Source organism: Indicator indicator, chromosome 30 (genome assembly GCF_027791375.1).
Source record: "Indicator indicator isolate 239-I01 chromosome 30, UM_Iind_1.1, whole genome shotgun sequence".
Taxonomy (NCBI): Eukaryota; Metazoa; Chordata; class Aves; order Piciformes; family Indicatoridae; genus Indicator; species Indicator indicator.
Genome location: NC_072039.1, coordinates 11054136 through 11122974, shown reverse-complemented (window position 1 = coordinate 11122974; position 68839 = coordinate 11054136). Strand labels below are relative to the sequence as shown.

At 52.7% G+C, this 68839-nt stretch overlaps 2 protein-coding genes across 2 annotated transcripts; one reads left to right on the top strand and one right to left on the bottom strand.

Moving 5' to 3' along the window:
• The first annotated feature begins 18452 nt into the window (after positions 1-18452).
• On the top strand, positions 18453-34579 carry RFFL (ring finger and FYVE like domain containing E3 ubiquitin protein ligase). The gene is made up of 7 exons (XM_054394347.1): positions 18453-18632; positions 24962-25384; positions 26682-26712; positions 29025-29065; positions 29826-30033; positions 33060-33083; positions 34306-34579. Exons 1-7 carry the CDS (start codon positions 18453-18455, stop codon positions 34485-34487), a joined length of 1089 nt encoding a protein of 362 aa, XP_054250322.1. The 3' UTR covers positions 34488-34579.
• Positions 34580-37730: 3151 nt separating this feature from the next.
• LIG3 (DNA ligase 3) lies at positions 37731-59286 on the bottom strand. The gene is made up of 20 exons (XM_054394248.1): positions 59251-59286; positions 58326-58891; positions 57696-57833; positions 55750-55947; positions 54094-54245; positions 52778-52944; positions 51631-51708; positions 51367-51535; positions 50303-50458; positions 47874-48005; positions 46666-46745; positions 45477-45564; positions 44029-44106; positions 43645-43768; positions 43126-43268; positions 41843-41917; positions 41156-41302; positions 40043-40223; positions 39196-39284; positions 37731-38069 (listed from the first exon to the last, which is right to left on the bottom strand). The coding sequence occupies exons 2-20, from the start codon at positions 58870-58872 to the stop codon at positions 37836-37838; spliced, it is 2976 nt and encodes a 991-aa protein (XP_054250223.1). The 5' UTR covers positions 58873-58891; positions 59251-59286; the 3' UTR covers positions 37731-37835.
• Positions 59287-68839: the final 9553 nt, after the last annotated feature.

Genomic DNA, 68839 nt, shown 5'->3' with positions numbered 1-68839 from the left:
CTCACCCAGTCCAACCCCCTGCTCCAGCAGGGCACCCACAGCAGCTTGCCCAGGAGCACAATGCCCAGGGGGGGTTGGAAGCTCTCCACACAAGGACACTCCACAACCTCTCTGGCCAGCCTGCTCCAGGCCTCCAGCACCCTCACACCAAACAACTTTCTCCTCCTCTTCACATGCAACCTCCTGGCTTCCACTTTGTGCCCCTTGCTGCCCCTTGTCCTGTCCCTGGGCACCACTGAGCAGAGTCTGGCCCCAGCCTCTTGCCCCCACAGCTCCTTTAGCTCTTGCTGAGCATTGCTCAGCTGCCCTCTGGGGCTGCTCTTCTGCAGGCTCTCAGCCCCAGGGCTCCCAGCTTAGGCCATCCCATAAACATGTCTTCCCAGCAGTGCCTTACTTCTGTGAGCTGTGGCAGTTCTCTGAAGGATTTAAGTCCATGATGAACCCAGTGCTACTTTGGAGAAATGAACCATGACCCCTGCTGCACTTTATATATGGAAAACTGAGGTGCACAGAGCTTGAAACTGTACCCAAACCCCCTCAGCCCCAGTTGCCCTGTGGCATTTATCCCATTACCATCTTGACAAGAATTATGCAGTGGGATCTGTTGAACTTCAGGTCTTCTGGGAATAACTGATGTGTGTGTTTTGTGTGTAATCCAAACTGGGGAAGCTTCTTCTGTTGAAGGTTGAACTCCAAATGGGAGAAAGTTCATGTCAATGTTACCACATCAGTGGTGGGAAAGGTTGTGTCACAGGGAGCTGCAGAAGTCACTCCTGCTTGTGCTGAATGCCAGATAAGTTGGATTTTGGGATCTGAGCACAGAAGTGGAGATTTTTGGAGGTTATGAGTGTTACTTGTTGTTGCAGGGTGTGTGAAGGTACAGGACAGCACAGTCCTGTGTCTGTGCCCAGCTTCCCTGGCACTTGGTGTGGTTTTTCTCAATGCCCCAACTGCAGGATTTACAGAATCACAGAACTGTCAGGGTTGGAAGGGACCTCAAGGATCATCTACCCCTGCCATGGGCATGGGCACTTTCTACTGGATCAGGTTGCTCACAGCCACATCCAGCCTGGCTGCAAAAACATGCAGGGATGGGCTTTCCACCACCTCCCTGGGCAAACTGTTCCGGTGTCTCCCCACCCTTATGGTGAAGAACTTCTTCCTAATGTCTAATCTAGCTTGGATCCATTCTCCTCAGTCCTATCACTCCCTGACACCCTAAGAAGTTCCTCCCCAGCTTTCTTGTAGTCCCCTTCAGGTTTTGGAAGCCCACAATAAGGTCTCCTTGGAGCTCTCTCCTCTCCAAACCAAACAACCTCAACTCTCTCTGCCTGTCCTTGTAGGAGAGGAGCTCCAGCTCTCTGGTCATCCTTGTGGCCCTTCTCTGGACACATTCCAGAGAAGTATCCAAACATTTAGTCTCCTATAAAAATCTTCTCTGTCATTCCACCAAGCAAACAACCCAGACTGGAAAGAAGTGCTCCTCCCAGTTACAGAGAGGCAGAAGGAGAACGTGATGATGGCTGTGTGCTGCAAAGGTTGAGAAAAACCAACAAACCCAAGGCAAATTAGAAAAATAAGATGAAATAGATGTATTGGTTGGTAAACTCCAGAGATTTCTGGAGCACTGACTCACAGTGTCTGAATGCTTGGCCTTGCCAAAGCTGTGACCTGCAATGTGACCCTGGGCTGCTGCTTGGCCTGCACCATGTATGGGAGATTTCCTCTTCACCACAAAGGTAGAGAGCACAGAAGATTCAGGTCCTTAAAGGCTTTTTGAGCCTGGTATCTTCTCAGTGTTTTTAATGCAGGTGGCATGCAACAGTGATTCTTGTGCTCAGCAATCCTGACTTTGGGCTTTGATCCCCATGGATCACAGCAGTGTTAGGTGAGCTGTGCCTTCAAACAGTGCCCTGCTCTGTCTCTGCTGGCAGTCACACAGCTGCTGCAGAGCCTTGCACAGCTTTTTAATGTTCTGCCACAATATGTGGGCATAGATGTGACAGACAATAAAGGAGAGAGACCCTTTGGGTTTGGGTCATGGCTTCAGTTCCAAGAGAGAAATGCTTCTTGTATGGTTTGTGCTGATAATGTAGGCAAGCTTCTGTGGGAGCTCTTGCAGAATCTCCTAGGGCTGTCACCCTTCAAGAGTGATGTTTGGTTTGTTCCTGTTCCAGTCTGAGCCCAGACTTCAGTCTGCACTATTTCAATCTTTAATCTTCTGCAGAAATGGAGGCTGGAGGGAGAGGAGAGAGGCATGGCAGCTGAGCAATGGTAGCACTGAAGGAATGGGTTTAGAGTCTTCCAGCCCTAGAAACAAGAACTGTAGAGATGGTTTGAAATGGACTTTTCACAACACCTCTCCTGGGAATGTTTTACTGGCAGACACAGGATGGTGAGGTCTGAACTTTTCCTTCATTTCCAACCTCACATCCAGGGCTGCCTGTAAGTCACTCTGGATGTCAAACCCTTGGGTGCTAAATGGAGATTGGCACCAGAGTGAGAGTGAATATTTATGGAAATGCTTTGAGAGTGCAGCTTCAAAGCCTCTCTCAAGCTTTCACCTGCAGTCATTTCAGTGAGGGTGGGGTAGTTTCCCTCATCCACAGAGATGATTTAAGACATATTTAATTCCAGTATCTTTTGTTGCCTCACTAATAGAAGTACCATTCAGGTTGCTTGCTTTTCAGTGCTGAATCCAATATCCTGGAGCTCTCTTCAGCTGCTGACAAACCCCCCAGCTATTTGTTCAGCCTGGGAGAGCAGAGCTTTCCACACCATTTCAGACTGGTGTAGGTGCTGGTCTTGGTACATCTGCTGAAGGAGGTGATACCCAGTTGCATTTTATTCCATTTCAGCACCTAGTTTGGATTTGAATTCAGATGAATTTGGAACAGGCATAGCTAAGAAGTGAGTCTGCAGTGTTTGTACTTGTTAGGGTGTGCCTCAATTATAGACATTCAGATCTTTTTTTTCAGTCTAGCCAAATAAAAAGGATCTTTTTGCAGGGAACAGTTAAATAGGTTAGAGGTTGCCTGCCAGTCTGCCCAGACCTTTGTTGTGTGCAGCTTTGTTGTACATGCACTGTTCCACGGGCTTTAGGTTGATTGTCTACCAACAGCTGCTGAAATAAGGAGGAAGGAAGAGCAGCTTTGTGTGTAAGGATTGTTCATAGAATCATGGAATGGTTGGGGTTGGAAAAGACCTCCAGAGATCATCGAGTCCAAGCCCCCTGCCAAAGCAGGATCACCTAGGGCAGGTCACACAGGGACACATCCAAGTGGGTTTGGGATCTCTCCAGGGAAGGAGACTCCACAACCTCTCTGGGCAGTTTGCTCCAGGGCTCCAGCACCCTCACAGTTAAAGAAGTTTCTTCTTCTGTTGAGGTGGAGATTTCGAGGCTATCTTTGGATTTCTGGAAGGAAAACCAACGTCAAACAACAACCAAACAAACTGTTTAAAATGAAACGTGAAGCTAGGCACGAAAAATAATGTGTGGGGTTTCCAACTGGTGGTGTAGCTTCTCATCAAACACTCTGGGCTCTGGATGTCTGAGAGTCAGTGGTAGCAGGGAGCTTTTGGAGGGTTAGTGCCAGCTGCAGTCCCAGCTTCAGCCAAGCTTACTGTGACTGACTGGTACTGTGCCGCCTCCAGCCTGGGCTCAGCTGTTGCATGAATAACACTGAGAGCCAAGACTGTTCCTCTAACTGTCCCTATGTTGAGAGCAGCTGCTCTGGAGCACTTTAGGTGTCTGCATCCATGTGCACCAGGTGGGACATGGCCACAATGTGTGGTGAGATGCCTCTTGTGTTTTGCATCCCTGCCTCTGCAGTCTGGGGTAAGAGGAGCTGTGGCTGGGATGATGCCTGCCTCTCTCTCTCACTGCCCCATGTGCTTGTGCTTCATTCCAAAGCTGAGCTGGGGGTCAGTGTGTGATTTACCCAGCTGGAGAGGGATCTGCTGCTGCAGTGAAGCAAGAGGTGCAGCTGTCATTGTGGGGGACAAGGGTATCAGCAGAAGTAGCTCCATGTCTTTGATCTGAAGCAGGACCTCTAGAATATGATGAAAACACAAACTGGCATCCTTCCTCCTGCCTCTTGTTTGGTTTGTTTGTTTGTTTGTTTTTTTTTTTTCCCTCCAGCTCCCTACATTCTTTCCCCCCTCCTTTTTAGGAGAGGAGTATCATTAAAGCCATTCAACAGTGGTTACCTTCTTCCATGGTGACTGCTGAGGCTATTCAGAGCTGTCCCTGGTCAACTGTGGAACTGCTCCTGCTTCTTTGTAGTATCTGAAATCATTTAGTTCACAGCACCTTGGCAGAAGCAATCATTTAGTTCATAGCAACATGGCAGAAACTTCATTTGAGCAACTTTCCATCCTGGGCAATGTACAATTTGCAGTGTGAGGTATTTTACAGGGTTACAAGTAGGAAGACCTCCTGAGAAGCTTATCTTGTGTCTTTGGTGACCATTGCGGCTTTCAGGTGGCCACAGATCCTGCTGACCTCCCCCTGCTACTGCTGCATAGTTGTCAGGGAAGAGTGGTCTAGGTGGGTTTGGAGATGAAGTCTGGAGGGTCTGGAGTGAGGACCTCCCTTCAGCAGAGCTGCTTAAGGAAGCCACACAGTTATCTGTGTTGTCAGGTTTTCATTTAGCAATTTCTATTCCATTTCAGCAGCTCCCTGCTGCTTGGAAAAACCAGCTGGCTGAAACCAAATCCAGGGAAGACTTGTGATGGTATGAATGGACAGAGGAGGTAAAAAAAAAAAAAACAAACCACCCAGAGCACCACCAGCACTAACCTTTTTCCCAGCAATGAAAAGCACTAATTGAACTGGCATGTGATGGTCTGGGGTCCCTGGGCTGCTCAGTGCTGAGGTTTGACAGCGAGCTCCTGCTGCCACTGTTGTGTGGGACAAAGCCTGGAGACATATGGACGCACAGGCAGGCTGCTTGGAGAGGGGAATGCTAACAAACCAGAGCACTCTGGAACCTTAACTTCTCCCCAGTTTGCTCTTTTTAGCTTGGTCCATGCTGTGGATCCCAGCTGCCTTCACTCTGTCTCCCTGCTGAGTGCCATAGCAGTGTGGAGGAGGGCTCTGGGGTTTTAATTGCACGGCAGGGGGGTGGATGGGAGATAGTCTGGGGGTACAGCACAGTGCTTGGGAAAAGGACTGGGACTAGGGAATGGAGATAGGCTGGGTGAGAGGAATCATTTCCTAAACTAGTCATGTGGTTTCATTGAGCCCTGTTTTGTCTGTTGCTGGAGGAATGTCACTGACTTGCACAGGAAAAAGGCTGTTGTTGCATTTCCATCTTGGCAGCTGCCTAGAGACCTCATTACAGTTAATCACAAGAACTCCTAATCTAAATATTATTTTTTTTCCTGTATATACAAAGTGCAATTTTGGGTCAAAACAAACAGTTGACATTGAAATGCTACACAGCCCCCAGGTACCCAGCTCCTTTTAAAGCGAAGCAGGGTTGCCATGTGTTGAAATTGTGACCAATCACTGGGATTCGGTTGTGCTGCAGGGGGAGGGAAAAAGGGACGAGTGGTGAGTTTGCAGCTCAGGTGCCAGGCTGGAGTCCAGTGGGAGGGTGTCTGCTCCTGCCTCTGCAGTTCACTCCCTGTGCAGTGCTGTGGAAATCAAACCCATTTGCTCAATAGCAACATGAAAATTGCAGCTGCCTGGTTTGGAAGAGGTGCTCAAAGCTCCTTTGTGCTGGTAACACCACTGTGGGGATTTGCTGATAGGCAAAGGCACTTTCACTGAAGATCTCCTCCTGCATCTAACAAGCAGAACATCAGTAAGTGCTGCTGAGGGTAAGCTTGCAAACTGCTTGTAGCAGAGCATGCTGCTAACCACTGATGAAGCTGCCAAATGCTCTTAGAACCACTACTGTATTCTTACCACGTATTTGAGGACTCTAAATCTTGATTTCCCTCCCTTTTAAACAAATTTTCTGCCGGCTTACCTTGCAAATGATTTACTCCTCTGTAAGCCAGGTGCCAGCTGTACAAAGGGATCTGTGTTTGCATGGTTTCCTCTGCACTACGTAGCTAGGAAGTTCCCTTGGTCCTCCTCTCGCCCTCAGCAGGGCGATGGCGTTCAGTGGAGCCCTGCCTGGCCGGCTGTGTGCAGAGCTGCCGTGGCCCCGCTCCAGCTCCTTCCTTCTGCACGCTGCCCAGCGGGCTGTGCTGTTTGCTTTCTGCTCCCTGCTAAAGGGACGCAGGTTCCTTCATTCAAAGGCTGGTGTGCAGCCAGGTCCTCCTGCTGAGGGCTGCCGTGCCCCGAGGAGCAGCGCAGCGCAGCGCCGGCTGTGCGCACCGCTGAATGCCTGCTCGGGCTCCTGCCTTCTGAGCTGTCTGGCATCCACACGTAGAGGCTTCTGAAGCGGTTTCCGAGGTGGAGAAGCACAGATGCAGCCGTATTAAGGAGGATTTGAAGCTGGATTACCAGAAGGCACAGGCAGAACTACCAGCTGTGTGCTGCCCGCCTCCAGTGGGGAAGGTCTGGACAGCGTGAAGGGCATGGGGTGCAGTAGCAGCCTGCCCTGTCCACTGAAAGCAGCCTGTGGATGTGAGTGTGCAGACCCTGCTGGATGCAGCTGCTTGCCCTGATATGCACAACCAGCACAGGCACTCCTGGATGCACAGCAGCTTGACCAAGACCCCACTGAACCCAACCTGGACACTCAGCTCTGCCTGTGCTCGGTGCAGACTGACTTGAATGCTCTGTCCTCTGCTGCTGGAGCTGGCCAGGTTCTCACCTGAAGAATTTTAGCCTGACATCCAAGTTGCTGATCTGACTGGTGAGCAATCATGTGTTTGTCTCTGTAAGGATGCCAGGCATTGCAGAATTAGCTGATTAGGATGTGAAATGTCTCTGGAAGCAAACAACAAAATGGAAAAAACCTCTCCTCTCTCCAGGACAGAATTTCTTTCTCTCTTCCCTGGACACTCACGTTTCTGGCTCTGAGACAGTCTTGATAATTTGCTTATATCTTCAGGATGTGCCTGCTGTCACCTTGGGCACACCTGAATTAGTGCCTTTACCCTATTTTTATTTATCCCTAGGTAAAAATTCTGTGTTCAAATTAGATTCAGATGCTCTGTGATCAGCCAGGGCTGGTCCCTGCTCCTACTGGTTAAGGCCCTGCCTCTGTCCTGCTCAGGCTGACAAGCTGCCTCCCACCAGTGGCTAACTCATGGACTTTTCCACCTGTCCCAGCAGCTGGGTGCTCCCATTTACCATCAGTTGAGGCTGTCTGCCTGTGAGACAGGCTGATAAAAATCACATCTTATGTGGCAATGACATTTGAACAGACTCTTGGTGAGCTCTGTTCCCAGGTCAATGTTGCTTTTTGACCAGGCAAGCTGAGAATTCAGTTTGGAAGTGGTTAGGTTATCAGTGAAATTAATTTCAGCAAGGCTTTTCTTATCAACAATGACAGTGTGACAATGAGCAACTGTGCACAGCTGTTAATGAGGAGCCAGGATGGGTAACTCATTAAATACTTACAATTGCAACCCAGCATTCATGGAAGTGGCCCTGATGAAGCATGCAGCATGGAATAGCAAAGCAAAATGAAGGAATTGGACTGGACTGTAGGCAGACATCACTGTTTTAAAGCCACACTGCCCTGTTCTGCCTTTCTGAGTAGATACCAGTGACCTTCAAGCTACTTGGAACTGGCTTTTGTGAGCAGTGTTGATCCCAGGCTTGGTGTGTTGCCTTCAGAGTGATGTCTTACCAAGGAGACACCACCATGGAGAACAGCCTGGAGATGGTTGCTGTGTGGCACCTACCCTTGAAACACAGAGACCTGACTGGAGTCTGCAGTTTGGAAGTGTCCTTGTGAGAAGACCAAGATACTCCACATGAGGAGGTCCAGACTAGATATAAGGAAGAAATTTTTTGCAGTAATAGTGGTGAGACCCTGGCCTAGGTTGCTGAGAGAGGTGGGAGATGCCCCATCCCTGGATCCATTCCAGGTCGGGTTGTTTGGGGCTCTGTGCAACCTGCTCTAGTTGCAGATGTCCCTGCTGAGTGCAGGAGAGTTGGACTGGATGGCCTTGGAAGGTCCCTTCCCACCACCCAAAGCAGTCAGTGATTTTCTGCTGCATCTCATGGAAAGTGCTGAGAAACAGGAGGAAGCAGTTTGGGGTCGTAAGGGGGTTCTGAAAGGGAGGAAGAAGGTAGTCAAGGAGGGTGGGAATAAATGAGGTGGAGCTTGGTGATTCAGGAAGCCTGGAAATGGAACTCCTTGTGGTGAGCACAAAGTCAGGAGGTGGGAGGCCAGCTGATGTGGAGCTGATGAGCAGATGTTGTAGAAGAGCAAAGCTGCTCTTTGCCCCAGGCTGCATGTGCCATCAAAGCTGTAAGTGTTTGAGTGCTGCCTGCTGGCCCACAGGGGTGAGCACACAACCTCTGCTCCCAAGTCCTACACTGGAAGAACAGTGCCTGGGGACCTCCCAAGACCTTGGCTAGGTCCTGCTGTAACATCTGCCCAGCTTCTTCAGTCCTTTGGGATGAATCCCATCAGGTCCCAGCCACGTTTGGCTGATGCTATTTTAATGTCTGCAAATGGAAAAATCCCTGTTCCTGCAGCTGTGACTCTCAGAGCAGAGGACTGGGCAGGCCCCCCATGGACATGGAGCTCTGGTGCAGACAGGGGCCAGCTGGTGGCTGCAGGAGAGAAGAGGAACAGCACAAGAGTTGTACTCCAGAGCCAAGTGGCAGAGGACACATCGGGGGGGCACAGCAGTGGGCCCAGGCATGGCCACCCAAGGGCAGGGACAAGCTTCCTAGGCATAGGCACTGCCTCAGGGGCAGCAGCCCAAAGGCTTCCTGTGAAGGCTGCTGGGCAGAGGGGAGGTGGGCAGGGTGCCAATGGGCAGGGCTGGGCATGGGGAGCACATCCCCTAATGGCACAATGCCATCACCTGGCAACAGCAACACAGCAGTGCCAGGGCCCCAGGACAGTATAAGAGCATCCTCCTGTGCCTGCTGCCTGGGAGCAGCCCAGACACATCCCAGAGGAGGTCCTGGAGGAGCCAGGGGAAGGAGGTGGTGAGGGCTGAGGAAGCCCAGGAGCTAGACTAGGCTGCTGTAGATGAGAAGAACCACCAATATCTGGAGGGGCCTGAGGGAATCAGGATTTTTCAGCTTTGAGGAGCACTGCAGAGCATCCCTCCTGGAGCCAGGAGCTGTAAGAAATGGGATGCAGAAGTGTTGCCAGGGTCCCCAGTGCTTTGGAGCACCCAGTGGTGTCCTGCCAGGCACTGGAAAGGATTCCTGCCCCCAAGGTCGATCAGGCCAGGGGCATTTGACCACTCTCAGAATGCCCTGAGATGGCTGCAGGGTGAGGGAGAGCAGGGCTGGGACATCTCCTGGGAGGCATGCCCAGCCTGGGGCAGGAGGAAGCAGGTCTTGCTCACATGCTCAGGGAGTAGCTGATCACCAGTGCTGGTGATCCCCAGGGGGGATTGGTACTGGTCCCCAGGGGTTTTTTTGCCTTCCTCTGCAGCATTGAGCATGACCACTTGGCAAGGCTCCTCTGCTCCCTGGTGGCTTGGTCACTGCCTGCTGCTCTTGCACCACGAGGATGGCCTCTTGTGCCCTGCAGCTGTGGGGAGGAAGGCTTTTTTTCCCCTAGGTGGGCTGGTAAATGCCTGTGGGGTTTTTTTGCCTTCCTCTGCAGCACTGAGCATGGCCTCTTGGCAGGCCTCCTTTGGGCCATTCTGGCCAGGGGCCTGCTTTGTGCTTCCATGAAGGTGGCTCTTGTGCCCCACATCTGGGGGGAGGAAAATTTCTGTACTCCTAGGATGGGGAAGCTTCTTGGGTTCCCCTGGAGCTGCTTTTTTAACTCTGTAGCATTGAGCACATCCTCTTGCCAGGCCTCCTCTGGTCCTTTCAGGCTCAGTTCTTGCTGCTTCATGCACCACAGAGATGACCTCTCGGGCCCTACATCTGGGGAGAGGAAACTTTCTACACTCCTAGGATGGGGAAGCTTCTTGGGTTCCCCTGGAGCTGCTTCCTGTCCTCTGTAGCACTGAGCACAGGTCTTGGTCAGGGCTTCTCTGGGCCCTTTAGGCTTGGTTCTTGCTGCTGCTCTTGCACCTCCAAGGCACCACTTGAGCCCAGGCATCAAATCTGAAACAGGTTAAGGAAAACAAAAATAAAATCCTCTTTTCACCTGCAGCCTTTGTGTGGGGTATCCTTGAAAGAGTTTTTGGAGCTGGACCCCTCCTGACATTGCTGGCAAATGGCAGTCTTACTGTTGCCCCATTCAGGGTGAGTGCAGGGAGTGGGAGGGAGGGAGAAACTCTGACACAGGTCCAGGGGCTCCATCAGCAGAGCAGCTCCCTGCAGCTAGGGACATTCTAAGAGACTCCCCAGTCACAGAATCACAGAATGTGAGGGGCTGGAAGGGACCTCTGGAGATCATCCAGTCCAACCCCCCTGCCAGAGCAGGGTCACCCAGAGCAGGTCACACAGGAACTCATCCAGGCAGGGCTTGAATATCTCCAGAGAGGGAGACTCCACAACCCCCCTGGGCAGCCTGTTCCAGGGCTCTGTCACCTTCACAGGGAAATAATTCTTCCTCCTCTTTCCATGGAACTTCCTATGCCTCAGCTTCCCCCCCTGCCCCTTGTGCTGTCAAATCTGGTGTGGCCATCAGACTCTTGCCTGCTGCTGGAACCAGCAGTTCCCTGCACACAGCTTCCTGAGCTAGGAGTCAGGGAGGGGAATCAGGATGAGGTCATCAGAGTCAGTGAGGCAGTGGTCAGTGACTGCTACACCACTTAGATGGACACAGGTCTGTGGGGCTGGATGGGCTACACCCAAGGGTGCTGAGGGACTTGGCAGCTGTGCTCCCCAAGCCACTTTCCATTACTGACCTGAAGTCCTCCTGCCTGGGGAGGTGCCAATGGACTGGAGGGTAGCAAATGTAGCTCCCATCTACAAGGAAGGAAGAAAGGAGGATCTGGGAAAGTACAGACCTGCCAGTGGGACCCTGCCAGTGGGACCCTGCCAGTCTTTCCAGCAGTGTGACTGGGAAGCTGCCTGGTGGAAGGGACTTGGGGGTTCTGGTTGACAAGCAGCTGAATGTGGTCAGGCAGTGTGCCCAGGAGGCCTCCTGGCTAGGATTAGAAATGCTGTGTCCTACAGGAATAGGGAGGGGATTGTCCCCTGGGACTCAGCTCTGGTGAGGCCACACCTCGAGTGTTGTGCCCAGTTTTGGGCACCTCAACACAAGAGAGATGTGGAGGTGCTGGAGCCAGGGCAGAGGAGGGCAGGGGAGCTGTGAAGGGCCTGGAGAACAAATCTGATGAAGAGCAACTGAAGGAGCTGGGGATGGTGAGTTTGGAGAAGGGGAGGCTGAGGGGAGACCTCATTGCTCTCTCCAGCTGCCTGAAAGGAGGTTGTGGAGAGGCTGCTGCTGGTCTCTTCTCACAGGTAATTAGTGATAGGAGAAGAGGGAATGGCCTCAAGCTGCCTCTGGGTAGGCTTAGGCTGGACATTGGGAAGATTTGTTTTTGCAGGGGGAGTAGTCAGGCATTGGATGTGGTGCTTGGGGATATGGTTTAGGGGTGAACCTTGCAGAGCAGGGTTCTGGGTTGGACTTGGTGATCTCAGGGGTCTTTGCCAACCTGAATGTTTCTGTGATTCTGTATTTCTGTGGCTTGCAGTTCCTTCCCTTTTTGGTAGCCTTGTCCATTGGTAGCAGCCTCCATGGTCATCAGCTCTGGGGTTCCAGTGCCTGAAGGCCTCTCAGGAGGAGCAGTACTTGGTGCTGTGGTTCTTGTGTGGGAGCAAGATCAGCTGCCTGTGGGAGCTGGGGTCCTTTTGAGCCCTTAGCTCAAATGTGGTGTTGGTGCAACTGTGTCCCAGTCCCCAGACTCCTGCACAGTCACAAGAAGGAGAAACCAGGCACAGTCCTTGGAGCTTTGTTATATACAAGCAAAAGCTCAAGGAGTGATAAGGAAAAACTCTCCTGTGAGGGTGGCAGAGCTCTGGAGCAGGCTGCCCAGAGGTTGTGGAGTGTCCTTGTGTGGAGAGCTTCCAACCCCCTCTGGCCGTTGTGATCCTGGGCAAGCTGCTGTGGGTGCCCTGCTTTAGGAGGGGGGGTTGGACTGGGTGATCCCCAGAGGTCCCTTCCAAGGCCACCATGCTGGCACTCTGAGATTTTGAGAGGTTTCCTTTCATTTCTTCTAGTCTCTTATTGTTTGCACCCTTAGGAAGGTGAAGGGAAATTTGCACCAATTTCCTGCACAGCCAAAGCCTTCCCTTTGCTGGAGACCCTCCAAGCACATGGAAGAAAGGCTGCCTGTGGACAGACTGGGATACTCCAGCCAGCAGGGTCATGGCATTAATGCTGCAGAGAATCTCAAGGGGACACCTTTTTGATGAAGCTGGGAAGGGTAGGAATCCAGGCCTGCCTGATGAGCACTCTGCAACTGTGCATGGGAGGAAACCTTTCACATCCCTGGTATTTCCCCTGGAACTAAATCATCTTCCAGATGTTCCCAGAGCTGATGGTGATGTACAGGATCTGTTCATGAGCAGGTGGTGGAATGAAGCTTGTTTAAAATCAAGCCCCAAAGGAGCCCAGCAGAGCATGGCAGAGTGCTTGTGCCAGCACTGCCTTTGCCCACAGACCATGGCAAGCACCTCCCTGCCTCATCCAGTATTTGTGGGATTTCTTCTGGCTTTTCCTTAAAGGCACTCAAGAAAAACCATTCCCCCTTCCCCAAAATGAGCCCAGGGTGCTGACTGCCACATGGGTGGATGTGTTTGCAGGTCCAGGTTAGGCTGTTTGATCCTGAGACTGCACCCTTGGTGAAGCTCCTTTGCTCCTGCAGAGGCCTCAGGATCAACATTTAGTTACATCTTGGGGCAGGTTGGTTTTGCCTGCCAGAAGTCATCTGCTGTGTGGCTGCCATAGAGCTCTCAGCTGCCCAAGCTCTGCTGATTAGAAGTTATCTTCTGTGGCTCCCACTGTTCCATGTGGGCATCATGTCCAAGAACAGTGAAGACTGCTCTCAGTGATGTGAGTTGTGCCAGGAGCTCAGCATCTTTTGTTCAAGAAGGTGCTTGGGAACTCCTGAAGCCTGTGGTGCCCTTGACTTTGCCAAGCTGATCTGTGTTCTCCTTGACTTTTCCAAACCAGCATGTCCATGAGTCACAGGATTATTGAGGCTGGAATAGACCCCTGAGATCATCAAGTCCAGCCTATGACCTAACACCACCATGTCACTGAGTGCCACATCCAATCTTTCCTTAAACACCTCCAGGGATGGTGACTCCACCACCTCCCTGGGCAGTCCATCCCAGTGTCTGAGTCCCCTCTCCCTGAGGGGAAATCCAAACATCCAACCTAAACTTCCTCTGGCACAGCTTCAGGCCATGCTCTCTTGTCCTGTCACAAGTTGCCTGGGATCAGAGCCTGACCCCCACCTGACTACACCTTCCCTTCAGGTAGCTGTAGAGTGTGATAAGGTCCCCCCTGAGTCTCCTCTTCTCCAGGCTGAACACCCCCAGCTCCCTCAGCCTCTCCTCATCAGACTTTCCCTCCAGTCCCTTCCCCAGTCTCATTGCTCTCCTCTGGACCTGCTCTAGCCCCTCACAGAATCAACCAGGTTGGAAAAGACCTCAGAGATCATCAAGTCCAACCTACTACCTAACACCTCCTGACAGCTAAACCCTGGCTCCAAGTGCCACATCCAAACTTTTTCTGAACACCTCCAGGGATGGTGACTCCACCACCTCCCTGGGCAGCACATCCCATGGCCAATTACTCTTTCTGGGAAGAACTTTCTCCTCACCTCCAGCCTAAACCTCCCCTGGCACAGCTTGAGACTGTGTCCTCTTGTTCTGCCACTGCTTGCCTGGGAGAAGAGCCCAACCCCCACCTGGCTACAACCTCCCTTCAGGTAGTTGTAGACAGCAATGAGGTCTGCCCTGAGCCTCCTCTTCTCCAGGCTGAACACCCCCAGCTCCCTCAACCTCTCCTCACAGGGCTTGTGCTTGACAAGCACCTCTGAGGAGACACCTCAAGATCTTTCTTGCAGTGAAGGACCCTGAGCTGCACCACACAGTGCTGGAGGTGAGGCCTCAGCAGTGCTGAGCACAGGGGCAGAATTCCATCCCCAGTCCTGCTGGCCACACTACTCCTGATATAACCAAGATGCCATTGGCCTTCCATGCCAGCTGGGCACACTGCTGGCTCATGCCCAGCTGTTGTCACCCAGCACTGCCAGGCCCTGTTTGCCAGGCTGCTGTCAGATTGCTGTAACTGTTTACCAGGCCCTGGAACATCAAAGGTCTTTCTGCTGGTGCCTTTTATGGGCTGGGCACTTCCTTTTTGCTTCAGTGTGACTAGAGGGCTCTGGAGGAGCAGAGCAGCTCTTCATCTCCATGCATTGCCAGGCTTTCCCTAGGTGCTGCTTTCTAGTTCTGCTGCTCAGACTCTGCCACACCTGTACCATCAAAGCCTTGCTTACAGAAATGAGCAGTTTCCTGGATGATGCTGACTGCATTGCCTCTGAGAAGGTAACAGAGTAAATAAGGGAATCGTTAGGCTGTAGCAAACATTGTGGAGATCTCCAGGAAATTGCCATCCTGAATGTTGCCTGTGAAATTCTGCCTGTCCTCTCCCACCCACAGTGCTCATTTCCTCAGCTCTAGAACTGCTCCTGTACTGAACAGCTGCTGGATCTTACCTGCACCTCTTCTTGGTGCAGCTGTAGGCAGACACAGAAGCTGTTTTAGCATCTCAAGCCTCAGTGATGTCTGCTTGGTGGTGCAGCTCTGTTGGTGAAGCTTTGCCTAGCTGCTGGCAGCATTTAAGTTCCTGTGTAGCAGCCACTGCCTGTTCCAGCTGCCAGTGGGACAAGTCTGGCTTTTTGGCCACTGTGGTCTCCTGGGGGGTTGGAAGTGGTAGCAGATGTCAGCTACAACAAGTAGTTGGAGCAGTGATGGGTGAGATGCAGAGCACGATGGCCACTGTGTGGGCAGAGGTGGGAACAGCTGTGAGTTCCTCCTCCTGGAGCAGCCCAATCTGAGCTGGAGCAGGCTGTGACACTGCCTGGGTGCTGTCCCTGATTGTGCCATGCTAAGATGGTGGTCGCTGGCTGGCAGGTACCTCCTGGGGTGCCTGGAGGAGCATCCTGCCTTGTGTAAGTGCTGATGGTGGCATAAAAAAGCAGTGTGGGATGGCTGCTCTCAGCACAACACTCGTGCTCAGCAGGATCCCACCAAAGTGCTGGGCAAGGGGAGAGCTGTCAGTGTGCTGTCACCACCAGCACCAAGAGCTCTCAGTGAAGCATCTTTGGCAATGTCAATACTGCTGTAGCCAGGCCCTAACTTAAATTTGCACCTCTTCAGGAGCTCAAGCTTCAGGAGCTCAAGTTCCCGAAGTAAGGGAAACCAGACACAGGCTGGGGCTGTGTGCCTGAGTTGGAGGCATGGCTGCTGCGTTTCCATGGGCTCCTTCTCTCCCAGAGGTCCTTTTGGATTAGAGATCAGAGGACGGTCTTGGTTGTTAGTTGTTTGTTTGTGGACATTTCCCTTCCACACTTCTGTAGCTGAGCAGGATTAAGGTTCTTCCAAAGCAACACTGGAGCCTTTTGTCAGCCTCTTCACTTCCTGGCAGTTACACACAGCTGAACGCTGAGTTCTGTCGTACTCTGTCCCGGTTTGTGCACTCCCTTGGGTCTTTCTTCCCAGTGCTTGACATGTTGCAGTGTTCTGCAGTGAATTAGGGGGCTGCCTGTTCCTAGGAGAACAAAGTTGCAGGGGCAAACAGTAGCATTTGTGTATTCTGTGCTGATGGGTGGCCTTCAGTTCGCAGGGGTCCTTGAAGGAGGAAGGGAACTGAGCTGTGGGCTCCGTTTTCTGCTGCTGCAGAGGGTGTGAGTGCTTGGTGGACTGTGCAGCCTTTGTGGCTTGCAGATCCTAGGAACAAATTAAAAACCCCTCTAAGCAGCATGGTTTGAGACAGCAATTCAGCATTCTGGTGGTAGAAAGCATGTGTTAACTTGGGAGTGGGGCTGATAGCTTCAGATTTAATGTGCAGAAAGCAAAGGAGTCTTTGTTTCTCCTCTGTGTGATCTCTAAAGCAGGTGGTTGATAGCAGTGCAGAGCTGATACAAACGGAGGGTGCCTGATTTCATTGAATCCCAGACTGGCTTGGGTGGGAAAGGACCTTTCAAGGACATCTACTCCAACCTCCCTGCAGTCAGCAGGGACAGCTCCAACCAGAGCAGGTTGCTCACAGCCCCACACAACCTGACCTGCACTGCTGCCAGCCATGGGGCAGCTCCCACCTCTCTGGGCAGGCTCTGCCCACCCTCAGTCTCAAACATTTCTCCCTTCTCTCCACTCTCAATCTCCCTCTTTGAGTTCAAAGCATCACCCCTTGGCCTGTCAAAACAGACCCTGCTCCAAAGTCTGCTTCCAGCTTCCTTCTTGGCCTCTTTAAGCACTGAAAGGCCACTAGAAGGTCTCCCTAGACTCTTCTCTTCTCCGGTCTGAACAGCCCCAACTCTCTCTCAGCCTGGCCTCCCAGCATTGCTGTGCCCCTCTGTTCATGGCAGGCCTCTCCCCATGTGCTCATTAGGATGAAGGTGCCAGTCTCAGTGCAGGTCACACTCCAGCTTTGTGCACATCATTTACACTAAGGTTGTTTATTGTGTTTTGCACTGGAATAAATACTGAAAGCTGCTGAGGCTGCTGAGCAGAGCTCAGGGGTGAGCTCAGCATTGTGGATTTGAAAGGCATGTGTCCACTGCACAGACAGCAGGGGCTCTGATGAGCCAAATTCAGCAAGTTTTTGAAAGAACTAAAGATGCCACTAAAGCTGCAGCTTCCCAGTTCCAGTCCATCAGCCCAACAGACTTAACACAGCTTAAAAAAAAAATAGAGAATAAACCACCAGGACACTGTGTGAGTGTTTGATACCAACTACCCTTTAGGACTCATAGCAGCCCCTTCCCTTGGCACTGTGAGGCTTTTACAGGGGCAGTGCTTGCTGAGGGGCTTGGCTGCATAGCTGAGAGATGTTTGATTTCCAGAGATTTATAACACTGAGCAGCTGCTGAACATGAACAGTGAGGGACTGGATTTTTAAGACCTAAAAGAAGGAGAGGTCAGGAGCTGCAGTATGAATGGGGAGGTGCAGAGGAGGCAGCTTGCATGCTGTTTAGCAGTAAGTGATAACATGTGGTGTGTGCTCTAGAAACTGAATTCAGATTTCTTTGTAACCTGCCCAAAGCAAGTTTCCAGCAGTGTGTTTCTGGAGCACTGCTGCATGGGTGGTCTGAGAAGGCTCACAGAGTGTTTATTTTGCACTGGACAGCTGGGGTTTTAAGTAAGTGTGAACGCAGAGATCTCATTGTTTGACTTGCAGAAACACTAAAGAGCTGGTTTGGGTCTCTGGTGCAGTTGTTTTCCCAAGGCAGTCACTGGAAGCTGGGATTTGGTGTTTATGTTTGCTGACATTTGCTCTCTGTGTGGTGGCTGAGCCTTGGAATGCTGCAAGTTCAGATGGAAGTTGGCACGTGCCAGTCAGGGGCTGCACCAGGCTTGGATTTTACCTTCTCAGATTTGTAGCTGTGAATGTGTGGAGGGATTTAGAATGAAACTGAAGAGTAGCCATCTCTGATCCTGCTGCTGAGTGGAACTAAACACAGTACCAGACACAGAACCACAGCATCATTTTGGTTGGAAGAGACCTTGAAGATGGGAGTCCAGCTGTTAACCCTGCTCTGCCAGGTCACCACTAAACCATGGCCCTCAGCACCACATCTACCTGGACTTTTAATCTGGGCTTCTCTTTGCTTCTCCTGAGGCACAAAAGGCAGGCAGTGGATTATGGCTTATGTGGAACAGAGGCAGCCTCTTATGGCAAAGGTGATCAGAGAGTCCCACACAGCCCAGAGGAGCCCAAAATTTACCTTAGATTCACAGTCTCACAGTATAGCAGAGGTTGGAAGGGACTTCCAGAGATCAGCAGGTCCAACCTCCTTGCCAGAGCAGCATCACTGAGGGTAGTCTGCACAGGAATGCATCCAGGTGGATTTGGAAAGGCTCCAGAGAAGGAAACTCCACAACCCCCCTGGGCAGCCTGCTCCAGGGCTCTGTCACCCTCACTGGAAAGAAGTTTCTCCTCATGTTGAGGATATCCTAATATCCTAACCCAAAGAAATTCCAGTAATAAGCATCCTGAACTTGATTTGTCCTTTCTCACCAAAGGCTGGACTGGGGGTGTGTGGGTTTTGCACGTGCCTGGAAGTGGGAGGAAAGGCCACAAGTTACAGCCACTGCCACAATGGAAGTGCTGATGGGAAAGAGGAGGAGGAGGCGTTGGGTGCTCTCGCTGCAGCCAGCACGTTGTTTCCCCTGTCATTTCTAAGCAGCATCTTCTCCACTTGCAGTTACTATGTGGGCAAGCTGCTGTAACTGGTTTTGTCTGGATGGCTCACCCGAGGAGATGCAGCCACAGCCAGGAGCCAGAGCCCAGGCCTACTCCAACCCAGGGTACAGCTCCTACCCATCCCCCACCGCTGCCGAGCAGAGCTGCAAGGCCTGCGGGGTGCACTTTGACAGCTCCTCCAGCAAGGTGAGTCACAGAGCTCTGCTCTGACTGCCAGGTAACCACAGAGCCAACCTGCAGGGAAGTGGGTGGGTGTTGGAGGACAGCCCTGGAGAAGAGGAGGCTCAGGGGAGACCTCATTGCTGTCTACAACTACCTGAAGGGAGGTTGTAGCCAGCTGTGGGTTGGTCTCTTCTCTCCAGCAGCAGAACAAGGGGACACAGCCTCAAGCTGTGCCAGGCTGGAGGTGAGGAGAAAGTTCTTCATAGAAAGAGTGGTCTGCCATTGGAATGTGCTGCCCAGGGAGGTGGTGGAGTCACCATCCCTGGAGGTGTTCAAAAAAGGGTTGGACGTGGCACTTGGAGCCAGGGTTTAGTTAGTCCTGAGGTGCTGGGTGATAGGTTGGACTTGATGAGCTCTGAGGTCTTTTCCAACCTGTTTGATTCTATGATTTTATGATTCTATGATTGATTCTATGATTCTGTGATTCTATGATTCTATGACAGGCCAGCTTGGCTTCCCTTCTGTCCTTGGCTGTTCTCCTGCAGCATGCAGGCACAGCTAAGGATGACTGCAAGGGTGGCCAAAGTAGGCTCACACTGAAAGGGGAAAGCCAAACTGCTCATAGTCATTCAGAGGAGCACTAACTTGAGGAAGAGCTTTGTAATATCTTAATTAAAACCACTGATGTCCTTTAAATGTCAGGGGGAAGGAGGTCAGCAATCTGTGCTTGCAGCTCTTGTTGCCCTTTAAGTTTGTGGAGGGTGTGTGTGGAAGTAGTGATAGGATGAGGGGCAATGGTTTTGAACTAGAGAAGAGCAGGTTTAGACTGGATGTGAGGAACAACTTCTGCACCATAAAGGTGGTGAAACACTGCAGCAGGTTGCCCAGGGAGGTGGCTGAGGCTCCATGCCTGGAGATGTTCAGTGTGAGGCTTGACAGTGCTCTGGGCAGCCTGATCTAGTTGAGGATGCCTCTGCTGACTGCAGAGGGGGTTGGACTAGATGCCCTTTGAAGGTCCCTTCCAACCCAACCCATTCTATGATTCTAAGTGCTGAACCCCACTCCAAACCACCCCAACCCACCTAATCCTGTTTGCCAACTTAATTAGTGAGATCCAGATGCCAAAGTAACTGCCACAAGGCTTTTTTAATTTAAGCACACCCTGCCTGGGGCATCATTTGGGCATGGTGGTTCCTGTAGGGCTGCTTGAAAACTGTTCTAGTGAGGAAAGTTGTTCAGTGTCCAAATGCTGTGGCTCAGTGAGTGTCTCACAACTTGTGTTACTGAACTTGGAGTGTGAGAACTTGAAAAGGAGGGGGAATCTTGGCCACAGCCCTTAGGACTAGTTGGGGAAATTCATCAGCTGGTCTGTCTGTCTTCCACTGTTTTATTCATGCCTGCTGGCATGTATCTGAGAAGTGGTGAGTCTGGGCAGAGCTCTCCCTTTCTACTGACAGAACAAAAGGAGGTCTTCTGGTGTTTTGGCAGGAAGAAGCATTGTAGCTCCAGAAATCACTAAGAATTAACCTTTTGGTAATGCAGTTTGGGGGGTGGATGTATGCAGTAATATATTTGGAGTAGTGAGGCCATATCTGGAGTCTTGGGTCCAGTTCTGGGCTCCCCAGTTCAAGGGAGAGAGTGCAGCAGAGGATCTGAAGATGCATCTCTGTGAAGAGGAAAGGCTGAGAGCCCTGGGGCTGAGAGCCTGCAGAAGAGCAGCCCCAGAGGGGAGCTGAGCAATGCTCAGCAAGAGCTAAAGGAGCTGTGGGGGGCAAGAGGCTGGGGCCAGACTCTTGTCAGTCATGCCAGTGACAGGGCAAGGAGTAATAAGGGGCACAAAGTGGAAGCCAGGAGGTTGCATGTGAAGAGGAGGAGAAAGTTGTTTGTTGTGAGGGTGCTGGAGGCCTGGAGCAGGCTGGCCAGAGAGGTTGTGGAGTGTCCTTGTGTGGAGAGCTTCCAACCCCCCCTGGGCATTGTGCTGCTGGGCAAGCTGCTGTGGGTGCCCTGCTTGAGTTGGGGGTTGGACTGGATGAGCTCCAGAGGTCCCTTCCAATCCCTCCATGCTGGGGTGCTGTGAATGCTTAGGCTTTGTCTGGCAGCAGGCAGGTTCCTGGCCAGCTAGGATGGTGCAGTTGGTGTCCTCAGCAGTGTGATGTGTCTTCACCCATGCTTGTGGAAGGAGTTGCTCCGGATCTAGTGCTTACTACTCTGTGTAGCAAACAGTGGGTGTAGATGGTTCTGCTTTTGGCATGAGAAGAACTCACCTGGTTCAGTGTGGGTTATGCAGTAGCAGTGCTGGACCCACAGTCCCTTTTGAGCTGGTGTCCTCTGCAACAGATGTCCTGATAAAAGCTGTCTCTAGAGCAGTGTCTTGGCATCAGTGCAGCTCCAGGGACACAGCAGCACCCTTGCTGGCTGAGGCTAGGCACAGCTCTGCTCTGCAAACTGTGGAGGATCTGCTGAAGCAGTTTGAGAGGTTTCTGCCTGCAGCAGCCATCCCTGCTTCCCTGCTGGAGCTGGCTCTGGGTGGAACTGGGGCAGCAGAGTACAGAGTGTGCACTGCAGGCTGCCAGCTAAAAGGAGTTTGAGGTTTATAGTCTGTACCATGAAGGGGGCTCTTCAACCTTCCTTCTGCCACCCCAACTGCCATGTGGTGATCTCTGGGGCTGCCCTGAGCTAGATGGCTGCAGGTGGCAAAGTTTAAACGGTGCAGGAAGGTCTCCAGATCATCCCTCAGTGCTGGGTCTCCAGAAGAGGACTGAACACAGCTTGTGAAACACTGACACATTTGTGAGCCCTGTGAATTCTTCACTGCTGTTGGTATGGACCAAGGAGGCTGTGAAATGTCCTTTTGCCTTCTCTCTGCCTTCTCTCCCAGGAGGGACAACACCTTTGAGCTCTGGTGTCCAGTGAATGTTTTTTTACTGGAATACAGTGGATCAAAATGGATTCCTTCTGCCCTAGTGACCATAAGGATAACCTAGAATGCTTTCAAAAACCCCCAACCAACCAAGCAACAATCAGAGCAACCCCTCCCAGAAGCAGAATGATGGTATCTGAAGTTCTGAAGCTTTCATTCTAAGTGCATTTTAATTTTCAGGTAATGAGGCACTTGCTGCCAGGGGTAGGATACAGGACAGCTGGGTGGAGCATGGCCACACAAGATCCTTTTAGAGCATTTTTAAAGGATGTAAAATCAAACTGTGGTGGCAGCAAAAACCTCTGAGGTTTTTTGGTGTCTTCCCTCTCTCAGGTGACTTTTTTTTTGTTTTTTTGTTTTTTGTTTTATTGTGGTTTTCTGCAGCAAACTGATTCTAAAGAATCTTTCAAATGCAAGCAGGCATTCCTCCTCCTCCTGCCTGCTGACAGGGCACTGGGGACAGGCATTCTCCATGGCTCTGTGGGGTCATGGTTCCTTGTGGTGGGTTGAAAATTCCCTCCCCTCCCCCCCCCCCGCCCAAGACCAGCCCAATTGGAAGCAAATGGAGCTGTATTTACAAGCAAAACTACAACCTACAATGGAATGCAATTCATATGTACAAAATACACAATCTTTACAATATTTACAGGGATTTACAATTTATGAACAGCACAAGAACCCCCCTGGGCAAAAAATCAGGGGAGCTGCTAATAGCTTCCCACTCCCTGCCCCCCTCCTTACCCTCCCTGGACACAAAGGGACAAGAGAAAAGAGCAGAGAGTTATTTTTTTTTTTTCAGTACGTAGCCAAAACAAAGGACACAGCCAAGGTCAACAAAGCCAAGCAGAAGCAAGTTAGTGTCTCCCAGAGTGAGGAAGCTGAAAAGAAAGAGACAAAGGTGGTATCTGCAACCCCACTTTATTGATAGCCTGTCCAATGGGGTTGTTTAGAACTTATCATTATTTCCCTTTTTAACACCCAGTGGTAATTTATTTACATTCTACCACTTCCTGTTCAAGATCTGTGGAAAATTTTAAAGGTGCAGCCTAAAACTACCACATTCCTGCCTGCCTGCCCCTTTCTCTGGCTGCAGTGCCTTCAGCTGGCTGACACCTCCAGGAAGATGCTTTTCTTTGCACACTTAGAGAAGCTCCTGGCAAGCTAGAGTCTAAGATTAACCTCCCCCCCAACAGTAGCTGCAGTGAGAGCTGGAATGTTGGCATATCCTCATTGCATCCTGCCTGCTGAGCAGAGCCAAGTGCAGCACAGCCCCATCCTGCTGCCTCTGCTGCAACAGCAGCCAGGAGCAGCCCCCAGCCAGGACAGGCCTCCTGCTTTGAAGCCTTTCCCTGCTGTCCTGTGGCTCTGCTGCCAGCTAGCACCAACCACTCAGGAGTGCTCTGACCTTTTGCTAAGGGACTTTAATCTACAGCCTTTGAAATGAATCATTCTGAAGACACCAAGTGACTTCCAGTGAGGGTTCAGCCAGCTGAAGCTGTGCAAGCTGCTTGATACTGAGAAAGGACAAAGAAAGAGCTGCTGTGCCTGCTCCAATACCTGATGCTCAGACACAGGCTGGGGAACAACTTCTCTCTGCAGATGATGAAAGAGCTGGGGCTGTTCAGTCTGGAGAAGAGAAGGCTCCCAGGAGACCTTCTTGTGGCCTTCCATTATCTGAAGGGTGCTACAAGAAAGCTGTGAGGGACTTTTTAGGGTGTCAGATAATGAGAGGACTGGGGAGGAATGGAAAAAACCAGAAATGGGTAGATTCAGATTGGATGTTAGGAAGAAATTCTTCCCCAGGAGGGTGGTGAGAGACTGGAACAGGTTGCCCAGGGAGGTGGTGGAAGCCTCATCCCTGGAGGTGTTTAAGGCCAGGCTGGATGTGGCTGTGAGCAACCTGCTGTGGTGTGAGGTGTCCCTGCCCATGGCAGGGGGGTTGGAACTGGCTGAGCCTTGAGGTCCCTTCCAACCCTGATAATTCTATGATTCTATGAATCCCAGTGGTGAACTGATCAGACAGAGACACACCTGGTGATGTTTTGCTTTCTCAGCTGTGTCACCTTGATAACCAAGGCAGCCTCCTGTTATTTCTGTTAATTGCTTGTAAACCCCATGGTGGAGAATGCAGCCTTTGTGCTGTGCTGCTTTGTGAGGTACCCAAACAAGTGCTGGGGCTGGAAGGTCCTTGGCCCTACAGTGCTTCATTCTAGGATTGAGTCCTTCCTTTGGAGCCAGCTTGGCACCTGCAGAGCATGGGGGAGGCTTCACTGTGCCACAGCCAGGCCATGTTGGGTTTTGGTTTGGTTTTTTTCCCTCAGTTCTAATTGCTCCCCTGTCAGAGAAGGGTGATTGAGAGAGGGACACTGTTATCAAGGAGCTTATTTCCCATGGCTCTGCCTTTGTGGAGTGCTTGCTGCCCTGCTCTGGGCACATCCACAACTCTGGCTCTGCTCTGAATGCTTCCAAGAAACTGGAGTGCTGCTGCAGTTGTAGGATCTGAGGGTCAGTGGCCTAGAAATGGTTCTTGTGCTGACCAGGTGAAGGGAAATTTCTCAGCTGGAGGGTGGGTGGAAATGGCCCTTCCTGCCTTGCTTGGTGACTAATGAAAGTCACTTCTTCTTGGCAGGCCCCCAGACAGCAATTTTGAGATGAGGTTTCGAGTTTGCATGGCCAGAATTCTCTGGGTGGTAGAAATGTTCATGTCTTGGAATGCCTAGGCAGGAAATTGGGATTCTTTCCACCCCCTGTCACTGCAAGTCTGTTGCAGGGTCTAAGTGAGCTGTCTGTGGGTTGTAATTGTAGGGGGGTGTGGGGCAAGGCTGTGAGGGGCTCAGGAGCTTAGGGGAGCATGCTGTGTATTTCCACCTTCTAAACCATGAGAAACTTTGCTTCCTTTGAACTGGGAGGTTAGGAATGGTTTGTAACCACTAAAGCAATTCATAAACCTTGATTTCTTTCTCTCTGGGTTTGCATTTGTTGCTCTCCAGCTCCACAGCTGTGTTTTTCCCTACAGAGCTCTGGAGGGTCAGCCTGCCAGGCTTTCACAGAGATCACAGAATTGTCAGGGTTGGAAGGGACCTCAAGGCTCAGCCAGTCCCAACCCCCTGCCATGGGCAGGGACACCTCACACCACAGCAGGTTGCTCACAGCCACATTCAGCCTGGCCTTAAACACCTCCAGGGATGAGGCTTCCACCACCTCTGGGTCAGAGGCTGGACTGGATGTGCTTTGAGGTCTCTTCCAATCAGGTGTTTTCTGTGATTCTGTAACACCCTTGGCACTTCACAAACGAGGAGGTTTTGATTCTGCTTCAGCAGAGGCTGCTGCTGGCTTTGGCTTCTGGCTCTCAGGGGAGCACCGAGTGGCAGGCAGCGCGCACCGCTGCTGCAGGCCGACCAGGTTAACCCTGTTCCCTTCTCTCTACCACCAGCACATCTGCCTGGACTGCAAGAAGAACTTTTGCACATCCTGCTCAAGCCAGCCTGAAGGTGGCCCTCTGCTCTGCCACCTGTGCCAGCGCTTCCGAGCCACAGCCTTCCAGCGGGAGGAGCTGCTGAGGATGAAGGTGAAGGAGCTGCGGGACTACCTGGCCCTGCGCGAGGTCTCCACAGAGCTGTGCCGGGAGAAGGAGGACCTGGTGCTCCTGATCCTGGGCTTGCAGCCTGGCATCACCCAGGAGGATCAGAGGAGAACAAACCCATTCACTGCTAGTGCCTCTGGACAGCAAGGCTTTGCGGTTCTCCCAGCGGCCAGCACAGCCTCTCCTACCTCACACGGCGCAGCTGCAGTGTCTGCAGAGCCCACCTCGAGCTCAGGAGCTCAGGAGCAGGTACAGCCTCCAGCCAGAGGTGGCGTTTCCAGGCTCACTCATCTCTGGTTCTGCTTTAACTGCTAAGGCTTTGCATGAGGTTTCCCAAGCAGATCATGTGCCAGGAGGGTTTTATCTGAAAGGAGCCTGCTTAGAAAGCAAAGAGGACTTCTGCTCAGAGCAGAAGACAAAACCCTTCAGTTGCATTTCATGTGTGCTCTTCTCAGGCTTGGGTTGTGTTCTGGAGTGAGGACCTCACACTTTCCTACAGAGTAACTAGGGAAGTGAGATGAGTGACTCTGCACTGCTGTGCTGTGTGAAACTGTGCCTTGCTGTCACCAGCTCTGCTGGGTGTTCCCTGCCTGCCCTGGTGGCATTTGATTTGGTTGGCAGTGCTGAACACACTGAAGGTTCACTTGGAGAGCAGCAGCACTGTTCTGAGCTGGGCTTTCTCTGCTGCTCTGCCCCACACTTGCCATGAGATACTCCTGAGAGTGGTTCCTCTGGTAATTGTCTGTGCTGCCTCCTGGATTTATCTTGTGTGTTGATGGTGACAGACTTCTGACAGTGGTGTGTAGCTGTAGCTTCTGATGGATCCCCAAGGGCCAGCACTGGGTGCAGTCCTGTTCAGCACCATCAATGACCTGGATGAAGGGACAGAGTGGAGCCTCAGCGAGTTTGCTGATGGTACCAAACTGGGAGCAGTGGCTGACAGCCCTCAGGCTGTGCTGCCATTCAGCCAGACCTGCACAGGCTGCAGAGTTGGGCAGAGGGAACCTCATGGAGTTCACCAAGGGCAAGTGCAGGGTCCTGGCCCTGGGGAGGAACAACCTCCTGCAGCAGGACAGGGGAGGGGGGACCTGCTGGGAAGCAGCTCCAAGGAGAAGGAGCTGGGAGTGCTGGGGGGGAACAAGTTCCCCATGAGGCAGCAATGTGCCCTGGTGGCCAAGAAGGCCAATGGGGTCTTGGGGTGCATGGGGAAGAGTGTGGCCAGCAGGGCAAGGGAGGTTCTCCTGCCCCTCTGCTTTGCCCTAGGGAGGCCACATCTGGAGTGCTGGGTCCAGTTCTGAGCTCCTCAGTTGAAGAGAGACAGAGAAGTGCTGGAGAGAGTGCAGGGGAGGCTGCAAAGCTGCTGAGGGGCCTGGAGCAGCTCTGTGAGGAGCAAAGGCTGAGAGCCCTGGGGCTGAGAGCCTGCAGAAGAGCAGCCCCAGAGGGGAGCTGAGCAATGCTCAGCAAGAGCTAAAGGAGCTGTGGGGGGGCAAGAGGCTGGGGCCAGACTCTGCTCAGTGGTGCCCAGGGCCAGGCCAAGGGGCAGCAAGGGGCATAAAGTGGAAGCCAGGAGGTTGCATGTGAAGAGGAGGAGAAAGTTGTTTGTTGTGAGGGTGCTGGAGGCCTGGAGCAGGCTGGCCAGAGAGGTTGTGGAGTGTCCTTGTGTGGAGAGCTTCCAACCCCCCCTGGGCATTGTGATCCTGGGCAAGCTGCTGTGGGTGCCCTGCTTGAGTTGGGGGTTGGACTGGATGAGATCCAGAGGTCCCTTCCAGCTCCTCCATGCTGGGGTTCTGGGCAGGGCAGCGAGCACAGCTGAAGGTCATTTGTGACAGAAACCAAGAAGAAAGAGGGCTGGGACAGGAGGGAGGCCTTTGGTGTCTTCTGCTCTCAGATCAATAGACAGATTGACAGACCTGAGTCTCCTGATGAGTCCTCAGTGCCTGCTGAACCCTGCACTTCTGCTGAACCTTGTCAGGGGCATTTCAGCTTCATTGTTTTTTATTGACTTTCCTGTGCTTGTCTCTCTGCTGTCTGCTGTGGGAGCTTTACTCAGTGTTTGACATCTGCTCCTGGTGCCATTAAGAGGTGTGTTCAGTTCCCTGTGGGCCAGAGCTGGGAAAGTGCAGCTTACCTCCTGCTTCCTCAGCAGCTTCCTCAGCAGCTGTAGTGAGTACAAGAGCCCTGGGAGGAGGTGCTTTAGAAATCATTGAGAGGCCTCTTCATTCTCTGCTGTTCTGGATGGTGCTGTTCCAGTTTTTAGCAGCAAATCCAGCCCTGGGGTCTGCCCTTCCTGCCCCATGCTGTTTGCCAGCCTCTGGCCTCTCCTTGTGTGAGATCCTGCTGCAGCTCAGCCTCTTCCATCACTCTTGTTACTCTTCCTGCTTTGTCACCCTCTAGATAAGGAGGCTGCTAAGGTCACAGTCCCCACTGCCAGCAGGGAGACAACAGAGGGCAGTGACAGCTGCTGAGGGCAAACTGGTGAGAGTTATACTGCAGTTTCTTTGTGTAAATGAACTGCTCACAGCACCTGGACCTTCCCATTCTTCAGCTTTGTTGCTGCTCCTCTTCACCTCTGTGTCCAGGCCAGAACCCACCTGAGAAGATGTTTCTGTGTGGTTCCTTTGAACCTGCAGACTCTGAGCTGTCTTACCCAGGGGCACTCATCCTCACCAAGAGCCAGTGTGCCCTCAGCTGGTGCCACAGCATGTCACTGCCACAGCTCAGGGAAGGGTTCCTCAGCTCTCCCCTGTGTGCATTTGGTCTCTGACAGCTCAGGGAAGGGTTCCTCAGCTCTCCCCTGTGTGCCTTTGGTCTGTGACAGCTCAGGGAAGGGTTCCTCAGCTCTCCCCTGTGTGCCTTTGGTCTGTGACAGCTCAGGGAAGGGTTCCTCAGCTCTCCCCTGTGTGCCTTTGGTCTGTGACAGCTCAGCTCAGGGTTCCTCAGCTCTCCCCTGTGTGCCTTTGGTCTGTGACAGCTCAGCTCAGGGTTCCTCAGCTCTCCCCTGTGTGCCTTTGGTCTGTGACAGCTCAGGGAAGGGTTCCTCAGCTCTCCCCTGTGTGCATTTGGTCTGTGACAGCTCAGCTCAGGGTTCCTCAGCTCTCCCCTGTGTGCCTTTGGTCTGTGACAGCTCAGGGAAGGGTTCCTCAGCTCTCCCCTGTGTGCATTTGGTCTGTGACAGCTCAGGCAGGGTTCCTCAGCTCTCCCCTGTGTGCCTTTGGTCTGTGACAGCTCAGGGAAGGGTTCCTCAGCTCTCCCCTGTGTGCATTTGGTCTGTGACAGCTCAGGGAAGGGTTCCTCAGCTCTCCCCTGTGTGCATTTGGTCTGTGACAGCTCAGGGAAGGGTTCCTCAGCTCTCCCCTGTGTGCATTTGGTCTGTGACAGCTCAGCTCAGGGTTCCTCAGCTCTCCCCTGTGTGCCTCTGGTCTGTGACAGCTCAGCTCAGGGTTCCTCAGCTCTCCCCTGTGTGCCTTTGGTCTGTGACAGCTCAGGGAAGGGTTCCTCAGCTCTCCCCTGTGTGCCTTTGGTCTGTGACAGCTCAGGTCAGGGTTCCTCAGCTCTCCCCTGTGTGCCTTTGGTCTGTGACAGCTCAGGGAAGGGTTCCTCAGCTCTCCCCTGTGTGCCTTTGGTCTCCTTGCAGGAGCAGCATGTGGGATCTTCCTGTCCAAGTACTCTCAGGGTTTAACTAAAGCAGGGCTTTAAAGGCTTGGGTGCTGCCCCTCAGTGTCAAATGTTCTACTTGTGTGAAGGTTGCTTGCAGAGATGCTGCAGCTGCTCCTCCCCAGGCAGGGGCTGCAGCCCTGCTGAAGCACCCAGCTCATTCCTGTGGGACACACAGAGAGGTGCTGGTGGTGCAAGCTTTGTTTCCTCTTCCAGGCAGATGGTTATGTGCCTCCCAGCCACGTGGGTACCACAGGAGTTGAGAATGCAGCAGAAGCACCAGCAGAGGAGGAGGCACAGGTTGGTGTGTCCTGGGAGGAGATGATTTTGAGAGCCACATGCTGTTTGCTACCACAGGGTCATTACTGCAGAGATGGGTGGCTGAGCAGTGATTCAGGCTGGCCACCAGCAGACCCAGTCCCCTCCTCTCTGTTTTTCACAAACCATAGAATGGGTTGGGTTGGAAGGGACCTCCTAAGGTCATCCAGTCCAACCCCCTCTGCACTCAGCAGGGACATCCTCAACTAGATCAGGTTGCCCAGAGCCCTGCCCAGCCTCACTTTTGAATATCCCCAGGGATGGGGCCTCAACCACATCCCTGGGAAACCTGTTCCAGTGTTCCACCACCCTCATGGTGCAGAACTTGTTCCACACATCCAATCTAAACCTGCAGAACTTGTTCCACACATCCAATCTAAGTCTGCAGAACTTGTTCCACACATCCAATCTCAATCTGCTCTGCTCTAGTTTGAAGCCATTTCCCCTCGTCCTGTCCCTGCAGGCCTGTGGAAATTCTCTCTTTCCATCCTTGTAGCTCTCTTCAGGTGCTGGAAGGCTGCTATTAGGCCTTTTCTTCCACATAGTGCAAAGCTGGTGTCACCTGGAGACTCTGATGATGGGAACTGTTGTATCTCCATCCCAGAGCTCCTGTTCCTGAGGGCTGGAGGGATTCACAGTGTAACCAGCGTGGCAAACATGAATTGCTGCTTGTGCACAGCTAATTCAAATTGTAGTTGTAGTTGCTGAGGGCCAGAATCATTCCATCTTTGTTCTCTTCCAGTCAACTGACTCAGAGGACAACCTGGTGCAGGGCAGGAAGGCTTCTCTGTCTGACCTGAGCAGCATCACAGACATCCATGCGCTCTCGGTGCGGCAGCTGAAGGAGATCCTCGCTCGCAACTTTGTCAACTACAAAGGCTGCTGTGAGAAGTGGGAGCTGCTGGAGAGGGTGACTCGTCTGTACAAGGAGAAAGACCTTCAGCACCTGGGTGAGGAACTCAGACCTCTGCCTCTCTGCCATTCCTGGGGACAGCTGCAGGAGGAAATGGAACTGTAAGCAGTTCTGTGGCGTGGAGCGAGGAGAAAGGAGGGAGTGTTACAGAGCTTGGAGTGGAAGGAGCTAAACTCTCTTCACCACCACTTGTACTCGCTTGAGAGGAGCCTTGTGGGAGCTCTGGAGAAGAACAAAGACTTAGGGTGGCTCTGGAGAGGAGCAGAGAGGTGTGGGAGCTCTGGAGAGCAGCAGGAGCAGAGCCTTAGGGTAGCTCTGGAGAGGAGCAGAGAGGTGTGGGAGCTCTGGAGAGGAGCAGGAACAGAGCCTTAGGGTAGCTCTGGAGAGGAGCAGAGAGGTGTGGGAGCTCTGGAGAGGAACAGGAACAGAGCCTTAGGGTAGCTCTGGAGAGGAGCAGAGAGGTGTGGGAGCTCTGGAGAGGAGCAGGAACAGAGCCTTAGGGTAGCTCTGGAGAGGAGCAGAGAGGTGTGGGAGCTCTGGAGAGGAGCAGGAACAGAGCCTTAGGGTAGCTCTGGAGAGGAGCAGAGAGGTGTGGGAGCTCTGGAGAGGAACAGGAACAGAGCCTTAGGGTAGCTCTGGAGAGGAGCAGAGAGGTGTGGGAGCTCTGGAGAGGAGCAGAGAGGTGTGGGAGCTCTGGAGAGGAGCAGGAACAGAGCCTTAGGGTAGCTCTGGAGAGGAGCAGAGAGGTGTGGGAGCTCTGGAGAGGAGCAGGAACAGAGCCTTAGGGTGGCTCTGGAGAGGAGCAGAGAGGTGTGGGAGCTCTGGAGAGGAGCAGGAACAGAGCCTTAGGGTAGCTCTGGAGAGGAGCAGAGAGGTGTGGGAGCTCTGGAGAGGAGCAGGAACAGAGCCTTAGGGTGGCTCTGGAGAGGAGCAGAGAGGTGTGGGAGCTCTGGAGAGGAGCAGGAACAGAGCCTTAGGGTGGCTCTGGAGAGGAGCAGAGAGGTGTGGGAGCTCTGGAGAGGAGCAGGAACAGAGCCTTAGGGTGGCTCTGGAGAGGAGCAGGAACAGAGCCTTAGGGTGGCTCTGGAGAGGAGCAGAGAGGTGTGGGAGCTCTGGAGAGGAGCAGGAGCAGAGCCTTAGGGTGGCTCTGGAGAGGAGCAGAGCCTTAAAGTAACTCTGGAGAAGAGCAGGAGCAGAGCCTTGTGGGAGCTCTGGAGAATGACTTCCCTGTAGCAGCAGCAGGTGAGCCTGGGATTGTGTGTGGCTGTGGCAGATGATGCTGGTCACTGCATCACCCACACACAGCTGAGATGGGACTCTGGGTGATGAGTGGAGCCACTGGGGTCAGCTCTGATCTCCTGACTCAGGGCAGCTGGCAAAGACAGCAGGCAAATGCCAGCAAAAAGCAGCCAGGTGCTTCAGGGTGAGCATGTGCACAGTGACAGTGGCTGCCATGGCTGAGCTGGGGTGGTCTCTGGGTTGACTCTGTCCTCTTGATCACCAGAGCAGTCCTCCTGAGCACTGCCTGGCCTGCCTTGCCTGCACAGTGCAGGCTGGGGAGTGGGGGTGGGACAGAAGGGCACAGGGAATGCATCTGCCTTGGCTTCCAGGTGCTAGCTTGCAGTTCTAGGTGATTAAAGACACACAGGTGTTAATTATTGACAAGATTTGGATTTCACAGAACCACAGACTGGGTTGGGTGGGAAGGGACCTCTCAAGACCATCCAGTCCAGCCCCCTGCAGCCAGCAGGGACATCCCCAACCAGAGCAGGTTGCTCACAGCCCCACACAACCTGATCTGCACTGCTGCCAGCCATGGGGCAGCTCCCACCTCTCTGGGCAGCCTGGGCCAGGCTCTCCCCACCCTCAGTGTCAAACACTTCTCCCTTCTCTCCAGTCTGAACCTCCCTCTTTCAGTTTTGCAGCCATCACCCCTTGTCCTCTCACAACAGACCCTGCTCAAAACCCTGTCCCCAGCTTTCTGAGTGTCCCCTTTGAGCACTGAAAGGCTACCAGAAGGCTCCCTGGAGCCTTCTCTTCTCCAGGCTGAGGAACTCCAGCTCTCAGCCTGGCCTCCTAGGAGAGGATTCATAGCTGAGTTTATTTCTCTGCATTGTTTTCTTAAACACTCTGAGCTTTGTCCTCTGTCAGTGATAAAAGGTTTAAGAGGGAGCTGCTGTGGCTCTGGGTTCCACTTTCTCTGCACCTCAGCTTTCCACAGAACCTGTGCTGCAGTCAGCAGGTGTCTTGGCCTCACTCAGCAGTGTTTGGCTGACACCAGTGGAAGTGGCTCAGGGGCCTACAGAGGAAGCCTCAGACTGGATAGGAAGGACATGGACCTGATGGAGAGGGTCCAAAAGAGGGCCACAAGAATGCTCAGGGGGTTGGAGCAGCTCTGCTATGAGGACAGGCTGAGGGAGCTGGGGGTGTTCAGCCTGGAGAAGAGAAGGCTCCAGGGAGACCTAACAGCAGCCTGCCAGGACCTGAAGGGGCTACAAGAAAGCTGCAGAGAGGCTGTTTACAAAGGCCTGCAGGGACAGGACAGGGGGCAGTGGCTTCAAACTAGAGCAGAGCAGATTGAGATGTTAGAAAGAAGTTCTTTACTATGAGAGTGGTGGAACACTGGAACAGGTTGCCCAGGGAGGTGGTTGAGGTCCCATCCCTGGAGATATTTAAGGTGATATCAACAGGGCTCTGAGCAACCTGATCTAGCTGGGGATGTCCCTGCTGACTGCAGGGAGGTTGGACTGGATGAGCTCTGGAGGTCCCTTCCAGCCCAGCCCATTCTATAAATTCCAAGGAGCCCTCACTTTAGATGCTGCCTTCTCCTTGTGAGGGTTGGCTGCTGGGTCAGCTCTGGAAGGAGCAGCTTCTTGCCCCTGTCCTGGGCAAATCCAGGTTTACCCTCTGGGTGGGCATCAGCAAAAAGCACTCTGAGTTGTCCTCTCCTTCCATGGCTTTCATGCCCTGCCCAAGAATGCTGTTGAGGACATATTTTATTTTATTTCAATTTCCCCTTTTTCTCTTGTTCTCACCATACAACTTTCTGTTCTTACCTTGCAGTTTCTGACACTGATGATCAAACTGGTGAGTGATTTTTTTTTTTTTCATCAAGTCCACCCACTAACCCAGCACTGCCAGGTCCCCACTAAACCATGGTCCTCAGCACCACATCTCCATGGCTTGTAAATCCCTCCAGGGATGGGGACTCCACCACTACCCTGGGTAGCCTGGGCCAGGCCTTGACAACCCTTTAGGGGAAGAAAGCTGGTGGGGGACTTTTTAGGGTGTCAGGTAATGATAGGACTAAGGGGAGGGAATGGAACAAAACTAGAAATGGGTAGACTCAGATTGGATGTTAGGAAGAAGTTTTTCCCTATGAGGGTGGTGAGACACTGGCAGAGGTTGCCCAGGGAGGTGGTGGAAGCCTCATCCCTGGAGGTTTTTGCAGCCAGGCTGGAGGTGGCTGTGAGCAACCTGCTGTAGTGTGAGGTGTCCCTGCCCATGGCAGAGGGGTTGGCACTGGCTGACCTTGAGGTCCCTTCCAGCCCTGACAATTCTATGATTCAACCTAAACCTCCCCTGATGCAACCTGAGGCTGCTTCCTCTCATGCTGTTCCTTGTTGCTAGGGAATGGAGACCTTCCTTGCTTCATTCACCTCACTGCTAAGGACCTCAGTGGTGTTTCTCTTCTTGTCACCCAGCAATTCCTGTGTGACAGCTGAAACCCTGGTCCACTCCAGCTGGTGGGGCAGACATCTCCCCATCAGTGCAGACACAGGAAATTGTCTCCAGTGTCCATGAGGGAAGCCCTTTGGGCTGGCCACAAAAGTGTGCCAGCTTGCAGTTCTAGGTGATTAGTTAAAGACACACAGCTGTTAATTATTGACAAGATTTGGATTTCATAGAACCCCAGACTGGGCTGGGTGGGAAGGGACCTCTCAAGGCCATCCAGTCCCACCCCCTGCAGCCAGCAGGGACATCCCCAACCAGAGCAGGTTGCTCACAGCCCCACACAACCTGACCTGCACTGCTGCCAGCCATGGGGCAGCTCCCACCCCTCTGGGCAGCCTGGGCCAGGCTCTCCCCACCCTCAGTGTCAAACACTTCTCCCTTCTCTCCAATCTGAACCTCCCTCTTTCAGTTTTGCAGCCATCACCCCTTGTCCTCTCACAACAGACCCTGCTCAAAACCCTGTCCCCAGCTTTCTGAGTGTCCCCTTTGAGCACTGAAAGGCCACCAGAAGGCAGTCCCTGCACCCTTTGGACTGCACAAAAGTGACATTCCTGTGTCTGATCTGCTCACTCAGGTGGTGCTGGGCTCCCTGGCGTGGAGGAGAACCTCTGCAAGATCTGCATGGATGCAGCCATCGACTGTGTGCTGCTGGAATGCGGGCACATGGTGACGTGCACCAAGTGCGGGAAGCGGATGAGCGAGTGCCCCATCTGCAGGCAGTACGTCGTCAGGGCTGTCCACGTCTTCAAGTCCTGAGGCTGCTCCAGGAGGACTGGTGATGCCTTCAAGCCTCATCTGCTCTTAGGGACATGGTCAACGTTGCTACAGTTAGGTCAGAGATAGGCACATGGAACCCCCCCCCTGCCCCGAAGCTGGAAGTGAGGGAAGATGAAGCCTGGGACAGTTGCTCTCACTCCAGCCACGCCTGGCTGGGCTCTTCTCTCAGCAGTGCTTTACACCACAGTGCCTGGACTCCTTGGAGCACAGCAGACAGCCCACACTCCAGAGGAACTTGATCCACCAGTGCTGGGGGCAGACTGGGTGCTCCACTTCCCACCACAAAGGCCTCGTTCAGAGGCTTTGTTTTCCCTTGAGTAATAAACAGAAGTGGGCTGGGGGCTCAGAACGTGGCCTTGGTTGTGCTGTTTGGACCTTACAGCCAACGACTTTCTTTCCCAAGATTAAATTGTGCTTCTGAATGTTATTTTTGTTAATTTAATGTTAAATTCTTCTGCTTGCAGGACAGGCAGCCAGCCTCCCCTTTCCGTATCAGCAGTGTGACCCTACTGCAGCTGTCATTTGCTTTGCAGCACTGAGAAATGCCAGTGCCCCACAGAGCCTCAGCTGCTCTGCTGCTTGGTTTATGTGCCAGGGAGAGGGAGGTTGCTGCTCTGACTGCTGTTGGTTCTTTGGACTCCAGAGGCTGTGAACTGACCTCACTTATTTAAGGAGCTGCAAGTCTTCAGTGAGGAAAACAAACAGCTGAAGAGAAGCAAAGGAGGATTCCATTGCTGCACAGTCACACTGAAGTGCAGGTGACTTTTAGAGGGGAGATGAAGCAAGCAAACCCCCTCCCCTGAACTGCTAAGAGATCAGGGCAGACCCTTTTTTACTCATCAGCTCCCCACATCCTCCCCTCTGCTCAGCTTTTCAGCCCTGCTCCATTCAGGCTGCTCACCAAAAGCAACTGAATTTGTGCTCTGGCTGTGAGGGGGGGACAGGGATGCTGTGCTCAGCTGTGACAAGGACAAACCCTTGCAGCTGTCCTGCCCAGCATGTTCAGTTGGGCACCTGGCTGCCAGCACAGCCTCTTTCATAACCTTGAAGCCTTAAGCTTTCAGCACCACAGGACTGCACTCAGCTATCTGTGAAACTCTCCTGCTGCTGCAGCTTTCCCCCTGTCCAGCTTCCCTCTTTGTGTTCACCCCTGGGGCTCTGTGTGGCTGCCAGCAGAGGAACAGAGTAAAAAGCAGCTGTCCAGTTAGAGCTGCTGGAGCAGGGGGATGCAGCTACAGCAATGCCTGTGCAGTAGTGGTTAGAGATGTAAACAGTCATCAGCTTCACCAGGGAGCACTGCAGGAGGAGCAACTCCCTGCTCCTGCTGCAACCCAGAGCCCTCAAGATGAAGAAATGTGTCCCTCAGGAGGCAGCAGGTCCTGACTGTCAAGGTGGGCTCTGAGCTCCACAAAAACACAGCAGCTGCTGAGGTTTATTGAACTAAAAGCTCTGAGTGTTACCTCCTTCCCTGTTCAGGTTGTTCTCTGATCCTTGGCTTAAGGTTTAGCAGCTTCCAGCCTGAGGAGAGCACTGCTCCAGGTCAATGCATGGTTAATAAACAATGGGAGGAGGTAAGCAGTGCCTGGGTTGGCTCCTCAGGAGGCTCATGGGGACCTCTGCCAGGGGCACAGCAGTGCAAGTGCAAAGTGCTGAACAGCCTCACTCCATTCACTGTGAAAATCCCTTTGTCAGGTTTTGCAATGAGCTCAGGGCTGGAGGGGAATTCAGGTTTCCCTCCAGGACAGAAGGTACCTGGAGAGGGTTGGCTGTTTGCTGCAGCAGATCAACACCCAACATCCTAGTGCTGAGGAGCTGCAGCCCCCACAGGACTCCAAACCATGACAGGAGCATGACTCTTTCTCTTCTCCTGCCTCATGTTTCACTTGCAAAAATGGATTCTGTCCAGAGGGGTATGACTGAGTTGTAAGGAACATCCAAACCTGGAGGAACCCAACCACTGATCCAAAGGAATACAATGGTCTGAAGGCATAAAGGGGAATATTTATGTGCTTCATGTCCACTGTACCTGGTTTAGATACTGTCAGAGTTGATAACTCTACTTGAAAGGGCACACTGTGAAAGCCTTGTGGTACTAGGAGGGTTGAACTTGCTGGGTTTGGTACAGAAGTCTGGTTTATAATTTTATAATAAAGCTGCAATGTGATTTAGTTAAACCTTGTTTGCTGGCTCTGTTACCAAGAGGCTAACCCCTACCAGCCCAAGAGCTGCTTCTGAGAGGCAGCCAGAAAAGGCTGGGGGCTAGCAAGTGCTTAAAGGGCAGCAGTGGGTGGGGTAGAGGTGCAGAGGAAGTGAACTGAAAACTTCAGCAGCACCCTCTGACCTCTAGCACAGGTACAAAGGGGAGACCTCTGAACCTTGGGACTAAGGGAAGCACTACCCTGGGCAGCTCTTCTCACAGGCAGTTACTCAGCAGATGCACACTGCCATGCACAGAGGAGTTGGCACAGAACCTCCCCTTCCCCCCATTTCTTTCCTATTTCAGCTGTAGTCAAGTAGGTGCAGTAGATGTGAACAGCTGCAGACAAGGAGGCTCTCACCTGTCCTACAAGACCCAGACACTGGCCACAGACCCATGCTGCATGGTGGAGGACAGGAAAGAAAATTCAAAGCAGGAGAACATCCTTCATGCAGGTTGTAGGCATGCAGCCAGATCACAGAATACATCTGGCTGGAAGAGACCTCAAAGCTCCTCCAGTCCAACCCCTGACCCAGCACTGAAGGCTCAACACTAAACCATGGCCCTTAAGCACCAGGTCCATGCAGCTTGAACACCTCCAAGGATGGGGACTCCAGCACTGCCCTGGGCAGCCTGTTCCAATGTTTGGGAACCCTCTCTGTGCAGAAATATTTCCTAACATCCAGCCTGAACCTCCCCTGGAGCAGCTTGGAACCATTCCTCTGGTCCTGTCTCTTGCCCCCAAGGAGAAGAGGCTGCCCCAACCTCCCTTCAGGTAGCTGTAGGGTGCATGACCCTGCCTCTGCAACCAAGTGCTTCAGCCTTGCTTCTGTTCTCTTGCCCAGGCAGGGACCAACCTTTGGAAAAGAAGTCCTGACAGCAAAGAAGAAAATGCTTCAGTTTTATTTCTTTATCTACAAAAATACCCAAACTTTAAAAACCCAAGGAGCCTACACCAGCACCTAGCCAGTGCAGCTGCCTACACTCTGGGCAGAAAAATGGATGCAGCAGGGACACTTGGTTAGAGCTGTTTTAATTCATTCCATATGCTTGCTATGGAAGCACCAAGGTGGACCTGAGCATTGCAAGTCTCTCAGAGGGAGCTTCTTCCACCTTCCCCTGGCGCACTGCTAGCACGGAGCCAGCAGCTTCCGCTTCCGGATGCAGGCCCAGATCCAGTTGGGAGACACCCTCTGAGCACCAGGGACCTCCTCAGTGTCCCCTATGATGTGTGTGGCCGAGGCTGTGTCAAACTCGGGCACCAGGTCCCCGTTGTAGGCGATGAAGTAGCGCCGGAGCCTCTCGAAGTCCTGCACGGAGGGCGCCAGGTAGAGCCTCACGCCGGTGAAGATGTCCAGCAGTGGCTGTGTGGTGTGGAAGAGGAGAAGCAGAGGTTGGTGAGAACTTGAGACTGGGCTGGAGACTGCACTGAGGGGGGCCAGGCTCTTTTGGGTTGTTCACAGTGAGAAGGGGGGCCAGGCTCTTTTGGGTTGTTCACAGTGAGAAGGGGGGCCAGGCTCTTTTGGGTTGTTCACAGTGATAAGCCAAGGAACAAGGAGTTCAAACTTGAACATAGAAGATTTCAGCTCAACATGAGGAGAAACTTCTTGACAGTGAGGGTGACAGAGCCCTGGAGCAGGCTGCCCAGGGGGGTTGTGGAGTCTCCTTCTCTGGAGCCTTTCCAAACCCACCTGGATGCATTCCTGTGCAGACTACCCTGGGTGATGCTGCTCTGGCAGGGGGGTTGGTCCTGATGATCTCTGGAGGTCCTTTCCACCCTCTGATACACTGTGGTACTGTGAGTTCACTGAGGCAGGGCCCAGCCCAGGCACAACCCTGTGGTTACCACTCCAGCCCCATCCTTGCCAAGAAACCCCCCCCAAGAGCAGCACCACCCCCTCCACCAGAGCAGCTACAAGCTGGACTCTGCTTCCCTGGCTGAGGAGAATTCCTGCTCCATTGCTGCCCTTACTGCTGATGTGGTCCAGTAACCCTCATCTAAATGCCTTGGTCTTTGCAAGCTGATGTTTCCTAGTAGCAGCAGAACACAACTACCCTTGGAAAGGAGCTGCTGTCTGCATCAGTCCAGGCTGCTCAGGAAATTACAGCTCAGTGATTCTTATTCCACTCCTCTAGCCTGCTGCACAACGGCTGGAGAGGTCAGTTCCCTCTCTCCACAGCTCCCAGCTCAGGAAGAGCTGGGCAGCCACAAGCCTCTGCAGAGCAGGGCAGTGTTGGGCAGACAGAGCATGGGCCTGTGGCATGACAAACCCAGCACTGCAGACAGGGAAGAGCAGCTGCAGCCACAGCACTGCCTTTGCACTGGGGGGGGGCGTGTGGCTGCTCTTTCTGCCTTTATTTCATTTCAATTTAGAGTGCTGCTAGGGGCACGTTTCAGACTTCTCCAGGTAGAAGGCAGAGGTGAGCAAGTCCCACCCCAGGGGCTGCTCCCCAGCTGGCCCAGGGGGCTGCTCCCCAGCTGGCCCCTACCGTTTTGCCATTGTCCTCCATCTCCGAGGCTTTCCGCTTCTCCCCGCGCTTCTCTGCTTTTGGAGGGGATCCAATCACTGCTTTGCTCTCTAGAAACAAGAGGGTGTCTCAGTTGTGCTGTCTCTCCAGGCACTGGGTGTGTAGTGAAGTGGAGGAACAGCAGGAAAAGGGAAGGAGTTTCCCTCCTGCTCCTCCTGGCAAATGCAGCCTGTAACCAGTGAGGTGTTTTCTACTGCATCACCCTGCCCTCGCCCCCAAGACTCTGCTGTTCACCTTCCCTCCTTGCTGTCACCATTACTGTGCTTTGGAGACTGCTCAGGAGTTTGCCTCAAGTTGCTCCCAGTCACAATACAAATTAATTTCACAGCTTTGCAGTTCACCCCCTGGAAATCCTCTCCACCCAGCTGCTGCCTTACACTCACAAATTTCATCCAAATCAAATGAAATATCCTGGTTCATGGCCAGGCCTCTCTCAGCAAAGGGCACCTGAGCTGCAGGGAGAGCAGCAGCTTTGCTCTTCTGATCAGTCTTGCAGTCTGCTCAGGACCCTGCCTTAGGAGGACTGCAGGGGGCCTGAATGCAGAGAAATCACTTCCCAGCAGTTTTGGTATGAACTGCAGCTGAGACTGCCAGGTTCAAGGTGCAGCCTGCAATTCCTGAGAGCTTTTACTGTCTGCACGAGTTGCCTAAGCACCAACCTGAACAGCACCAGGGCTGTGTCCATCTTCTCTCAACCCCAGCACAGCCCAGTGTGGCTGCTCATGCTATGAACATGAACCCCACAAAGACCCAAAGCCAGCCAGCCCCAGCCCCAGAGCACACTCTGGGGCTCCTCTCCCCATCCTACCTTCTGGCTTCTGGGCTTTTGCAGGTGACTTGCTTGGGGAAGTTTTCATTGTGCTGTGTGGTGTGGAAGACCTGGAATTTCCCTCATTCTCTCCACTGCTGCCAGCTGTGGAGTCCCCAGCATCTTCCTCCCCAGCAGTGACACTGAAGTCAGCCTTCTCCTTGGAGAGCTGGTACAGCTCCTGCCCCACAGGAAGCAAAGCACTGCCTTGAACCACAGTGAAACCTCTGACAGCAGCTGCACCATGTGGGCTCCTCCTGTTTCTTCCCCTCTCTGAAATGTTTGCTTTTTCTTCCTGCACCTCCTTGTAGCCATTTTCCTGTCAGGTCTGCTCAAGCTCTCTGTGCTCCACCCAAGCTGCCTGGCATCAAGGGAAGCCATGCAGGGAGCTACTGAAAGCCACATTTCCATCATCTGCTGCAGAGCAAGGCAGAGGAACTCCCCAGAGCCTGGCTCCCTAGCCTGGAAATGAACAAACCCCACTGATCATCCTGGGCAGTCTGAAGAGGGAACTTCACCTTTCTCCCCACTGCCAGCACAGGGAACCTGCCAGCCTGCTGGGCAGCAGGTGGGCTGAACCCCTCCAGTGCTGGCATCTGCTGTCAGTACCCCCAGGGCAGTGTGAAGAGAGCCCAAACAGCAGCACTGGGCTGAGAACAGACTTACTGCTGGGGATGGAAGCAAGCCAACCCTTCCCAGCAGTGAAGGAGCTGCAGGAGCTGCAAGGTGAGTGCAGCCCCAGGGCTCCATTTGGCCTCTGCCTTGCAGCTGGGCCAGGCTGCCCTCAGCCCTTCAAGAGCCTGCTCCCAGTCTCAGCAATTAACAGCAGAGAATAAAGATCACCTCTTCCAGGAAGGACCTGACCAGGAAGCCCTCACCATGAGGGTGTAACCAGAGCTGACACCTGGCTGCCAGCACAGCCCTTCCTGAAAGTGCTCAGCAGCCCAGGGGACTGCCCAGGGGAAGCTGAAGATTGTCAGCAAACGAGCCGAGCCTGGAGTGAATAGGAACTGTAACCCCTGGTCAGCAGAGCTCTGCCCTGCACCCCCTGGATTTCTCTGTTTAAGCACAGGCTGCTGCCAGGCCTGCTTGCAGAGGCCACTGCTGCCCTACCTTCAGCTGCTGCAGGTTGGTGGCTGTCTTCCAGTCCTTGTCGTCGCGGATGCGAGTGCAGCGCGGGAAGCGGATGGAGATCCCATCTGCAGTGTGGGCTTCAGCTTTGGAGAACTCAGCCCCTGTGATCTCCCACACTGGGGCTTTCTAAACACAGCAGTGAGGCAGTCACATCACAACCCTCTTAACTCTCCTGTGTCCGTGCTCCCCAACCCCTACAGCAACCTCCCTCCCCGCCCCAGCACTCACAAACTCCACTTTTTGGTGCCCTCAATTAGAAAAGCTTCTGCCTGGATCCCAGTGGGGCTGAGACCCTCAATATCCATCTCTAGAGAACACTTTGGCTATCAAACACTGCACCAAGCACACTGCTACAGTCTATAAACCAGCAGCAACTCTGGGCTTCAAAGCACAGCTGTGCTCCAACCATTCTAACTGGAAGGATTTCAAACTTCAGAGGAAGTTCACTTCTGGAAGGGATTTATTTCCCAGAAGTGCTGCAGGAATCATTTCCTCACTAAGCTCTTGGCCTCAAATGCATCTGCAAGATTCAGAGATTAAACCTTGTGCTTGATTTCCTGTTCCAAGGATGAACTCTAACCTTGTAACAGGGACAATCTCAACACTGAATTGAAGTACAGCAGGGCTGGAAAAACCACAGTGAAGTGACCAGAGGACAGCTCTTACCTTTGGGTCTGGGACAATGAAGTCTGGGTAGTAGATTTTGTTGATTTTTAGCCACTTTGGGATTTTACTAGGATCCTGGTAATGAAAAGCACACACACAGAAATCACTTCGGATCCTGTATTATTTTGTTTCTACACAAGAAGGTGCTGAAAGAGAAGCAGATGAGCATGCAGGTATTGCACTGCCTTGGTAAGGATGGAGCTCTGCACAGCTCTGCAGCAGACAGCTCTGCAGCAGCTCCTCTCACCCAGAGAGACAGCTGTGCCACAGCTCTGGATTCCTGCCACTCCAGATGTTCCACAATGCCAGTGGCTCCAGCTGTGATTCACTGCCCCTTTAGTTTAGGATCCCAGCACCTCACTGTAGGTGGCCTTCAACATGTGAGTAAGCAGAGTTCAGCACTCTCTGCAGTCTTCAGAGGCAACATTCCTCAGCTGAGGAAGTCCCTCACAAGCAGCCTGAACTCACTCAGCTCCCACGGGCTGAGCTGAGCCTTTGCCCCATCTAGTGACTGCCTTCACCAAGTACAATGTGCCCAGGATGGTGCTTGCTCTGCTCTCCCCAGTGGAGCCCAGTCTGAGCAGGGAGCAGATGGTGCCTGGCTTCCCACTCACTGCCTGGGTACAAATCTCAGGAGCTGCCTGCACCTCCTCTGCCAGAGCAGTTTGTAATCATAGAATCAGTCAGGGTTGGAAGGGAGCACAAGGCTCAGCCAGTTCCAACCCCCCTGCCATGGGCAGGGACACCTCACACTACAGCAGGTTGCTCACAGCCACATCCAGCCTGGCTGCAAACACCTCCAGGGATGGAGCCTCAACCACCTCCCTGCACAACCCATTCCAGGCTCTCACCACTCTCATGGGGAAGAACTTCTTCCTCACATCCAGTCTGAATCTCCCCACTTCCAGCTTCATTTCATCCCTCCCAGTCCTATCACTCCCTGACACCCTCAAAAGTCCCTCCCCAGCTTTCTTGGAGCCCCCTTCAGATCCTGGAAGGCCACAAGAAGGTCACCTCAGAGCCTTCTCTTCTCCATACTGAACAACCCCAACTCTCTCAGTCTGTCCTCACAGTAGAGGAGCTCCAGCCCTCTGCTCATCCTGGTGGCCCTTCTCTGGACACCTTCCAGCATGTCCAGATCCCTCTTGTAACAGAGGCCAGCCACTCACTGCCAGCACAGAACTTCAACCCTGCCTCCAGCCAGCACCTCAGCAGGAAGAAGGCTTTCACCAAGGCCTTTGCTGAGACTCCTTTGATCCCCTCCATGCCAGAGCCCCTCTCACCTTGCTGATCTTCACCATATCCAGCTCTGTCTGCAGACGTGCCAAGGTGGCATCATCATGGCCACCAGAACACTTGGTCACAGTGCACCACTTCTCACTCTTGGGATCATAGCAGCCCATCAGGAAGATGGACATCATCCCACCTGCAGGAGGGGACAGCAGGGCAGCACTCAGCTTCTGCAGGACAAGCCACAGCCTTTCCCAAAGCCATGTACCAAGCCCCTTTTCAATCTCTGGGACTCAAAGGACCTCAGGCTTGTGATGGCTTCCCAGTGTCAGCTCCCCCCAGCTGAACAGAGCCTCTGCCCCCTAGGAGCCCAGCCCAGGACCCAAGGCTCTGCTGTGCCAACAGCCCACAGTAAACTTGTGGCTGCCATCTGAGGGGCTGCAGCAGATGGCCACTACTACAGCCACCAGCCTCATCCTGCTGGATGCTAGAGGAGGCCTAGAACAGGAAAATGCTTGAGAATCTCCTGAGCTGACAGATCTCTTTGACTGAAGCCAGCTCCTGAGACTCACCTTTGCTGCCTTGCCCATAGAAAGCTCCCAGCACCACCAGGTCAGCAGTGTCAGCCATGGCACCCTCGTTCAGGTAGTCCTTCTTCACCTTCAGCCAGTGTCTCTTCCCTGGCTCATAGCTGCCCTGGGCAAAACAAGGGAAGAACCCCCAGTCAGGAGGAGCTCCTGGTGGGCAGCCATCTCCTCCAACAGCCTTGCTTTTATCCAGTAGAGCAGTGCAGGACCACACCAGTATCTGAGGAGCAACTTGGGCTGATGTCAGCACCAACAGGGGCCCAGAGGTGTTTTCTGGGTGCTCAGCCTTGTGTGTTTCACCCACACCCTCCTGTCTGCTGCTGCTCCCCAGTTGCCACACAGCCCAGAGAAGAGTGAAGCTGGACTTGCCTTGATATCTTTCAACACCAGTCCCTCCAGCCCCTCACGGATGACTCTGGTGATCATATCTGCCAGATCTGAGGCTTTCTGAAAGGAAAGGGATCCTGGTTAGGGCTGTCAAAGGGCTGTGGTTCTCAGGTGTTCTGTCTGGAGCAGTGGCACTAAACCCAAACCAGCTACAGGGCTCAATGGCTCCTGTCATGACAGAGTTTTTCAAGGAGAGTCCACAGGAGCTCTTTGCTGCACATCCAGTGACCCAGCTGGGAACATGGCCCAGGAAGGGCAAGGGTTTGTTAGTCAAAAGAGACAAGGGAGCCAGAGATGGTGTCCCTAGCAAGTCCCACACACACAGGATCAGGTTCTGCCCACTGAGCAGTACCTCCTCTCTATCCAGCTGACATAACCTCTTTTCTTCTGCCCCAAATGTCCAAGGAGTCCCCACCAAGCCCAGGGTGCTACAGCTACTTTTCAGTAGCAGTACAGAAAGGCAACAGGACACAGAGCTTGTGCACAACAACCAAAGGAGAAGCTGAGCAGGCTGCTCCCAAAGCAGAGCACACAGGGTGGAGCCATGGAACTGGAAGCATCCAGCCCCCTGCCATCAGCCTGCAGTCTCAGGCACAACAGGCTTCAGCTCCTCCTAAGAGCTGTCTGAGTTACAATGGCTACACCACCAAGAAGAGATCTGCAAGCTACTCCACTCTGCTGAGACCCCACCTGGAGTACTGCATCCAGTTCTGGAGCCTCTGTTACAAGAGGGCTATGGACATGCTGGAAGGTGTCCAGAGGAGGGCCACCAGGATGAGCAGAGGGCTGGAGCTGCTCTGCTATGAGGACAGACTGAGAGAGTTGGGGCTGTTCAGTCTGGAGAAGAGAAGGCTCTGAGGTGACCTTCTTGTGGCCTTCCAGGATCTGAAGGGGGCTCCAAGAAAGCTGGGGAGGGACTTTTGAGGCTATCAGGGAGCGACAGGACTGGGGGGAATGGAATAAAGCTGGAAGTGGGGAGATTCAGACTGGATGTGAGGAAGAAGTTCTTCCCCATGAGAGTGGTGAGAGCCTGGAATGGGTTGTGCAGGGAGGTGGTTGAGGCTCCATCCCTGGAGGTGTTTGCAGCCAGACTGGATGAGGCTGTGGCCAGCCTGCTGTAGTGTGAGGTGTCCCTGCCCATGGCAGGGGGGTTGGAACTGGCTGAGCCTTGTGCTCCCTTCCAACCCTGACTGATTCTATGACTTTAAGCTAAGCTGACACTGAAGTAGTTGTGGCCAAGAGAGGATGGGAGCCAGGCAGGGCCCTCTTGAACACTGCTGGCTGAAGCGTCCTGGCACACAGACCAGACACGGAGCCATCCTGACAGCAAGGAACTGCTGCACCTGCCACAGCCTTCATGGGAAGAAAGGCCAGGGGGCAGGGAGCAGGGCAGTGTGAGAGCCCCAGGCAGGCTGTGGCACTGCACTCACCGTGACATGCTTCATCTCTGAGAAGAGGATCCTGTTGGGGATCTCCACCATGTTGTCCAGCAGGAACTTGCGGCGTTCGCTCAGCGGCCTAGAGAGACACACGGCCAGGGACACCCAACACAGCCAGGGCCACCCACCCGACCCCACACAGCCAGGGACACCAGACAGGGGGGGCTTGGAATGGACCTCTGGAGCTCATTCAGTCCAAGCCCTGCTCCAGCAGGGCACCCACAGCAGCTTGCCCAGGAGCACAATGCCCAGGGGGGGTTGGAAGCTCTCCACACAAGGACACTCCACAACCTCTCTGGCCAGCCTGCTCCAGGCCTCCAGCACCCTCACAACAAACAACTTTCTCCTCCTCTTCACATGCAACCTCCTGGCTTCCACTTTGTGCCCCTTGCTGCCCCTTGGCCTGGCCCTGGGCACCACTGACAAGAGCCTGGCCCCAGCCTCTTGCCCCCCACAGCTCCTTTAGCTCTTGCTGAGCATTGCTCAGCTCCCCTCTGGGGCTGCTCTTCTGCAGGCTCTCAGCCCCAGGGCTCTCAGCCTTTGCTCCTCACAGAGCTGCTCCAGGCCCCTCAGCAGCTTTGCAGCCTCCCCTGCACTCTCTCCAGCACTTCTCTGTCTCTCTTCAACTGGGGAGCCCAGAACTGGACCCAGCACTCCAGATGTGGCCTCACTAGGGCAGAGGACAGGGGGAAGAGAACATCTCCCTCATGGATCCCAGGACCCCATTGGCCTTCTTGGCCACAGGAGCACACTGCTGGCTCATGGACAGGTAAATAAGGACAGGAGCAACCTTACCATGAAGCACCAGCAGTCAACATTGAGCAGAGCCACTGAGATCCTCAAATGATCTATGCTGTGAGTTCCAGAGAGGACAATCAATTCTTACTTTCCTGCAGGAACTAAGCTATACCTGAGCAGCTGTGTGTTAAGAATGTCTTCAGTGGCAGAGGACAGGGGATGAGCTGGGTGCTGAACCACACTCAGCTGCTGAGTCTGATACTCTGCAACTGCAGAGCCCAACTCCTCAGCACAGGAAGGACTCTCCTAAGCTGCCTCAGTTTTACAGGGGTCAGTGGCCAGTCTTTAAAGCCTCCAGGAGCTGCTCCTGCAGTGGTTGTGTTCCAGCCAGCTGATGCTGGGAGCCCAGTCAGGCTGCTCTCACACTACAGCAGGCACCTACCTGTCCATCAGGCTGACCTCATTGAAATAGATGCAGTCAAACACAAAGAGGCAAACGTTGGCATCTTGGAAAGCAGCTTTCTGAAAGACAATCAAAGCCCTTTATCAGACATCTGCATCTGTGGCAAGCAGCAAGATGGAGTTGTAGAAAGAGAAGAGAAACAAAAGGATGCATTTGAATCTCCATCTTTTAGTTCTAAGAAGCTTAAGCATCTTATGAAAGAGAGAATTAAGATTTAGGCTGAATGTGTCAAAGCACAAGCAAAAGAAGCTAACCATGATAATTTCCTGCTGACAGAGATAGAACACCACAAGTGTTCATGATTCTGGGCAATGTCCCACCCACAACTGCTGCTGCCCCAAAATCCCCAGATCCAGAGAGTTCAGATTAGTGGCTACCTGAGGTTAAAGCACTTGGTTCAATTTTCACTTTACTCTCCTCTTCCTCATTTATTCTAGACATGAGCACCACAGACTGCCAAACCCAAGAATAAACTCTTCCAGCCTGCCCTGCCTGACTCCAGCAATAAGGAAATGCAGAGCTTCAGGATTCTCCAAAGGGATTTTACACCTTGATCTCAGCAGTTTTGTTACTGTTCTGCTAGTGATCAGGTCAATGTCAACTCTGCTGGACCACAGCAGCACCTTGTCCTTCACATCAGCCTTCCCAGGGATCTCATTTTTGACCCCAGATCACAGAATTGTCAGGGTTGGAAGGGATCTCAAAGTTCCAACCCCCCTGCCATGGGCAGGGACACCTCACACCACAGCAGGTTGCTCACAGCCACATCCAGCCTGGCTGCAAAAACCTCCAGGGATGAGGCTTCCACCACCTCCCTGGGCAACCTGTGCCAGTCTCTCACCACCCTCCTGGGGAAGAATTTCTTCCTAAAATCCAATCTGAATCTCCCCATTTCTAGTTTTGCTCCATGCCCCCCAGTCCAATCACTCCCTGACACCCTCAAAAGTCCCTCCCCAGCTTTCTTGCAGCCCCCTTCAGATCCTGGAAGACCACAAGAAGGTCTCCTGGGAGCCTTCTCCTCTCCAGACTGAACAACTCAACTCTCTCAGGCTGTCTGCACACTGCTGCAAGCACCAGAGCTCTTAAATTCCCCTGTGAGAGCAGATCTCATGGCAGTGTGTTTAAGACAGCAGAACAAGAGCCTCCAGCCACAACAAGGATTTTTCTTTGCTTCTTGTTTCTTTTACCTTGTGCACACCAAGAGTCCCAAAAGGAAGGGGTTTGCCAGTTTTGTTGTCAATCAGAAGAACTTCTGAATCCAGGATCATACTTTGCCCACCAGGGAAAGCCTGGGGGATGAAGTCCTTAAAATGGGCGACCTTGGAGGGGAAAAAAAAACAACAACAAAACAACAACAAAAAAACCCAAAACACAAACAAAGGAAATGAAAACGTCTGCTGGCTGAGCAGAGACTCAGCCCAGTGCTGTGTGTCTGAGGCCCATGGAGGCATTTCTGTACCAGTCTTAGTTTCTACTACAGTACAGACAGCACAGTCTGCAGAAATGAGCCTTGGACACAGAGAACCAGGTCAGGCAGGCTGGAATCCAGCCTCCCAAACTGCACTGCAGAAAGAGGACTCTAAGGCAGGCAGCTTGACTCCAGTTGCAAGCCCTTCATGACTGCCAAATCTATTTGATTACAAGTCACAGAATCACAAACTGTTAGAGGTTGGAAGGGACCTCTGGAGATCATTGAGTCCACCCCTCCATGCCAGAGCAGGATCACCCAGGGCAGATCACACAGCAACACAGCCAGGTGGACCTAGAAAGTCTCCAGAGGAGACTCCACAACCTCTGGGCAACCTGCTCCAGGGCTCCAGCACCTTCACAGTGAAGAATTTCCTTCTCATGCTTAGATGGAGCTTCCTATGTTCAAGTCCAGTGCCTCTTGTCTTGTCACTGGGGACCACTGAGAAGACTCTGGTCCCACCTTCCTGACACCCACCCTCTAGATATTGTGAGCATTGCTAAGATCCCTCCTCAGCCTCCTCCTGTCCAGGCTAACCAGCCCCAGCTCTCAGCCTGTCCTCAGATGAGAGATGTCCCAGTCCCTTCAGCATCTTTTGCACCTGTGCTGGACTCCCTCCAGCAGTTCCTTTTTGGGCTGGGGTGCCCAGAACTGGACACAATGCACCAGGTGAGGCCTCACCAGCACAGGACACAGCAGGAGGACCTCCCTTGACCTACTGGCCACACTCCTCCTATGCACCCCAGGATGCATTAAGGGGATGATCCCATTTGCTTTCCTGCCCACAAGGGTACACTGCTGGATCATGGTCATCCTGTTGTCTACCAGCACCCCCAGGTCCTTTTCCTCAGAGCTGCTCTCCAACAGGTCAGTACCCAACCAGTACTGCTCCTTGGGGTTGTTCTTCCCCAGATGCAGGACCCCAGTACTGCTCCTTGGGGTTTTCTTCCCCAGATGCAGGACCCCAGTACTGCTCCTTGGGGTTTTCTTCCCCAGATGCAGGACCCCAGTACTGCTCCTTGGGGTTTTCTTCCCCAGATGCAGGACCCCAGTACTGCTCCTTGGGGTTTTCTTCCCCAGATGCAGGACCCTACACCTGCCCTCAGTGAAGTGCTGCTTTTCCAGATTCTATCTACACGACTTAGAATCACAGAATGGTCTGGGTTGGAAGGGGCCTCCAAAGGTCATCCAGTCCAACCCCCTCTGCAGTCATCAGAGATGGGGCCTCAACCACCTCCCTGGGCAAGCTGTTGCAGTGTTTCAGGATCCTGATGGTGCAGAACTTGTTCCTAACATCCAGTCTAAATCTGCTCTTCTCTAGTTCGAAGCCTTTGCCCTCGTCCTATCACTGCAGGTGTTTGCAAACAGTCTCTCTCCATCCTTCTTGTAGCCTTCTTCAGGTACAGGAAGGGCATTATTAGATCTTCCCCAGAGCCTTCTCTTCTCAAGGCAGAATTTTCCCTCCTTGCTACAGCAATGTTACAGAATCAAAGAATCAACCAGGTTGGAAGAGACCTCCAAGATCATCAAGTCCAACCAATCACCCAACCCTAACTAATCAACCAGACCATGGCACCAAGTGCCTCATCCAGTCTCTTAAACACCCCCAGGGACATCAACACCACCACCTCCCTGGGCAGCACATCCCAATGGCAAATCTCTCTTTCTGTGAAGAACTTCTAAGACCAAGCTTAAACTTCCCTCTGTACAGTTTGAGACTGTGTCCTCTTATTCTGGTGCTGGTTGCCTGGGAGAAGAGCCCAACCCCCACCTGGCTACAACCTCCCCTCAGGTAGCTGTAGACAGCAATGAGGTCTGCCCTGAGCCTCCTCTTCTCCAGGCTGAACACCCCCAGCTCCCTCAGCCTCTCCTCATGGGGCTGTGCTCCAGACCCCTCCCCAGCCTTGTTGCTCTTCTCTGGACACCTTCCAGCACCTCAACATCTTTCTTAAGCTGAGGGCCCCAGAACTGGACACAGCACTCAAGCTGTGGCCTCAGCAGCACTGAGCACAGGGCAGGATGACTTCCCTACTCCTGCTGCCCACACTGCTCCTGACCCAGGCCAGGATGCCATCGGCCTGTTGTGACAGGCAGTGGTGTTTACAGAACGAGCTGGCAGGGCAGCAGAGAGAGTTTCTAGGTGCTTACTTTATGTGGGAGGACAGGCTTGAGGCTTCTGCTGAAGTAGCTGAAGTGGTCTCCGTTCTTGTGGACCTGCACCCGCTCGCCGTCGTACTTGATCTCTGCGTACATGCCATTGGGACACTTCTTCATGGCATACTCAATGGACTTGCAGGCTTCAGCCTTGGGAAGAGAGAGAGAGAGAGAGAGAAGTTCCAACAGCTCAGATGATGTATTCAAAAAATTAAGCTCCTCTGCCCTAAGCTCATGAATGAGCTACTCATTCTTTGTACTTTCCTCCAAGCTTTCCTCACTGACTTTGACTCCTCTGCACATGCCCAGCTAACTACAGCTTCTCAGCACTTACTCAGAGGTTTAAGTGCTGTGCCTAGGCCAGACTAGTTAACCCTTAGTTGTTCAAAAAATGCCCCCAAACTGATCTGAATCTCTAATCCACTAGGAAGCTCAGGTGATTTCCAGAGAATGAGTCAACTTCTGGAATGACACCAAGCAAAGAAGTCACTTCTGGACTGAAAGCAAAGTCAAGATTTAGTTTCTGCACTGTTAGAGGAGGTGCAAGTCCTGAGTACACTCGACAGTGGCCTCTTGGCAGAGAACACTTCCTAAGAAGGCATTAAAGCTCAAGTCACAGAATCACAGGATGTTAGGGGTTGGAAGGGACCTCTGGAGATCTTCAAGTCCAAGCCCCCTGAATCATAGAATCCAGCACAGGTCACACAGGAACACATCCAGACAGGGCTGGAAAGGCTCCAGAGAAGGAGACTCCACAACCTCTCTGGGCAGCCTGCTCCAGTGCTCTGGGAGCCTCACAGTGAAGAAGTTCCTCCTCATGTTGAGGTGGAACCTCCTGTGCTGCAGTTTCCATCCATTGCCCCTTTTCCTATTCCAGGGTGCAAGTGAGCAGAGGCTGTCCCTGTCTTTTCCTTCCTGACCCCCAGCCCTCATACAAAGCCACCTCTCCACCTCCTGATCCCACAGGCCTCCACCTCCTGATCCCACAAGCCTCCAGCACACCACAACTCCATCTCTTCCTTGGCTGAGGGTCACCATGGCAGGAGAGGCAGCATTACCAGCATGGGCTGAACTGGGGTCATCAGGGAGGCCTGCACACTGAGGGTCCTCTTCACACCTGGCACCTTCTCAGCCTCCTGCTGGTTCCTCAGGACTCGCTCCACCACGTCCTGCAGGTTGCGCGACGCTTTGAAGGCCTCGTAGGCATTGGGATCCAAAGCGTCCAACCTGGGGTAGAGGAGGGAAACATGGATCAGGCTGAGGGCTGCTGCTCCTGCCTGATGAGGCTAAGGCCCAGCGCTGCTTGGATTTGCCAGACTTACACGTGCTTGGCTCCAGCATTCATTTTCAAGTCGTGCTTAATCAGCCTGATGATGCACTTCAGGTCGTTGCCTGTACACCTGGAACGCAAGAGAAGGCTCAGAAATGGCAGCCCCTGAGCTGAGCTGCCTTCCAGCTGGACAACAGAACCCCTGTGAAACAAGGTCCTGGCCTTCCGCAGAGCTTAAGCTGAAATGAGGACACAGGTGACACCTCAGAGGCACGAGGGAACGTCCCAAAGGTGTTTCAGCATCTTTATCTCTGAATGGCAACACTGGTTCTGCCTCAGCCTTGACACACCTTCCAACAACCACTTAGTGCATCAGGAGTAAGTGATCCTCAGACCAAAAGTCTTCAACATGCCTAAGGGGCTTGAAGGCTCTTCCCAACATACCTGACAACAGCAGCTCAATTAACAGAGAAGCACCATTCAGGTAGCTCTGCAAGCCACTCGTTTAGTAGGCTGAAGAGTGCTTTGATGGGCAAGGATGAAACCCTCTGGCATGAAGAGGCACCACACACATTCTGCATTGCTGCTCAGCAGTCACTCAGCCTTAAGCAAACCACTGAGCAGCCTGCAGATGTTAACTTCAGTCTCTGTGGCTCACAGAATTGTAGAGTGGTTTAGACTGAAAGGGACCTCCAAAGGTCATCCAGTCCAACGCCCCCCTGCTCTCAGCAGGAACATCCCCAACTAGGTCAGGTTGCTCAAAACCTTGTCCAGTCTGACCTTGAATATCTCCAGGGATGGAGCCTCAACCACCTCCCTGGGCAACCTGTTGCAGAGTTCCAGCAGCCTCCTGGTGCAGAACTTGTTCCTCACATCCAATCTCAGTCTGCTCTGCTCTCATTTCAAACCATTGCCTCTGGTCCTGTCCCTGCAGGCCTTTGGGAACAGTCCCTCTGCAGCCTTCCTGTAGCCCCTTCAGGTACTGGAAGGCTGCTAATAGATCCCCTTGGAGCCTTCTCTTCTCCAGGCTGAACACCCCCAGCTCCCTCAGCCTGTCCCTGCAGCAGAGGTGCTCCAACCCCCTGATCATTTTTGTGGCCTCCTCTGGCTGCTCTCCGTGATCTGACTGCAGCCTGTGACGTGCAGATGACCACTCCTGGTTCTGGGGCACACCTCCAGAGGCTGATTCCTCTCCTTACCTGCGAGTGATGTGCTGCAGCACACTTTGCTGGTCATCCTCCTTAGTGAGCTTGGACAGCTGGATTAGGAACTCATCCACCTCTTGGATGGTCAGGAGGCTTTTGGCTGCTGGAGGACAAGTCTTGCTCTGCTCGAAGAAGAGGCGCACGGTCTCGGAAACATCTCCCTGTGTCCAGAAAGAAACCAAGGCTGGGGGTCAGAGCTATGGGCGAGGGAATGGGGGACACCCCTGGGGTTTAACACTGTTCCAGTAAGGAGGATAAGGCACAGGAATGATGCTGGGGATTGCATGAAGGAATTGGAATCAAATAGGACAAAAAAAGCTGCCACGACACAAAATAAGTTTCTCAGCTGCTTGACTTGCAGAAGCAGCTAAGTGGGGAGCACCAGTGTCACCTCCCTGCTCTGCTCTGCACAGCATCACAGCTGTGTCCTCAGGATGAAGCCCCTTGTACATCCATGGATCTGAAACACCCTGCAGCACACAGCCTGGACTGCACAGCAAGCAGATTTTATTTCACCCTGGCTTTGACAGTCATATTTGATGTTTATTTTGAGAGGGATCTCCTACACTGAGAGTGCTTGGAGTGCTGTGTCCAGCTATGGGACCCCCAACACAAGAGGACATGGAGCTGCTGGAGCATGTCCAGAGGAGGGCCACGAAGATGAGAGCACCAGTGTCACCTCCCTGCTCTGCTGCAGCTTCCTCAGGATGAAGCCCCTCGTAAATCCATGGATCTGAAACACTCAGTTGGTGTCACTAAAAGGCAGCACACAGCAAGACAACAGAGAGCCAGAAGAATCAGCTTCATTAATTCCCCCATTGTCTGCACCTTGCAGTGGATCAGAAGTGTGTGCAGTTGATTACCCACTCTGCTGTGCTGGCATTAAATGCACTCCTGTGAGCACCTGCAGTTGTGTGAGTGCAGCTTCATTCTAGGAACTCACTGGAGCTCAGTTACACATCTGGCAACTGAAGTAGTTTTGGACAGATGACAGGAAAAAGGTACCAAAAATCAGCAGAACAAGCTAGGCAGAGCAGTTTAGAAGAAGCAGACACAGCTCAACCTGCCCAGATAGGTTTAGTCTTGCTGGCTAGAGCTTTGCAGGTGAATTCTTATCTTGTGTCCTGCTCAAACATTATTTTCTAAAGGTTCCAGGTGGCAGAAAGTGGCTATGAGAACTGTTAAAGAGAAAAAAAAAAATCAAATCACCAACTCCCAACTCTAGCAGACACACAAACAACCTTTCAAAGAATGTCACAGGTGCCCACAGCAAGGGGTGAGAAACAAAGAGAGCTGCTGCCTGGACTCACCTGCTCCAGGTCCCTGACCATCTCTTCTTGGCTGCAGTTAAAGATCCTACTGAACAGCTTCACAATCTGTTTGTCATTCAAGTTGTAAACAATTTTAATGACACCTGGTAACAGCAGCTTGATGGTCAGGTAGACATCACCATGGAACCCATCTGGAAAACAACAACCACCAAGCCACAGACTGTTAGAAACTGTCACCAGTCACTTGGGTTTTGTTTGTGCACACTGGCATGACCCTGGGGGAAAACAAATACTGCAGCTGGGGCTTCCTCTTTCCACCACACTGCTCTGCTTCATGTGCAAGGAGATTTCTTAGGGGACACATCCACAACTGTTGTCCAAATCACACTACCACAGTACATTAGAGGTTGGAAGGGACCTCAGAGAGATCATCCAGTCCAACCCCCCTGGCAAAGCAGGAAAACCCAGGGTAGTCTGCACAGGAATGCATCCAGGTGGGATTTGAAAGTCTCCAGAGAAGGAGACTCCACAACCCCCCTAGGCAGCCTGCTCCAGGGCTCTGTCACCCTCACTGGAAAGAAGTTTCTCCTCATGTTGAGCTGAAATCTTCTCTGTTCTAGTTTGAGCCTCTTGTTCCTTGTCTTATCACTGTGCACCACCCAAAGAGCCTGGCCCCCTCCTCCTGACACCCACCCCTCAGCTCTTGAGAGACATTGATCAGATCCCTCTCAGCCTTCTCTTCTCCACACTAAACAGCCCCAGGGCTCTCAGGCTCTCTTCACAGGGAGCTGCTCAAGTCCCCTAAGCATCCTCCTGGCTCTCCCTTGGATTCTCTCCAGCAGGTCTCTGTCTCTCTTGAACTGGGGAGCCCCAAACTGGATGTAGTATTGCAGGTGTGGTCTCAGCAGGGCAGAGGAGAGGGGGAGAACCTCCCTAGCCCTTCTGGACTCAGTACTGAGTTTGACAGCACCTGCAATTATTCCCCACAATCCTAGACTGCAGCATTTTTCTCCATTTGTTACTTACAGAACTCACTTTGCAAACATCTCCATGGGTCAGAAACCACTGCAGCACACAGCCTGGACTGCACAGCAAGCAGATTTTATTTCACCCTGGCTTTGACAGTAATACTTGATGTTTATTTTGAGAGGGATTTCATATGCTGAGAATGCTTGGAGTGTGTCCAGCTAGGAGAGCCCCAACACAAGAGGACATGGAGCTGCTGGAGCATGTCCAGAAGGCCATAAAGCTCATCAGGGGGCTAGAGAACCTCCCCTATGGGACTAGGATGAGAGAGTTGGGGCTGTTCAGCTTGGAGAGGAGAAGGCTTCAGGGATACCTCAGAGCAGCCTTCCAGTACCTGAAGGGGCTTCAGGAGAGCTGGGGGAGGGACTTTTGACAAGAGCTGGGAGTGCCAGGATGAGGGACAATGGCTTTGAGCTGGGAGAGGGGAGATTGAGACTGGAGAGGAGGAAGAAATTCTTGAGAGTGAGGGTGGGGAGAGACTGGAACAGGTTGCCCAAGGATGTGGTTGAGGCCCTATCCCTGGAGACATTCAAGATCAGATTTGATGTGGTCCTTGGCAGCCTGCTCTAGTGGAGACATCCTTGCTGACTGCAGGGGGGTTGGACAAGGTGACCTTGGAGGGTCCCTTCCAACCTGATGCAATCTGTGAATGCCAAGTAGGAATCCTACCTCCCTGAGATCCCTTCTTCAGGAAATCCTGGATGATCTGTGTTTTCACATTGTAGCTGGGCTTCTCAGCCACCATGGCGCAGAGCTTCCTGAACTCCCGCAGCAGGCAGTCCTTGTGCTTCGGGTCACAGTTCTTTGCAGACAGGCTGGACTTGTGGGAAGAGTTTGAGGAGCCATCTTCTGAATTCTTTGGCTTGGCTGCACCAAAAAGACAGAACAAGTTGCTTTTTAAACAAGTACAACAGGGTGCAAAGTTGTAAAGCTGAGGCTGCCTCTGCTTGGCAAATTGAACTGAAAAATCCCAGCGTGGTGGTGAGGCTTCAGAACTGATGATGAATGCTGTGAGCTACACCAACAGTTGTGACTTCACATTTTAATTATCATTACAAAAGTATCCCACGTTATTTTTTCCAGGCTGAGAGTTGGGGCATTTCAGCCTGGAGAAGAGAAGGCTCCAGGGAGACCTTAGAGCAGCCTTCCAGTACCTGAAGGGGGCTACAGGAGAGCTGGAGAGGGATGTTTTACAAAGACATGGAGTGACAGGATGAGGGGGAATGGCTTCACAGTGGAAGAAGCTGGATTTAGATTGGACATTAGGAAGAAATTCTTCCCCAGGAGGGTGGTGAGGCACTGGAATAGGCTGTCCAGAGTTCTGGAGGAGTTGTGTGGCTAGTTCTAGAGGTTCAAAGCTTGAAAGCATTCAGAGCCAGGTTGGATCAGGCCTTGAGCAACCTGACCTGGTCCCTGCCCATGGCAAAGGTTGGAACTAGATGATCCTTAAGATTCTTTCCAATCCAAACCATTCTATGATGCTATGATTTCAAAAAAATAGATGAAAAATGTCCCCATGTCCTCTCCTCTTACAATCCTAACACCTCTACCTATGCTCACCTGATGCAGTGTGTGGCACACAAGCTCCAAGTTGTCCAGAGCCACAGTCTGTGTCAGGTCAGCCATGCTTGCTGTCCTCTGGCAGCTGTTTCCAGGATAAGCTGCTCAGGATTCAATTTCCCCTTCCACAAACACTGCAACTGGGGGTCCCTTACAGCTCAGAACTGGCCAATGGACTAAGACAGCAGTGTGACAATGAGGGTGCAGGAGCTCTGCAGCAGGCTGCCCAGAGAGGTTGTGGAGTATCCTTCCCTGGAGAGCTTCCAAAGCCAGCTGGGCATTGATCCAGGGCAAGCTGCTGTGGGTGCCCTGATTGAGCAGGGCTTGGACTGGGTGATAGAATCACAGAACTGTCAGGGGTGGAAGGGACCTCAAGGCTCAGTCAGTTCCAATCCCCCTGCCATGGGCAGGGACACCTCACACTACAGCAGGTTGCTCACAGCCACATCCAGCCTGGCCTCAAAAACTTCCAGGAATTAGGCTTCTACCACCTCCCTGGGTAACCTGTTCCAGTGAAGAGCTTCTTCCTGACATCCAATCTGAATCACAGAATTACAGAATGGTCTGGGCCAGAAGGGACCTCTGAAGCTCATCCAGTCTGATCTCCCCGCAGTCAGCAGGGCCATCCCCAACTAGACCAGGCTGCCCAGGGCCTCATCAAGCCTCACCCTGAATATTTCCACTTCCACCTTGAACTTACCCACTCCTAGTTTTGCTCCATTCCCCTCCAGTCCTTATTGCTACCTGACAAATCTCCAGAGGTCTCCAGATGATGTCCAGAGGTCACTTCCAACCCCACCATGCTGGGGTTCTGGGATGCTGTTACAAAGGAAACTTTGTTTCCTTGGTGCTACTAGAACCTGAAACACCACCAGCTCCTTCAGGACTGACAGCCTAAGGCAGCATTAACAATTTCTGGCAAACCAGATTCTGAAAAGGTCATTACAATGAAACCATCTGACACAGTCAAGATATTTCTGTTCTGCACCAAGATAAAACACTTCTGATGCTGACACTGTAACAGGAATTCCCAGAATCATTTTCTTCAGTCCTACCTGTGAAGCCAGAGAACTTCTTTGGTGATGGATTGATGAGAGCTAATGGATCTTTTGTAGTCAGCTGGCCTGTGGCAGTCAGCTTAGCTTGGACTATCACTTTTTTCTTCGGTGTACCTGGAGTCTTAGAATTAGCTTCTGTAAAACAGCAAGATTCAAAGCAGCAGTCAAGAAGTCATCTTGTATTCCTCCAACATATTATGTAAAACACACTGCAACAAACAAGCCTTAAAAGACCTGGGGATGAAGGAGGAAAATCATAAAAAAACCAAAGAAGCAACATTTTTCAGGTAGCAAAACTTAAAAGACTAACTACATAATTTACTAAAAAACTTGGTAAAAAAGTGCTGAAATGGAAAATAATTGATGCTCTCTCCTGATCTGCCCATATCTGTATGTGAATTAAATCACCTAGACCCCTCCATAAAGAGCTGTAATGAGTGAATAAGGATGTGACAGCTTCTTCCCATTCCTACAGGGCGGAAACAGAGATTTGAGCAGCACTGCTCCCTTCATCACTAGGCCAGACACATCACTGATGGCTTCTTAGCATGGTTGTGTGGCACTCAGTGGCCTACCCTGAAAAAGAGTAAAGCAGAGAAGTGATGCAGGCCCTGCCTTGTGTCTCACCTGAGATGTGTTTGTTGATTAATTCCTTCTCCCCATCTTGGAGCTCCTCCCATCCTTCCAAGTCTGTGATGTCTTCAATTTTCTTGGTGGTGGCCCGGGCCTTGTCTAGCTTCTCAAAAATGCACTTCACATGGTACCACTCCTTCATGTCCCCTCCAGACTCGGTGAAGGGGTTGGGAACAATCTTCCCGATGCGCACCATCCCCTTCACGATCTTCTCCTTGCACTTCTTGCAGCCTGCGGTGCCGCGCTTGGCGTAGTCCACACAGTACCTCTGCTCTGCCATGGCCTCTGCAGCAGTGCAGGCCTGGCGAGGCCAAGTGCTCCAAAGAGAGATATGGAAAGCCCCAGCACCACCCCCCCGGGTTCTGCCTGTGCACCGGAGAGATACACGCTGTAACTGCAGCAGGTACCAGGAACGGGGGCTGGCCCTGGGGAGGCAAGGAGAAGGTCTTGGCGAGCAGAGCTGTGTGTGAAGGGAGAAGAGTCCTGTGCACCTGCTGAGGGCCCGGGCAGCCAGTGATAGTGTCCTGCCGCTTCTGGGCATCCAGGCTGCTCTTTACGTGCTGCAAGTGAGAAAAGAGAGACACTGAGCCACCCCCTGACTCGCTGCGGGCCCTGTTCCTTATGCTCGGTGTGGGACGTGAGGCGTCTCAGGGGCCTCAATCCTCAGCCCTCTCTCCCAGGCCTGCCCCGTAACGGTCTGGGACGCGGTCCTCCAGCCCTCAACAGCCTCCAGCACCCCCTAAGCGTGTCGCACAGGTCCCGATCTTCCACACGCCTGCACCATGGCTTCCTCATCCTCAGAACCTCCTAGCCCCGACGCCCCGATCCCTTTCAGCCCGTACCAAGGCCGCTTTCCCGCCCTGCCGCCCCCGGCCCAACCGCTGACAGGCCCCAAGCACGGCCGCGCCGCAGGGCTCACCGAGATCCTCAGGGCGCCGCCATCCCGCCCGTAGCTCCGGCCGGCGGACGTGACCCTCCTCCAGCCCGCGCTTTAGATCGGAGCCACCGCCGCCGCCACCTCCAGATGTTCATCGGCGACTCGCGGGCTTCCGTAGGGCAGCGCGCGCGCGCGCGCCGTTACAAGCCCCGCCCTTTCCGGCCCGCGGGGAGGGCGCCAGCCGGAGGAGCCGCTTGGCAGCGGTTGGCCCCGCCCTGCTCCGCGCCCCTCGCACCGCCCCTTCTGCGCAGGCCCCGCCCCGCAGCGCGCGCTTTCCCGCCTTGCGCGGGCGGCTGCGGCGGTGCCGGTTCCATGGGGTCCGGAGAAGCCTCCGAAAACGGCTTCCGAGAGCATTGCGGCAAGGTGGAGCGGGTCTGGGGAATGCCCCAATCAGGGCTTCACGAGATCGGCCCTCCGAGGGCTCTGCCCCGTGTTGGTGCAAGTCCGAGGCGCTGTCGTGTCACCTGCTTTCCAAGTCGGCTCTCCAGAAGTGCTGCGCTGCGCTCAGGAGGGGCTGAGCTGCTGTCCTATGCCCACCCTCATTAAACTGGCCCCTGGAGAGCGTTACAGCATGTTCAGCCACGTTTGAGGTGCTGCCATGTCACCTGGCGTTCAAAATGAGCTCTCCAGAGTGCTGTCCACACCCGTGGCAGACCTGAAGCGCTGCTCTCTCTCTTCATCTCCTGAAATTGCCCCTCCAAGGCCTCTGCAGCAGTGTGTGTGGGTCTAAGGTGCTGCTTTATGCTCGGCCTCCCAAAGCAGAACCATAGAATGTCTTGAGTTGGAAAGGACCTTAAAAGATCATCTAGTTCCAAACCCCTGCTGTGGGCAGTGACACCTTCCACTAGAACAGGTTGCTCAAGGCCCCAACCAGGCTGACTTTGAACCACAACTTCTCTGGACAACCTGTTCCAGTGGGGGAAGAATTTAATTCTAGTGTCTAATCTAGATTTAGCTTCTTCCAGTTTGAAACCATTAAACCCTGTCCTGTCAGTCCATGGCTTTGTGAAAGGTCCCTCTCCAGCTCTCCTGTAGGCCCCCTGAAATACTAGAAGGCTGCTCTAAGGTCTCTCCCTGGAGCCTTCTCCAGGCTGACCAAGCCCAACTCTCTCAGCCTGGCCTGCCAGTATTGCTGTGGCTTCCTCTGGCCCTGCTCCAACAGGTCTCAGTCTGTGCTGAGGACTCCAGATCTGCCCCAGCACTGCAGGGGGGGTCTCAGCAGAGTGGAGCAGAGGGGCAGAATCCCCTCCCTGCCCCTGCTGTCCACACTGCTGGGGATCAGCCCAGGCCAGGCTGGGGCTGGGCTGGCAGCTCATGGTGCCAGCTCCTGTCCAGCTTCTCATCCCCCAGCACCCCCAAGCCCTTCTCCACAGGGCTGCTCTTTATCCATCCTCCACCCAGCTTGCGTTTGTGCCTGGGAGTGCCCTGACCCAAGGGCAACCCCAATGACAAGAGACAGCCCTGAGAAATCATTCACAGAACCAGCAACTCTGTGCAGCAGTCTCAGGGGGAGAAAACAATAAAAGCCAGGATGTGATGTGGTGGGTACAGTGTTCAGAGAGAGCTTGCTGGGAACAGAATGCAGTGTTCACAGCATCCCCTATAGTGAGATCTCTTGTTCATTGTGTGTTTGACCTGGTAAAAGTGATGGGGAGATGGTCCCAGGGGCTGGAGCTCACTGGAGGTCCTTCTGGGGTTTAAATCAGGCAAGTGAACAGTGTCTCAGCAGTAGAGTCAATTCCCTAGCTTTTAGTGTCTAAAAGGTCAGCAAAATGGTCTAGCTCATGTGTCAATAATCCAGAGGAACCAGCAGAGAGCATTTCAGAGGCTTCAGTTAGGGTGAGATTCATTGGTCTCTGGCTCTTCTCAGTCTGGAGACTGTTTTAGGAAGATGAAGGTGCAAGAAGAGGAGTATGGCCACAAGATTGAGGGAGCTTCTCCTTTTATTCTACTCTGCCCAAGTGAAGTCACATCTGGAGTCCTGGGGCCAGTTCTGAGCTCCTCAGGTTGAGACAGGAAACTAGTGGAGAGAGTCCAATGGAGGGACTGCTGAGGGGCCTGGAGCATCTCTGTGAGGAGCAAAGGCTGAGAGAAGAACAGCCCCAGAGGGGATCTGCTCAATGCTCAGCAAGAGCTAAAGGACCTGCAGGGGGTGCAAGAGGCTGGGGGCAGACTCTTGTTAGTGGTGCCCAGGAACAGGACTAAGGGGCAATGGGCACAAACTGGAACCCAGGAGGTTCCATCTGAAGAAGAGGAGAAACTTTGTTGTGAGGGTGCCCCAGCCCTGGATCAGGCTGCCCAGAGAGGTTGTGGAGTGTCCTTGTGTGGAGAGCTTCCAACCCTCCCTGGCCATTGTGATCCTGGGCAAGCTGCTGTGGGTGCCCTGCTTGAGCTGGGGCTTGGACTGGATGAGCTCCAGAGGTCCCTTCCAGCCCCTGCCATGCTGGGATTCTGTTTAGGTGGCAGCATGTTTTCTGTTTAGGTAAGCAGAGTTAGGAGGCCTCCCTCTGGAGAGTCAGACTGAAGCTGGAGATGGAGCCAGACCCTGCTGAAGTGCTGCATGCACAGGCAGGTGGCAGAATGATGCCAGCAGAAACTGTGAGCCTCAGATTAGATTCTTCAGTGAGAAACAGACAGGACTGATGTTGCTTTTGAAAGGCCTGGGAGCTCCTAATTCCAAATCTCATGATCAATAGAGCTGAAGATTCTTCAGCCTGGAGCATTAATTTTGCTCTTCTCCCTCTCTGAGCCCAAGGGAAGGGGGGGAAGGCTGAAATAATTCATCTTAAGGTTTGTTTGTGGCTGACAGGTCGGAGATGACACTAGGAAGGAATAGAGTTTCAGCTGGTATGAGACTGGAGAGCCCTGATTTTGGTCATTGCTCTTAGGTTTCCCAGGGAAGCTCTTTCTTCCTGTGACTCTGTTCTTGTTCTGAGTGGGACAATGTGTTTGCAGGGGGAGGACTTAAAATGCCTTTGGATTTTACACTCTTACTGGAATGGCCCCAGCTGGAATCTTGCATCCAGTTCTGGGCTCCCTAGTTCAAAAGGGACAGGGATCTACTTGAGAGAGTCCAATGGAGGGCCACAAGGATGCTTAAGGGCCAGGAGCATTGCCTGGTGAGGCTGGGGCTGTCAGAGCCCTGGGGCTGTGCAGTCTGGAGAGGAGAAGGCTGAGAGGGACCTGATCAATGTCTATCAATAGCTGAGGGCTGGGGGTCAGGAAGGAAGGGACAGGGACAGCCTCTGCTCAGTTGCACCCTGGCATAGGACAAGGGACAATGGATGGAAACTGCAGCACAGGAGGTTCCACCTCCACATGAGGAGGAACTTCTTCACTGTGAGGGTCACAGAGCACTGGAACAGGCTGCCCAGAGAGGTTGTGGAGTCTCCTTCTCTGGAGACTTTCCAGCCCTGCCTGGATGCATTCCTATGTGACCTGTGCTGGATTCTCTGGTCCTGCTCTGGCAGGGGGGTTGGACTGGATGATCTCCAGAGGTCCCTTCCAACCCCTAACATCCTGGGATCCTGTGAACTTCTGCTTTGGCCAAGGTGTACCTTTAAACAGCTGTGAGAGAGCAATACACCCAGTGAGGGTCTTCCTACAAAACTCCAGGACTCTGAGCTCATGGAAAGCTGAGAGAAAACTAGGAGACAAGTCTCTGCTGTTTCCCAAAGGATCATCCAGGAGTCACTGCTGGTGTCTCTTGGTGGCTAATGCTGGAAATGCTGAGATGAGCCTCTTAACATAATGCTCTTCCCATGTGAAATTCATCAGTGACAGAGTGGTAGAGAGGCCCTGAGGAAGGAGAACTCTGTTTTAAGTAGTTTATTCCACTAATACAGGGAAGTAATGCCCCAAAAGTCAGATTTAAAGGTTTAAGTCTGAAACAAAGTGGCCATCAGGTGCTCTGTCAGGAGCTAAAATAGACATAAAAGAGAAATAAAGGTCTCAGGTTTTGATTGTGGGGTGTTGGGTTTTTTTTTTCTTTTTTTCCCCTCAGTGTTCAGAAGCAAACCACAATTTTAAATTCATCTGTGACTACCCTTGAAAGTAGCTCATAAAAGAAAGGTTCACCTTGTCCAGATCTTCAGGGGATACCTGAAATTAAAGCTTGGATGGAAGCCTCCTTGCAGAGTTCCATTCCACTGAAGCTTTGGTATTGAGGAAATGGCCAGAATCTCACTAAAATCAAATAAAGGGAGGGAGAGAGATGGAATTTTTAATAACTGCAATGAACAAATATATCTCCTTCTCTGGCTGCAAGAGAAGATACTGAGTCTGGACGTGTGGCTTGTTAGAATATAAGAGATAAGGGAAATGGAGGAGATTAGAGAAAGCAGAAACATTTAAATGAAATACACTTGGAACCCAGGGAAGTGATGTCAGTTAAAGAAGAGATCAAGAAGCCCTCTAAGGTTGTTAGAGAGCTCACTGTTGCTCCCTGATTTGCATAAATATTCGTTGGTAAGACTTTTTCAAGGCTCTGGAAGCAAAAGCTGCTCCTAGCTTAATGAAGTAAGACGTGAGTGGGAGGTGGCAGTTCAGGCTTGAGGGGGATCTGCAGTGTTTGTGGTTTGAGGAGTGGCTTCCTGGGTGCCAAGAGTTGATGCTGGGTGTAACATGAATGAAATCCATTACAGGCCTCCTTCTGGGAGAAATCCAGTTGGCAACTGGCCACCAGTGGTGTTCCCCAGGGCTCAGCACTGGGACCACTCCTCTTTGATAACTTTATGAATGATCTGGATCAAGGGGATCAAGGGCACCCTCAGTTAAGTTTGCAGATGACACCAGGCTGGATGGGAGTGTTCTCTGCTTGAGGGTAAGGAAGCTCTGCAGAGGGACCTGGCCACACTGGGTCAGTTGGCCAGGGTGAATGGGATGAGGTTCAACAAGACCTAGTGCAGGACCAGGGGAGGGATTGTCCCCCTGTACCGGTCACTGGTGACACCACACCTCAAATCTTGGGTTCAGTTTTGGGTCCCTCACTCCAACAGGGACACTGAGGGGCTGAAGCAGATCCAGAGAAGGGCAACAAAACTAAGGGTCTGAAGAACAGGGCTGGGGAGGAATGGCTGAGGCACCCGGGGTTGGTTAGTGTGGAGAAGAGGAGGCTGAGGGGAGACCTCTGGCTCACTACAATTCCCTGAATGGTTGGAGCCAGGTGGGAGTTGGTCTCTTCTTTCAAGGAACAAGTGAGAGGAAACAGCTTCAAGTTGTCCCAGGAGAGGTTTAGGTTGGACATGAGGAACAATTTCTTCTGCAGAACAGTTAGCAGTCCCTGGAACAAGCTGCCCAGAGCAGTGGTCAAGACCCATCCCTGGAGGTATTGCAAAGCTGTGTTGGTGAGGTGCTGAGGGACATGGCTTGGTGGTGACCCAGCAGTGCTGGCTTAACAGCTGGACTTGTTGATCAGCCTAAATAGTGCCATGATTCTTTGAAAGGGGACAGGAGCAGGAATTAATTAATCAAGCAACTGCCCCATGTTGGCTGCCAATTAATTTTGTGATGTGGTGGGCTGAAAGTTTCCCCCCAACATTAACTTTGGGAACCAAATCTTATGGTAGGTATCCCTCCAATGGGATTGGTTAGAATAATCATTGTTTTCTTTTTTGCACCCAAGAGTGATTTATTTACATTTTTACTACTTTCTGCTCAAGATCTGGGACAAACTTCAAAGGCATAGCCCAAAACTATCACAATCATCTGCTGCCAGTTCACAAAGGAGAGAAATTGAGGTGCTGGAGCCAGTGAAGAGGAGAACAACAGGGCCTGGAGAGTAAATCTTATGGAGAGCAACTGAAGGAGATGGGGATGGTTAGTCTGAGGAAGAGGAGGCTGAGGGGAGACTTCATTGCTCTCTACAGCTACCTGAAATGAGGTTGTGAAGAGGTTGGTGCTGGTCTCTACTCACAGGTAATTAGTGATAGAAGAAGAGGGAATGGCCTCAAGCTGCACCAGGGGAGGTTTAGATTGGACAGTAGGAAAAATTTTATTGTAGCAAGAGTGGTCAGGCATTGGAATGAGCTGCCCAGGGAGGTGGTGGAGTCACCAAGCCTGGATGTGTTTAAAGGTGGTTTGGTTGTGGTGCTTGGGGATATGGTTCAGGGGTGAACCTTGTAGAGTAGGGTTCTGGGTTGGACTTGGTGCTCCTGAGGGTCTTTTCCAACCTGAATGATTCTGTGATTATCCTGAGATGGGCACACTGAGCCCTCTGCAGAAGAGGCAGATTGGCAATGGGAACCTTGTCCCTTCCAGCCAAACACTGCAGCACTCTGTCTCTCTCCTCCTTCCTATCATGTCTCTGCTGTCTTTTTGAGGGAAAAATCTTGACATTTGGTGCATGGACTTTGTGAATATCTGAGTGGGAGGAAACAAATATGGAATTTGTCATTTCTAATGCAGGTTACCCAAAGAGTCATTTAACAGCCACCAATAAAACCCCCCTCCAAGATTTCCGAAGGTGCTAAGGAGAGGCTGATGCCTGATTGCTGCTCCCACTAATGAGAAGTGAGTGTCCAAATCACTTGGATGGGTTGTGGGAAGTCTCAGCTAGATTCATGTCCTCCTGGAGGAAATCACATTTGACAGGAGGCTTCTGATGCAAGAGAGAATAAGGCACTGGGAGGCCACTGCTCGGATTCCTCATGGCTTGGTTCCCAAGGCTGCCCAATGTGCTGTGTGTGCTGATAGGGACACCTCTATTCTGCTGGCAGCTACTGTCAGAGCCTTGATTTTCCTGCTTGCTGCAGCTGCTGCTCAGTCAGAGGGAGGAATTAGCGAGGTGCCTGACAGCTGTAATTGGCTGTAAATGCTCCGTTCAGAGAGACGGCAAACTACCCTTTAAGTCACACCCAGGCGCACCTGCACTTCAGCGGCAAAGTCATTCAGCTCCCGCAGCACCTTCATTACGAGCAGACTTCATCCTCCCACACCAGAGAGATGCTGAGGAAAATAATCTCTCCCCGGATGTGCATCTGCTGCACATCAGAGCAGCGGCACTCCCCGGGCGAGCGCAGCCCTGTGCCTCGCTGCCGATGGAAGGATGACAACCTGCTCTGGGAAACAAAGGAAGCTCAAGGAAAAGCATGACAAAACCGATTGTTTGTTTGTCTCCAAGTTGTTTCCAGAGCCATTTGTCATGTTCTGCCTGCGTGGAGATGTTTTCTTCTTCATTTTAAACTAGAATTTATCCCTTTAAATCATAGAATCGTAGAATCATCCAGGTTGGAAGAGACCTCCAAGATCCTCCAGTCCAACCTATCCCCCAGCCCTATCCAATCAACCAGACCATGGCACTAAGTGCCTCATCCAGGCTTCTTCTGAACATCTCCAGGGATGGTGACTCCACCACCTCCCTGGGCAGCACATCCCAATGGCAAATCTCTCTCTCTGTGAAGAACTTCCTCCTAACATCCAGCCTAGACCTCCCCTGGCACAGCTTGAGACTGTGTCCCCTCCTGCTGCTGCTGGGTGCCTGGGAGAAGAGCCCAACCCCCACCTGGCTACAACCTCCCTTCAGGTAGTTGTAGACAGCAATGAGGTCTGCCCTGAGCCTCCTCTTCTCCAGGCTGAACACCCCCAGCTCCCTCAGCCTCTCCTCACAGGGTTTGTGTTCCAGACCCCTCCCCAGCCTTGCTGCCCTTCTCTGGACACCTTCCAGCACCTCAACATCTCTCTTGAATTGAGAAGCCCAGAACTGGACACAGGACTCAAGGTGTGGCCTGAGCAGTGCTGAGCACAAGGGAAGAATAACCTCCCTTGTCCTGCTGGCCACACTGTTCCTGATGCAGGCCAGGATGCCATTGGCTTTACTTTGGGTTGAAACCGAGGCTGGAATTGCTTTGACCTTACAAGCACAGAGTCCTTTAGGCTGGAAAAGACCTTTAAGGTCATAGAACCAGAAAATTGGTTTGGGTTGGAAAAGGCTTCTAAGATTCTACAGTCCAACCATCAACCCAACACCACCACGGCCACTAAACCATGTCCCCAGGTGCCATGGCCACAGGTTTCTTGAACACCTCGAGGGATAGTGACTCCACCATCTCCCTGGGCAGCCTGTTCCAATCCCTAACCACTCTTGCAGCAAAGAAATTGTTCCTGATCTCCAACCTAACTCTCCCCTGGCACATCTTCAGGCCATTTCCTCTCCTATCACCTGATACTTGGGAGAAGAGGCCAACCCCCACCTGGCTCCAGCCTCCTTTCAGGGAGTTGTAGAGAGCAATGAGGTTTCTTCTCAGCCTCCTTTTCTCCCCCCAGCTCCCTCAGCTGCTCCTCCCCAGCCCTGTTCTCCAGACCCTTTCCCAGCTTTGTTGCCCTTCTATGGAGCAACACTATGGAGCTGCTCCAGCCCTCAATGTCCCTCTTAGAGTGAAGGGCCCAAAACTGAACCCAGAATGTGAGGTGTGGCCTCTCCAGTGCCCAGCTCAGGGACACAATCACCACCCTACTCCTGCTGGCCACACCATTGCTGATCCAAGCCAGGATGCTGTTGGCCTTCTTGGCCACCTGGGCACTCACTGGCCCATATTCAGCCACTCTTGACCAGCACCCCCAGGTTCAGCAGGCAGTTTCCAGCCACTCTGTCCCCAGCCTGGAGCATTCATGGGGTTGCTGTGACCCAAGTGCAGGACCCAGCCTTGTTGAACCTCATCCCATTGGCCTCATCCCATCAATCCAGCCTGGCCAACCATTAACTCAACACTGCCAAGACCTTGTTAGGGATTCTCTGTTGTCAAAGCCTAGAGATCACTTTGCTACCACTCTTGGAGGCCTCTAGAATCCATTTCAGAAACATGAATATTTTTAAGAAAGGCTTTAAATTTTGTTTTGTGGTTTTTTTTCCTTCTTGCAGGGGGTTGGACCAAATGATCTCTGGAGGTCCCTCCCAACCCCTAACATTCTGTGTTTCTGTGACTCTGGGAAGTCTTTAGGGTTTCTGAGAACCAGGCTATGTGGGAATGCAAACAGCTTTTTCTTGCAACACTCCTGACTGGTTCTCCTTCATAGTGACACACGAGGGAGAAAATGATGCCATGTGCCTTCCTTCCACCCTCCCAGCAGACCTGTGGTGAGGGTGTGAGCAGCATAAAGTGCAAAGCATTGCTGAGGATCCTGACAGCCAAGAGCTGGGCAGGTCTGGCATTCCCAGCTTTTCCTCTTTCCTCATTATCCTAAGTGGCAGTTGTGTACCAACAGAGAGCAGGCAGGGCTTTAGCTGCTTGATGTGTCTGGGATAATCTGTGCTCCCTGCTCTCATGCAAAGCAGTCCCAAGGCTGCTGTGCACTTTCCTGTGTTCTTTCAAGCCACATCTGTCAGATCTGCCCTCGACAGCTGCTCTGCATGAGTGCTGTATGCTGAAAGCAAAGGCAGCTAAAGGAAAGGAGCTCCCCCAAACCAATCCAGGGCACTGTGCCTGCTGCCTGTGACCTGGGGCTGAGGCATGCCTGGCTGCAGCTCTCGTCTTGCTCTGATACCTGGGGAGCAATAATTTGTTGCTTCATTTTGTCCTGCCCCAGGAGGCTGTGGGATATCTTTACCTATATGAATAAGCTTTCCACAGCCCAG

Coding starts and splice junctions, on each gene's coding strand:
- LIG3 (XM_054394248.1), bottom strand. CDS start 58,872: ATGCCCAGAAGCGGCAGGACACTATCACTGGCTGCCCGGGCCCTCAGC. Junction 45,565..46,665: donor GAGGTCAGCCTGATGGACAG/GTAGGTGCCTGC, acceptor GTGTCTCTCTAG/GCCGCTGAGCGAACGCCGCA. Junction 43,269..43,644: donor CTATGGGCAAGGCAGCAAAG/GTGAGTCTCAGG, acceptor CCCCTCCTGCAG/GTGGGATGATGTCCATCTTC.
- RFFL (XM_054394347.1), top strand. CDS start 18,453: ATGTGGGCAAGCTGCTGTAACTGGTTTTGTCTGGATGGCTCACCCGAG. Junction 18,633..24,961: donor TTGACAGCTCCTCCAGCAAG/GTGAGTCACAGA, acceptor CTCTACCACCAG/CACATCTGCCTGGACTGCAA. Junction 30,034..33,059: donor GAAAGACCTTCAGCACCTGG/GTGAGGAACTCA, acceptor CTTACCTTGCAG/TTTCTGACACTGATGATCAA.